The following is a 72,089-nucleotide window of genomic DNA, read 5'->3' on the forward strand; positions in this document are numbered from 1 at the left end:
CATACTGGCTGCAATTTGGTGATTACATCAACTTAATCACTGGTATTATAATCTTGGAAAATGAATTTGGAGTATTGTAAATTAATCACAAACTGTGATAAAAGAATTTATAAAAAGAGAATAACTCACATTGCAGATTTAGTGTTGATAGAATTTAGATTTAATCCCTGTTAACCTAATTTCATAACAAAGCACACAAAACAGGATTAGTGATCAATACAACGATTATGATAATTCTCCGAGATCAATTGTGACAATGAATGTCCAAGTGCAATACTTCGGCTCATTTATCAAAATGACAAACGATAAAGTATAGTACTTCAACTCGTATATCGAATTATCGACAACGACAAAGTACAATGCTTCGGCTCATTATCGAATTATCGACAACGATAAAGCATAGCCCAATGTGGCGGCACTTAGATATTCTTTGGGTATATTGATCCCGGAAACTGAATCGTAATAGTGATCGACTAATTACCCTGTTTTGCGGTAGTACCTCGATAATAGTGTGTGTGTGTGGACTGTTTTGCTTATAACTCGGCCTATGTAACTCCGATTTTCGTCGTTCAAGTGCCAAAATTCAAGTCCCAACCCCTGCTATTTATACTGAATTTTTGACACCGTCGCGTAGCGCGAGGGGTACCCCCTTAGCCGTCGCGCTACGCGAGTGACCACCCTATTTTCATAGGGTAGCCCTTCGTGCAGGTAGGCTTGCTGTGTCGATGGTTTTATAAATTTCGAATTTTATAATGAGTTATGAAGATAATCGTTATTAGGGTTTTGCCCCCCCTGAGTTTTAGGGCCCCTGATCCTGATTCTGATTGTTCTGGAAATTCTAGGGTTAGTGCAGAATTACTTGGGTGTCTCAATTAGGGTTTTCTTAATAGCTAATTATTATCCTAATTATTTAAAATTTAATGAGAGTTGTTACATCCTCCCCACCTTAGGAAAAATCTCGTCCTCGAGATTTACTGGAATAGATGAGGATATTTGCGTTTCATTTCTGATTCCAGTTCCCAAGTGTATTCTGGTCCTCTTTTTGAATTCCATTTGACTTTGACTAATACCAGTCGTTTGTGTTTGAGAAACTTGATTTTCCTGTCTTCTATTTGTAAAGGTTTTTCTATGAATTTCAGCTTCTCATTTACCTCTATGTCTTGAAGAGGTACTACCAGAGATTCATCTGATAAACATTTCTTGAGATTGGATACATGAAATACATCATGTACTCCAGCTAGTTCTTCTGGTAGCTGTAAGCGATAGGCAACTGGCCCGATTTGTTGAATTACTGGAAATGGTCCAATATATCGGGGACTCAGTTTCCCTTTCTTACCGAATCTTACAACACCTTTCCAAGGAGATACTTTTAAAAGTACCTTGTCTCCTATTTGGAATTCAAGCGGTTTGCGACGATTATCTGCATAACTTTTCTGACGATCTCTTGCTGTTTTTAGTCTTTCCTTGATCTGAGTTATCTTGTCAGTAGTTTCTTGTACAATTTCTGGACCTGATAATTGACTTTCTCCGATTTCTGCCCAACATACTGGAGTTCTGCACTTACGTCCGTACAGGGCTTCGAATGGTGCAGCTTCGATACTTGAATGATAACTATTGTTATAGGAGAATTCAATTAATGGTAAATGGTTATCCCAATTACCTCCAAAGTCAATTACACATGCTCTGAGCATGTCTTCCAGAGTTTGGATTGTCCTTTCACTTTGTCCGTCGGTCTGTGGATGATATGCAGTACTAAGATTAAGTCGAGTTCCCATGGATTCTTGGAAACTTGTCCAAAATCGGGAAGTGAAACGACTATCTCTATCCGATACAATGGAGAGTGGAACTCCATGTAAGGATACTATTTCATCCACATATAGCTTGGCTAATCTTTCCATGCTAAAGGTTTCCTTGATTGGTAGAAAATGAGCTGATTTGGTTAATCGGTCCACGATTACCCAAATAGCATCATTACCTTTTCTGGTTTTGGGTAACTTAGTAACAAAGTCCATTGTTATAAGTTCCCATTTCCATACAGGCATTTCTAATTGTTGCAGTAAGCCTGAAGGTTTCTGGTGTTCAGCTTTAACTTGTGAACAAGTTAAACACTTAGATACATATTCAGCTATGTCCTTTTTCATTCCTATCCACCAGAAATGTTTCCTTAAATCTTGGTACATCTTATTATTTCCTGGGTGTATAGTATACCTAGATTTATGAGCTTCTTCTAAGATTTTTGATCTTAAATTTCCTTGTTTAGGTACCCAAATTCTGCTTTGATGAAATTTCCAAATTCCATCATTTTCTTGTTTTAATTCTTTTAGGTAACCTTTCATTCCTTCGGTATCGTTATTGATTGCTGTTTTCTGGATTTCCTTCACTTGTTCTCGTAAATCTACTTGTAGATTTATTCTAAGAGCACGAACTCGCTTTTGCTTTTCATGGAACTTACGACTTAAGGCATCTGCTACTACATTGGCCTTTCCTTCGTGATATTGAATATCACAGTCGTAATCACTCAGGACTTCCATCCATCTCCTTTGTCTCATGTTTAACTCTTTTTGCCCGAATATATACCTTAAACTCTTATGATCTGTATAAACAGTAAACTTACTTCCATACAGATAATGTCTCCAAATCTTAAGGGCAAAAACTATGGCTCCTAATTCTAAATCATGAGTCGTATAGTTTTCTTCATGCCTTTTCAATTGTCTGGAGGCATACGCAATTACCTTCTTGCGTTGCATTAACACACATCCGTATCCCAGTTTTGAAGCATCACAGTATATTTCAAAGCCTTCTGTTCCTTCTGGTAAGGCTAAAATTGGCGCATTGGTTAATTTCTGCTTTAAGATTCTAAAGGCTTCTTCTTGCTTTGGACCCCATTCAAACTTAGTGGCTTTACAGGTTAGCTTAGTTAATGGTACAGCTATTTTGGAGAAATCCTTAATAAACCGTCTATAATAACCGGCTAAACCTATAAAACTTCTAATTTCCATTGCGGTTTGTGGAACCTTCCAGTTGGTAATTGCTTCGATCTTAGCAGGATCTACGTGAATACCTTCGTGATTCACCATGTGGCCTAAGAATTGCACTTCTTGCAGCCAGAATTCGCACTTCGAAAATTTCGCGTACAACTTTTCTTTTCTTAACAAAGTTAAGAGTGCATGCAAGTGTTGACAATGCTCGACTTGACTTTTGGAATAAATAAGTATATCGTCAATAAATACGATCACAAATTTATCCAAATATGGTTTACAGATTCTGTTCATCATGTCCATGAATGCAGCTGGGGCATTGGTTAATCCAAAGGGCATGACTGTAAACTCATAATGACCATACCTAGTTCTGAAAGCAGTTTTAGGTATGTCTTCTTCTTGAACTTTCAATTGATGGTATCCAGATCTTAAATCTATCTTAGAGAAATACCTAGCTCCTTGTAATTGATCGAAAAGATCATCAATCCTAGGTAATGGGTATCGATTCTTAATTGTAACTTTATTCAATTCTCTATAATCAATACACATTCTCATTGATCCATCTTTCTTTTTCACAAACAACACTGGTGCACCCCAAGGGGATGAACTAGGTTGTATAAATCCTTTGCTTAGTAATTCATCTAATTGCTTTTTCAATTCTAACATTTCGGTAGGAGCTAATCGCTAATGTGCCTTGGCTATCGGTGTAGTTCCTGGAATTAGATGAATTCTAAATTCTACTTCTCTGTCTGGTGGTAACCCAGGTAATTCTTCGGGAAAGACATCTGGGTATTCTGACACTACAGGAATTTCCTTGAGTTCCTTGTCCTTAGTACAGATGATTACAGAAATCATATATACTATTCCTTGGTTTCGTTCATAACTAGCAACTTTCATTACTGATATGAACTTTAATGGCTTTCTAGGTTTATCTCCTGAGATCTTAATTACTTCTCCAGTAGGTGTTTGAATTTCTATAGAATTCTTATCACAAATGATTTGCGCATGGTTGGCTATTAACCAATCCATTCCTAACACCACATCGAATTCAGCTAATTTCATAGGAAATAGGTTTGCAGTAAATTTATGACCTAAAAGTTCTATGTTTACTTTTTGCAGAACCTGATTGATTTCTACTGAATTCCCATCTGCAGTTTCGACTATCAAGATCTGTCTAACGGTAGATAATGGTAACTTAAGAGCTTGACAGAATGAAGTATTGATAAAACTTTGGTTGGCACCAGAGTCAAACAATACTTTGGCATAAACATTGTGAACTAGAAACGTACCGGCGATCACATCTGGGATGAGTTCTGCTTCTTGAGTAGTTAGCTGAAATGCTCTAACATTCTTCTTAGTAGTTCCTTCAGCCGTCTTAGGTTTGTTATCAGTGACTTTGTTCAGTTTAGGACATTCGGTTTTGTAATGTCCCGTTTCTCCACACTGAAAACAAGTTACAGTTTTACAGTTTTCTTCACTATGTCCTGCTGTTTTGCAATAATTGCAAATTCTGTTGCATTTTCCAAAATGGTTCTTACGGCAAACTTTGCAAAATGGCAAAGTTGCAGATCGCCCTGTCCCTCTTTTCTTGAAATTATTACTATTACCCATCCTGAATCCTTGGGTAATTTTCTGAGCTAATTCCTTCTTTCTATCTTCATCTCGTGTGCGGATCAGTTCATCTGTTAAGGTGTTAGCTAATTCGACTGCATCGTCAATAGTGCGAGGTCTCGCAGCTTTAACGATATTGCGAATTTCGCTAATTAATCCCCAAATATATCGAGAAATGAGTACCGGTTCTGGCGAAGCCAGATTAGGTACCACTCTTGCATATTCGAAGAATGTCGAAGTATAACCACGACAATCTACCCCGGTCATTCGATGATTTAGGAATTTATTTGCCATTTGTTCCTTTTCATACTCAGGACAGAATTTTCTTTCGACAAGATTTTTAAATTCGTCCCAAGTCATAGCATATGCTACCCGTCTGCCTTTTGCCTGTAGCACTGTGTTCCACCACTCTAGTGCTCCTTCTTTAAACAAGTTTGAGGCATACATGACTTGATCTTCTTCAGCACATTTACTTATTGCAATTACTGCTTCGGTTTTCTCCAACCATCGCAGCGTTGCAGTTGCTCCTTCGTTGCCTGCAAATTCAGCGGGTTTACAAGCAAGAAATTCTTTGAAAGTGCAACCAGGCGTTGCAGACTTTCGTTTCTTAGGGCACTGGGTGTGCTGAGATTCATTGTCATGATTTATATGGTCATTGCCCCTGTTGATGCTATTACTGAAATTATCTTCAGTAGTATGTTTGCTAGGTACAATATGTTGCGGATTACTTGGATTTTTCATAGCAGCAACGAACATTGGAATTGCGTTGGCTATTCCTTGGGCAACCATATTTTCAATATCTTGTTTAGTCATATATTGATCTTCTGGTTGTTGCTCCGAGTGATTAACTTCATTTACTGGTTCGTTATCGTTATTTGCCATCTGATGATAAGTTATTATGAACAATTAGCAATTAACAATAAATCATTTAAACAAATTATAACACATAAAGCCAAAATTATCGATTTCTCGATTGCATTTCATATCAGTATAGTATGCATCAATACACACCGATATTTTACAATGTTTTATTTGTTATGTTACACTGGTTTCACTATTTACTTTTACTATTATACAAGAATAATTCCACCACCCTCCTATTCGTCATCTCAGAAACGGAATTCCCTCTCGTCGTATTTCCAGGCAATCTGTCCCCCTATTTCCCTAATTCTATTCCCTGCATCCATTAACTCTTCACCAAAGTGGCGAAGTTCAGCCAGGTTTTCATTGCTCATCGGTGGATTAGGTAGGGGTTCTGGGTCGAATTGTGGAAGAAACGAGTAAGGACTATTGACAATGTTTTGGAATTGCCAATCGTTAGTCCACCATTCTTCTGGTTCTATAGGTTGGTCATGGACTATTGGTTCAGTGATTGTTGGTGTAAGGTTCATTGGTATTGGGTTTTCAACGGGATAGGTAAAGATACCTGAGTTGATAGGTTGCATAGTTTCACATTTTTCTAGTAAGGTATCTATTTGATCCTGAAAAGTAATTTTCCTGGTTTGATTAGAACTCTCTCCGACTTCTACCTGAGTTGGGTTAGAATCTTTTCCTATTTCTATTGCTATTTCCTGAGAGTACTGTTCAAACTGCTCCTCCATTTGCCTAACCTCATTAACTTCAGTTTCCTGTTCTTGTGGATTAGGGTTTTCCTGAATTATAATTGCTTTTCCTTTGTCTAAGGGTTTACTAGTTTTAGGGGTTTTTGTAACTGTCCTTCTCTTACGTATCCGGCTTCCCCATACATAATTTTTCTTTGGCCTTCTTTTTGGTTTGGGTACTGGTGGAGTAGGGAGTTCTACAGGTTCATCCACATCAGCAACGTATCCCGTAAATTCATGAGAAACTTCAATATTTACTGGGTACAGATTGAGGTTCTGAAAAGCTTCAGAGATCTCGTTCATGCTGTGTAGCATATATGCAAAATGCACAAAATATCAAGTTAAAATTTTTGAAACAAAGTTTACCAAATAAACACAGAAGTTTTATTGCATACTTATTTGTACAAAATACAGGAAATACCCAGTTTTATTTATCTACTTACTGAGAATTACTAGTACTGTATTCAAGATGCTTTTTAAGGATTAGCATTTTCTGCTACAGTAGCTAACATATATAAATTAGCCCATTTTTCATCAAGTTTATCCTCCCAAGGGGATTTCTTAAGTAATTCCAGGTTTTCCTTTTTAATTTTCCTTTCCTTGATTTGCTCCTTACTTTTCTTAATAATCATACTCCTTTTTCTAGGAGAAAGCGGATTTTCGTAATTTGCTTTTTGCACAAATATTCCTTCCTCAGGAATTGTAGGGAGCTTTGAAATTTTAGTTTTAGAAGAACTACCCTCCTCGTAACTTGATCTATTTAATTTAAGATAGATATCTTGCAACTTCTGTTTATCCATACTGTAACTAACAAATAATCAGTTAAAAGCATATAAACACATAATCACATATAGTAATCAGGAAAAATTAAGTATCTTTTAAATACTTAATTAGCTTAACTTAGTGGCTCTGATACCACCTTATTTCTGTCACGGTCCCTGACCCGGTTTGACCCGTTTCAGGACCCGTGGAACAGAAAGTCTGCGGTAATCTGTTTATTGTGAGTTTAGCAGCGGAAAATTTATTTCACAGGATCGGCTAAGTTAAAATTTTTCCCGATTATTTTTATTTTACAATTCGGGTTAAAACCCCGGGTAATTTACAATATAAGTTTTTAGTAATAAAACACATTTCTTTATTTTTATATCGAGCCACTATCTTAAGCTTGAAATGCTTCCCCTGCATTTTTTTCCTGAATTACAGCAGATCACCTGAAACATGTTTGGAAAAGATTTTGTCAGCGGGGAAATACTGAGTGAATTATTCTAGTTACTGAAAACGACACATTTTAAGATTATTCACAGTGTTAAGATCTTTTACGCATGTTTCCGATATCAACCAATTACCCACAGTATTTGTCACTCGACCGAATCTGTGACAGTGGTCATATCACCATTGGCTGCCCCAATGAATGACGTAAATCAATTAAATTAGGTACGCCCACCTAAAATGATTTAAACTGTAATATTGTGCACAATACCCCACATACTGGCTGCAATTTGGTGATTACATCAACTTAATCACTGGTATTATAATCTTGGAAAATGAATTTGGAGTATTGTAAATTAATCACAAACTGTGATAAAAGAATTTATAAAAAGAGAATAACTCACATTGCAGATTTAGTGTTGATAGAATTTAGATTTAATCCCTGTTAACCTAATTTCATAACAAAGCACACAAAACAGGATTAGTGATCAATACAACGATTATGATAATTCTCCGAGATCAATTGTGACAATGAATGTCCAAGTGCAATACTTCGGCTCATTTATCAAAATGACAAACGATAAAGTATAGTACTTCAACTCGTATATCGAATTATCGACAACGACAAAGTACAATGCTTCGGCTCATTATCGAATTATCGACAACGATAAAGCATAGCCCAATGTGGCGGCACTTAGATATTCTTTGGGTATATTGATCCCGGAAACTGAATCGTAATAGTGATCGACTAATTACCCTGTTTTGCGGCAGTACCTCGATAATAGTGTGTGTGTGTGTGGACTGTTTTGCTTATAACTCGGCCTATGTAACTCCGATTTTCGTCGTTCAAGTGCCAAAATTCAAGTCCCAACCCCTGCTATTTATACTGAATTTTTTGACACCGTCGCGTAGCGCGAGGGGTACCCCCTTAGCCGTCGCGCTACGCGAGTGACCACCCTATTTTCATAGGGTAGCCCTTCGTGCAGGTAGGCTTGCTGTGTCGATGGTTTTATAAATTTCGAATTTTATAATGAGTTATGAAGATAATCGTTATTAGGGTTTTGCCCCCCCCCCCTGAGTTTTAGGGCCCCTGATCCTGATTCTGATTGTTCTGGAAATTCTAGGGTTAGTGCAGAATTACTTGGGTGTCTCAATTAGGGTTTTCTTAATAGCTAATTATTATCCTAATTATTTAAAATTTAATGAGAGTTGTTACAATAACTAAAATAATTCTTGTATATAAATTAAAAAAGAATGTGGGTGACATTTGTTTTTTTGACCTCTTTTACCATGTGATATTTTCATTTTAGCCTCTTGTGTTTTGTTAAAATATGATAAACTAGACACGTCTTTCTCTTAAGTTTCTAACTTTTTACTTTTACGTGTCATTATAAATTCTAAGCCAGTGGTTGATTCATTACAACTTTATACATTTCGTTTAATAGTACATCTTTATACGTTTCTTTAGTGTGCTTAAACACGTTAATGTCACTATGCTAGCGCGCTTAATAAACACAGACGTGCCCTTAAACACGTAGTATAAAAGGTGTCCCGTCGCAACGCGCGAGCACCTTATTTTTATTCTCTAACTTAAAAAAATTATTTCCTTACGTGAATTTATGCCGTTTCGACGTAAACGGTATAAATTCACGTTTCGGCGTTCTTCGTAAGCGGTTTTCTGGAAATGAGTCAGATAAAAAAGCTGGTTCACATCTTGAAGTATATAAAAAACGTTATTTTCTAAGTGGTTACTTTTATGTATGTGTCTGTATAAATTCACGTTTCGACCTTTTTTTTCCGGAAACGAGTCGGTCGGGTCAAGTATAATACGTTTTCATGCTTATTTTATGTACGTTTTCAGTTGGTCTACGTTTTGACATACGTGTTACTATAAGTTTTGACGCCGCTAAGTCTTTTGCAAATGTAAGGTGGTGTAGTGGTTAGGTTTCGATTTCATTTTTTTATACCGTTTTTTTTTTTTTTTTTGTTTTTATACGGTATAAATTCGATTTTCTGTTCTTTTTGATCCAACCGCAATTCATATATAGGTCATATTGAGTTATATCAGATACGTCAAAACATGTGTTTTCATATTATTGACGCATTAAATAACGCTTGAACTAATCTATTTGATGTTTGCGATATACATGTGCCGCAAAGCGTGCGTGCCTTATTACTAGTTATAATCAATATGTACTTAAATAAAAGTAAATATTTTTAAGGTATCCAAAATTGGTATCTAGTTACAAAACTACAAAATTGAAAAGTTAAATCACATATAATTTGTTATCAGTACACAACTTCAATTGATATCTAAAAATATATAGTCCAAGACATCTTAAAGGGATAATTGCATATTTCCTCTTAAAAATTTCGATTGCATATTTCCACTTCTTTCGATAAAATGAATAATTTATCCCTTTCAAAACTAAAAGATCCATTTAGATGTTTACCAGTTATTACGTTCACATAGGGAGTTCGAGCTTCAAAGTACCCAAAAGACCGTCTCTCTCTCTCAGTCCAACGTCTCTCTTAGCCGGCGACATTTCAGTTGGCAGTCGGCGATTTCTTTAGTCGGGTGCGGTTCCTTCCAGTTGGCGGCTGGCGATACCTGTATCAATTCTTTTTTTTTTCAGAACTGTTTTAGGGTTTTCGATTAGGGTTTGATATTACTTGTTGATGAAGCGATCAGATGAGTTTTAAATACAGTTGAGTTAGTTGTTTGAGCTTGTATATTGTTAAACTCACCTGAATTTGATTTAATAATTGTTTTTGATTTGCCTGTTTAAGCAGATTTGATAGATATAAAGTTGATGTGTTCATATTCTTAATCTATTAATTGTTAATTCTAAATGATGATTTTGTGACTTAGTCTCTTTACTTGAAAAAGAGTGTATGCCGACTAAATAGTGTCATGCTTGTAGTATCGACAGATATATACTTAACACTTACCAGTTTCGACGAGTATATCTTTTACCAGTTGTGCTTAATTTTTTCCCTCAACGTTCTTCTGATTTAAGTTTTGTTACAAACGAAGTTTTATTTAAAATAGAGTATTAATTTGGTATCGTTTACGGTACGATGTTAAACTGAACTGATTCTGACGGTTTGCCTTTCTAAACAAAATGCTTCATTTTCAATAACTTTTTTACTACATTATCATTTGCTCTGTTTAGCCGCAACGCGCGACGTTAACGAACCTAGTTATAATTAGTTTGAGTAAACTGCCATTTTGGTCCCGGTGGTTTGGTCAATTTTACCATTTTAGTCCAAATCTCAAACTTTTTGCAATTGGGTCCCTGTGGTGTCAGTTTTGTTGCCATTTTGGTCCAAAAATTAAAACATACCAGATTCCCCTAATTAAACCCTCAACTTTTGTTCTTTTCCTCAGGGGTATTTTTGTCATTTACGTTTTATTATAACTGATTATCAAGTAAAATTAATAAAACTAAATTATAAAAACTGAAACTCAGTCTCCCCCCCCCCCCTAAACTCATCCCTCTCTCTAAACTCTTTCACCACACACACAGAGAACTTAATCAAACACCCACCACCAACCAGATAACATCCATCACCACCTCTAAATCTCTAATAGCCATCGCCCACCAGAAACACTCCACTACCTCTAACCGCCATCGCTTACCACCAGATCAGAACCCTAGAAAACTACCAGCCGCCATCCCTGGAATAAGAAGAGTTCAAACCACGAGGGTTAGGGTTTTGTTGTCGGCAGTACGTTAATCGTTGAGCCAGAGGCTTCTCCAGCGTACGACTGCGTAGTTCCAGATAACATGATTCCATATGTTGGTCCGTCACCGTCGCCGGAGACGGTGGCGTTGCAGCGGAAAAATTGAGAGCTTGAAGTTTCTCCAATGCTAGGGTTTTGGCTCTAGTTCGAACACCGAGAGAAACATCGAGTACAACTATTGTGTTGCCGGTGAATTTAGGTTTCCTCATGTATTTCCCCATTGATTGATGATAATGATGAAACTCTGTTTGAGAATATCATAGAACTATAAATTGTTTGAAGATGATAGTTGCAGAAATTTGGAGAAGAGATGATGATGATGATGATGATGATACTCTGTTTGATGATTATTTTGATGATTTGGATGCCGGAACAAACTTGTGGGTTAGGGGCGGGTGGCTGTGGGAGGTGGGTGGTGGTGGAGCATGGTGGGTGTGGCGGAGAATGGGGTGGAAAAGATGATGGTTGCTGAGAATTAGGGTTTGCTTGTGACTTATTTGGGGAAGATGAAGATTTTTTTATTTAGTTTTATTATTAATTAATAATCAGTTATAATAAAATGATAATGACCAGTTTACCCCTGAAGATAAGGACAAAAAACAAGGATTTAATTTGAGTAATATGAGCTGAATTCACTTTTGGACCAAAATGGCACAAAACTGAAACCACAGGGACCAAAATGAAAGTTTTGGACTATAGTGACAAAACTACCCAAATCTCAGGGACCAAAATGACAGTTTACTCAATTAGTTTTAAACTTATTTTGGTTTACCCTTATAACTTTAAAATATAATGTTAAACTTTCAGAAACATATTTATGACGTGTGTATTTTTATCTATGTCCTGATAAAAATTTCATTTAATACAAAGTCACATCAACACTCACCAATTTCGACAGATATATATTTAACACTTACCAGTTTCGACGCTTATATATCTTGCAGCAATTTCTATATCACCTCACGGCAAACTAATTACAAAAACTAACTTCAGCATTGAAATATAAAGATATACCGAAACCCTATAAACAAAACAAGTTATTTATGTTTGAATCAACGATAAGGCCCTAGAGAAATGCTTAGCTTTCAAGATTAAGTACTCTTTCACAAGCAAAGATTTAAAACAAGGCTTCTGAAACTTAGACGAAGGAGCCACCCTAGACTCAATCGGAGGTCCATGAAAGTATGCAATCGATATCCGATGATTTGATTGGTTCACCGAGGCTCGATGAGAAAGAAGAGGAAACTTTGCATTAGAGAACATATGCAAGAGATCACCTACATTCACCACAAATGCATCCTCAACAGGTTGCACCTGACTCCATCCTGACCCTTCAACAAAAATCTCCAATCCACTTATGCCACATTGGTTGAGAAGGGTTAGAAGTAGGGAGTCTGTGTGCGGTGCAAGACCCAAGGCCAGGCTAGGGTTAGGGCAACATGGGTATGAGTTAAGTTGAAGTGCCTGTTGAGAGTCTTGAGTTGATATAGCCCAATTAATTTCTTCTTGTGTGGCATCTAATTTTTCAAGGATTATAAGCAAGAGTCTGTGAGAAAGCAGTTTCATTTGTTGTTGGTAAGCATCCATTGTGTCACTACAATAATATGCATAAAGGGATTTAAAAACACATTAGTTATGTATATAACGTACAAACTACAAAATATACTTGTCATTATATGAAAATAGAGTTAAATGTTATTTTAGTCCATTTGTTTTGAATCATTTTGCCAGTTTAGTCCAAAGGTTTGAAACGTTGTCATTTTAGTCCAAATAGTTTCAAGCGTTGCCATTTTAGTCCACTGTGTTAACTCCGTCCATTTTTTATGTTAGCTAGTAGGGTAACTCGATCATTTTATATGGTCGAATTGCCCTTCTAGTTAACAGAATTACATTTAAAATGATCGAAATGCCCTTTTAGTTAACAAAATAAAGGGATAGAGTTAACCCATTGGATTAAAATGGCGACGTTTAAAACTATTTTGACTAAAATGACAATGTTTCAAACCTTTGGAGTAAATTGTCAAAATGACCCAAACCACAAGAACTAAAATGACATTTAAAAAATAACATAATTGTTTTGATACCGAATATGACCGATTTAAATTACTTGTCATTATATGAAAAAAATAATAATAAATGAGTCAAAGTTTGAATTAAATGACCACATACGGCTATTTTAACCGATTTGATTAACTTCTTGTGACATGATTAAATGACCATATACGGCTATTTTAACATTGATTAACTTCTTGTGACATTGTGACATGATTATAAGTATATACTATATGTGTCAATATTCACTTTATGGAAAATAAAACTTTATATATATTCACTTCATATGTTAAAAGAATTTGATTATATGTAATCGATTCTGTTGCATCAAAACTCTAAAATAACATTAAATTTATTCACAGAAATTAGCGAATTAAGTACCTATAGTTATAATTGTTAATGAACATTAAAACTCGAAAATAACATTAAATTTATTCACAGAAATGAACAAATTAAGTACCTATAATTATAATTTTTATGAATTTACAAAATAATTCAAATCGTTTTAAGTTTTAGTTATTTTCTTCACATGAAAAAAGCAACCTGTTTAATTCAGATGTTTAATTATTATTTTTACTAGCTTACAACCCCGTGTATTACACGGGTTAAATGACATGTAAATTATAAAGTTGTATATAATCCTTATTAATGAAATGACTTATTTATATAAAATAGTAAAACAAAAGAACATCCGATTTTAAATTGGTCACAAAATAGGCGATTTTTTTATAAAAGTGATAATACAGTTTGAATTTTTTTTCATTCATAAAAAAATATTTGCATTTTGCATATTACAAGAGAGTTTTAAACCATCAAAAAGTATGATAATTAACAAATGTAATTTTAAAAGTTTGAATATATCATATGTTAAGTATAACTAATAATGTACTTCTAAAAGATTGGCTATATGGTAAGTATTATGATCCATGCGTTTCGTGCATGTACTTGCATGTAAAACTCAAATATATTAATTATCAGAATGTAATTATGATTTAGAAGTGATTGACTAAATCTATGAGATCTGAAACTTACCAAAATCTTTGGTAATCATGTGGCCAAAGAACCTTAGCATCATCAGCACAAGAACCCATGATGGTGAACCCTTCATGCCACATGCGCTTATCAAAGAACGGTGATATCCGAGCCACACCATACCCAGTGGCTCCATCTGCTGATCTCAAAACCCTACGCTTTTCATGAGTCTGTAGAGCAAAAAGCCTTCGTGACTCGTACTCAACATTTTTGACCAGCTCAGAGGGTACCCCATGGTTAATAACTTGAAACATGCCCCATGTTTCGCACGCCTGGCCTATAAGATTCCTTGCGTTGGGACTAGCGAGATCAATTACCGGAATCAGTGGATCTTTAATATTATTGGTTTGAATCTTGTTAATGGGTTCGTCAAACCGAGGCCACGTATGGGATTCTGGGACCTCGTCTATTGAGTCAAAGTCGAGAGGGATGATATGGTGATCGGTTATAGGGTCATTTCTATAAACTTCGGAGAGAGTGGTCATGATAACAAGATCTTGGAAATCACTTTTGTGATTGGGGATTTACAGAAATTCAAAGTAACCTTTCAACAAGTTGTATTGGAATTGATCATGTTAATTATGTCTTTATATATACACCTATGCACATTAAACAATTTTCTTGTTCTAATCAATGTAGTTTTTATATACATTAAAAATATCAACAAACCCATTTTGACGGTGATGTATATGTTTTTTTTCCTGTCACCAAGATTTTTTTATGCTATGACATATTAGAAACAAAACATATAACATAAATTATGTTTAATAATTCATGTGGGTATAGTTGGCAAACTTTGGATTAAGTGATGTCTTAAGGCGTATTTGGATTATATATATTGAATCCACTTGTAAACTATAGAAGAAGACAAATACACTAACATAAAATTTTATTGGGAACTGTATATTATGCTTAACTATTGGCTTTTTTATGTTATTTTTGGACTTTAATAAACCAAGATTCCTAAACACATGAATATATAACCGGTTAATTGTATAAAAGTGTAAAGAATGTGTAGTGAAACTTTATGCCGTTAACCTTAAAACTTGTATATTAAGGCTTTGGTTATCCACACATCTATTATTTCATTTGTACATCTCTCAAACATTATAGGAAGCGTATAGCTCAATACATGGAAACGTATTGAGCTATTCGATTCCTATAAGTGTACTTGAAGTACAAACTTTTAAGATGGTGGTCAGCCAATGATTAGAGGATCAGGGGAATTATATAGGGTTATACGTTCTCTAGAGGTTTTTTTTTCTCTCAAGAGCAGCGTATAGTTCTAAGTAACTTTACGGACTTTTTTTTTAAATTAATTAAGTTGGCTTTTTTGTTATAATTTTTATAAAAGACGTAGTGAAATTAAGCAATCCAAACAAACTAAACATATCCATACATTATAACTTATCAAAACAAAGATATCCAAATTAAACAAATATTACAAATACTAAAATTAAATTGTTCATACATCAAAACATAAAAATGAAATTGTTCGTACAATACTGCTTCATATGAGAATAACATAAACCACTATCGTCATCAATCCTCGTTAGACTCCGCGAGCTACTCCTCCGTAAAGTTCGGGCCACGCCTAGTAAAGGGCGACGGGCTGTGCCGCGTATAGGACGTATACTTTGGGTCTAGGGAACCATATTACCCTATACACTTCTTATACTTTACTGACAAAAATAACTGCTATGGGAACCGTATTGCCCTATACGATTCCTATACTTTGGGTCTAGGGGAACCATATCGCCCTATATGCTTCCTATACTTTGGGTCTAGGGTAACCATATTGCCCTATATGTTTTCCATATATATATGTGTGTGTTGTTTAATAAGTGTTTTTTTTTTATAAAAACATTATAGTATAACAATAATAAGTTAAAAATTTGATGCAAATTATATATTTTTTTTAAGTAAAAGTAATATGAACAACCATTTTTTAACACCAAATAATACTATGATTAAATAATTTTAACAGGTGTAACACCACGAAAACGGGTTTGTTAATCAAACCATGTTGATACTAAAAAGACGGGTAAAGTACCGTTAGTGGTAAAATTAACCCGGTGAATATTAGAATTTAAATAAATAAACCTAATATTAAATAAAAGGTGAACGAATGCTTTTGAGAAAATAAAGTTTACAAGAGGCCCGAGTTAACGGGACTTAAAATAAAACGGGTTATAACCTCCCCGAACCCACTAAGTTAACTAGGAATGTTTAACCTAGTTAATAAAAGAAATATTATTGGATGAGTGGGTTGTGGCCTACTTAATAACTAACCAAACATGAGGGACCAAAGTGGGATAACTTGAAAGTTAAATAAATAAAATGTAAATAAAACAAAACACACATCAAGTGTGTGTTATGTGCCTCTGTGGAACGATCAGGAAGAGCTCCAAGGAGCCACAACCCTAATTCAACCAAAATCATTAAATTGAAGGGCTAATTGAAGCTCAAATTCATGATTGAACATGAATTAACGATCACCCAAGCTAGAGGATCATAAGGTATGTAGAATTTTGATGATTTTTGAAGTTTTGAAATTTGATCAACATCATAATTTGAGAATTATGTATGAATCATAGAAGTTATGGTTGAATTGTGATGTATACTTGCTTAGGAACAAAACCCTAAGTGAAAATTATACATATATTGCCATGATTTGAATGTTTAGATGAATTACCACACAAGGATAAGTGGGTTTTAATAATATGATGAAGTTAATGATATATATGTGTTTAGAATCATCATACATGATAGTAATAAAAAGATACTTGAACAATTTATGTGTTTGAGTACATGATCATACTTGCCATGAAATGGGTTTTTGTGTGATATGATGAAAGTGATGATATATTCATGTTAAATGATGTTTGAAATCATCATATGTTTATGTTTATGAGTGTTTAAAGTATTAGGCTAAGTTTGATGATCGGATAAATTCCACAATTATAATACAATGGATTGTTTAATAGTGATGAAACAATCCCAAATCCTTGTATGATACTAATAGTTTAACATACAATGATTGATGTTGTGTTAATTCAATGATTTAAGGTTACGTGAACTTGATTGAATAAGTAGTTAAAACGGTAGCATAAGAATAATGCCTACCGGATATTTGACAAAGTGCTCAAATGAGTTTTTGAGCTTTATAGTGTAATTACTTATGCTAATAGGGAGTTTGACTTTTAAAAAGTCAAACTGACCAACATGAGATCAAATGGTAATTTTGATATAAAGTCCGTAAGATGAGATAGGCATAATAATGGTGACTAATCTAACCATCTTACGAATGATAAAAATGTAGTTTGACGCTTGACAAGCTAGGTGGAAGCTTGGGAAGGAAGCGGGTCAAACGAATCAAGTATTAAGGAAATGCATAATTTGGATGCAAGGTAAGTAAAGCTTACACTCTTTTTATTTGTAGAATATTCCCTTATCGTATTGATTACGAATAAGATAAATAAGTAATTGAAATATAATGTTCCGGCGTGTAGTCGTATGGAACGAGATAAGTGAAAACGATAAGAAACCATGTTGATGGTTAAAAAGGATTAAATCGATAATTCGGTCATACAATGACGAATAAATAACGAGTTTGATTTAAGTTACTTTATGGTGTAATCCATAGCGAGTAACAAGAATTAAGAGATAAATTTTAAGTAATATGATCGTACGGTTTAAACCGGAACGAGTTATATGGATGAGATGGTAAATAAATATCATCTCGCAAAGAGAAAAGGTCATTTAGACCAAACGGGTCAAAAGGTGAAAATATCACCATTTGACAATATCGACTAATGATTATTTGTCGAGTCATATACTCACCTGAGTGAATAGCGAATGGATATTTGCGTTGTTATTAATTAGTTGTTATTAAAGCAAGGTATTGAAACGGGTCTATGCTTTGACCCGAGCCAGGTATGTGCAAATAGGATTATAGCTATTATGTGCAATTTTGGTCAAACATGTTATTGAAAGTCCTTCGTCGTTAAGGAAGGGCTAAAGTTGACCAAAACGCCCTTGTATGATAAACTGGGCAAACGACCCCTAAAAGTAGTTTGATAATAAGTTTATCGATCAAGTAAATCTGTAGGATAAGTATAAAAGTGAAAGGTATGAACCTTTTGGGTCAAATGCCTCGAAATGAGTCTTTTCCGTAAAATGACAAACTGAGAGGTAGAACTCAGAATAAATAATTTACCACATTAAATCCACCACAAATATAGTTGTGGTGGAAGACAAGCTGATATGTAAATGTGGAAATATGATGCAAGCAAAGAATGAGCGAGATGTAAGTTAAAAATGCTTAAATCCCTTAACGGGTCAAAATAAGTATACACGCATAAACGGGTTAATGATGCATAAAAACCCGTGATTAGAACCTTGTATAATAGGAAACAGTTATAACATGATGTTCATGAGAATTTGAATGCAACAAACAAGTTTGTTTGATAAAATCATGAACGGATCAAAAGTTTGTAAAAAGATATAAAGCCGAGGGCTTAGAAACCTAGAAAGTTGTTAATCCGGATGTCGGATTTTGACTCCATATGATGGAGAATCAAATTACGATCACGTAGGAAGAAACGGGTCGTAAAACGGACAAAATGTGAGAGAGTTATGACCGTTTAAGTCGAAATTGGGTTTGCTGAAAGTATGCGGCACCAGGATCAAAACCTTCTGTGGAAAACAAGGCTTCGGCCCCCGCGACGGTGAAAGAGTTGTGGCGTCGCTACGCGACGGCCCTCGTGCTCCGCGAAGGACGAGAGCAATACTTGTCGCGGCCCGCGACAGGCTTAAAGCTGGCAAAAAAAAATTGTAGTTGCTTGTTTTGTTTTGCGGTCTTATTTGGACATGTTATAAACAACATTTAACTAAAGCATTTCATGTTTATGGAATGTAGGTATACCGTGATGTGCCAGATGACAATCAAGTTCAATGAAGAAACGAACACGATCAAGATTCAAGCTTCCGCATTACGTTTCGTCGTCACATTTTAATCGACGAATATATAAATATGATGTTGAAACGTTTTAAATCTTAAAATGTTTTAAGAAACCTGTATTTTCAAATGTAAATGTATTTGTATAAACACATTTATACGCGAAACTTATACGGAATATCGTTAATAAAGAGTCTTACAACAGGGACAACACTAAATAATACAACAACTAGTGCTACAACTAATCAAACACGTTTCACATGGACACCACTAAATTACGCACAAGTGCCCTTTGGTAAACGCAAGTCTTCAACTCTTCAACAGATCCAAATTCCAAAAACAAAATCAACTTTCTCTCTTTAAAATGTATCAAATATATTTATAAACCCTAAAACAATATAAACACACTATAGATCGAAGAAAATGTAACAAAACACAGAGTGTAATAAACATTATACATCGAACAACACGTATATTTCCCAATGTAAAGTGTGATAGTGAAACCTTAATGGTAAAAAAATCCCTAAAAGGATATAAACATAAAATATATTAAATAACACATAAGTAACGGGAATGTCAAACCTGATCCGTTTCAAAAGAAACATCCATGTTATGTTCTTCGTGGTCGTTACCAACCCCTCGTCGTCATCAGCTTCCTCGAAATCGTTATCATCTTCCTTTAAATCGTTATCATCTATCTCAATATGTTTAACACCTTCCTCATACTCGTTCTTGCGTTTTACTTCCGCATGCGAATGGTAAGACGGGTATTGGTAACGCGGATAGTATTGCGGATAACTTTTAGGTTCATATCTACGTACTCGTGGTTCAAATCGGGCAGCTGAAGCCCGTTATTACAACGAACCACGGATGCAACCTCTTCCTCTCCTCATTCAACAACAGGTTTGATTTTACTTTCGGAGACGTATGATTCATTCGTATTTGAGTGGTTTGAATAATCGCCAAAAACATAATTGAGGTCCCAAGACGACATTGTGATACGAGTGGTTTGATCGGATTGTTTAGTTTGTGAATTTTTGTCTGGATAAACTCGTCCCCGAAAGCTAAGATATATAACAGATTTCTGGTCCGATTGGAATCATATTGCATAATACGCTTCGTATTGAATTAATTCGTTCACCTGCCAAAACCCTATAGGAATCGTATTGCCCTATATGCTTCCTATTGGGGTCACTTTTCAGACCTTCTGAGTTCTGAACTGCCTGCATGTCAGTGCATATCGGGTTTCATCGTAACAATAGGAATCGTATTGCGCAATACGCTTCCTATTGATTTAATTCGTTCACTAACTGAAGCTCTATGGGAATCGTATTGCCCTATACGCTTCCTGTTAACCCTATGGAGTCGTATTGCCCTATATGCTTCCTATTGAGGTTACTTTTCAGACCTTTTCAGTTCTGAACTGCATGCATGTCAGAGCATATCGTACCAATAAGAATCATATTGCCCTATACGATTCATATTGGTGTCGCATTTAATTTAATGGTCTAAACCTTATGGGAAGCGTATTGGGCTATACGTTTCCTATTGAGTGATGTACAAAAATTTTGGGGAATGTATAGATATCATCACCGTATGTTAATCAATGTTTTGAAAACCCTTCAATGAGGCGGACACACTATTGGTTTAGCGGTCAGGCCGGTTGTACCCAACTTAAAAATATAATAAATTTATAGTTATGTCAATGGCATTATAGCCTAGTGGCATCTTGGGGGTGAGATAAGGCTTTGGGACCATTAGGTCCTGGGTTCGATTCTCACAAATGGGGGTTTTTCTCAGATTTATTGGGTTTCCTCCTGAATTGGTGTATAGGTATTATAGCCTAGTGGAGATGGATATGATCGGGTGGTTCTACTGGTGGCACGATAATACTCCAGTGGTTCGTCAGTGATCCTAATTTGCCGTTCAAAAAGTAAAATAAAATAAATTTATAGTTATTTTGTAAATATTTATATATTACATATAATCTAGATAGGATATTGTTGTTTGTATTTAAAGGAATATAAGAGCTATATCATATTGCCCTATAATATTGCCCTATACGATTCATATTGGTGTCGCATTTAATTTAATGGTTTAAACCTTATAGGAAGCGTATTGGGCTATACGTTTCCTATTGAGTGATGTACAAAAATTTTGAGGAATGTATAGATATCATCACCATATATTAATCAATGTTTTGAAAACCCTTCAATGAGGCGAACACACTATTGGTTTAGCGGTCAGGCCGGTTGTACCCGACTTAAAAATCTAATAAATTTATAGTTATTTTGTAAATATTAGTATGCTACTTATAATCAAGATAGGATATTGTTGTGTGTATTTAAAGGAATATAAGAGCTATTTTTAAGGGAAAAAACCAAAATAATGAATCTCTTTTGAAAGGTACAGTGTTTAGTTTAGATACGGAGAAATATGACACCACCCATCTATACTTTGAAAATAATTTCGTATGTATAGAATGCTTCCACTAATCTCACACCCGTATACAAGAATGTTGCACAAAATTTAATGAATGGATTGTTTTTTTCATTATATACGGTCCGTATAACATTATATTATGGCCCGTATGATGTTATACGACCAAAGTTGAATTATACGACTATTATACATGTAACTTTTTTTAACGGCCAACATTATCAATCCCAAGCACTTTCGAGGCACCCACTGGACCAAACGGAGTACTCCGATAGTAACCCGAGTCCACCATCAATTTCGGGGAAAACTTGGTAACCCACCCGCTCGTAGGCATGACGATGAAATTACCGGTAAAACCCGTTTGGCTCAAGGATTGAACCCAAGTTTCCCTAGGTCTCATATCATTGTCCACCAATGCCTCACTCTGCATCAAGTGAAAATCGCAAGCCTTCCACCACTTGATTTAGACATTGGCACTGTACAAGTATTATACGGCTCGTATACGATATGTACAAGTATTATATATGTCTCGTACATGGTCCGTACAAGTATTAGGGGAGTGGGAGTGGTCCGTTATGGACTGCCCATCACTCGTGAAAGTATCATGAACACCGCCGCCACCACCTTGTTCACGCGTGATAGGATTAACGCGTTGAACATTGATGATTTCGACCGTTTTTTGATTCCTTTTTGACCCTTTTTTTATTTCTTTTTGACCGTTTTGTAACGGTAAACTTATTAAAAAAAACCCTTAAACCTTTTATCTATATATCCCCATTTTTAACCATTTCACACACACCAAAACATAAACACATTTCACACAATCTACATCTTTCTCAAATGAAGTTCCCTACGGATTCGACGTTTCCGATGTCTAGCGATAGCGATACCGAGTCGTCTTCCGACAATGAGACGCTAAAATATTTTGTGTCGGTGTATAACGAACTTGATACTAGTTCGTCCCGCCCAAAGAAGAAGATGGTAGACCGTGATCGTATACGTGCCAACGAAGTGTTAATGAACGATTATTTTGTGGAGAATCCGCTCTACAATGCCGAAACGTTTAGAGATCGGTTTCGTTTACCAAAAGAATTATTTTTAAAGATTGTTGGAGACATCGAAGCAAGCGATGAATGGTTTCAAGAAGGTTACGATGCGAGGGGCAAACCAAGTTTCACGGCGATACAAAAATGCACGTCCACCATTCGACAACTAGCGACAGGTAACCCTCCTGATCAATATGATGAATACCTAGCTATGGCGTCCAGAACTTCCTGTGAATGTCTGCAATTTTTTTTGCAACGCGGTCATTAAGTTGTATGGTAAAGAGTTTTTACGTAAACCGACGAGCCACAACATCTCACGTATTTACGCCGCACATGAGGCTAGATGGCATTTTCCAGGGATGCTCGGTAGCATCGATTGTACACATATCGAGTGGAAAAATTGTCCAAGAGAGTTGCGAGGGGCGCATGTTAAGGGTGACATCAAAAGACCAACCATCATACTAGAAGTGGTGGCGTCGAATGATTTATGGATTTGACATTCGTATTTCGGTGTTCCAGGTTCAAACAACGGCACCAATGTGTTGCACACGTCGCCGTTGTTTCAAACCGTAACGGATGGTACCACACCTTCCTCTCCTTTCTATGTTAACGGACGATATTACAAACGAGGCTTTTTTCTTGTGGATGGTATCTACCCGTCATGGTCAGTTTTTGTGAAAGCTCCCTCATTTCCTGTCGAGGCTAAAGAAATCGTGTTCAAAAAATTGCAAGAATCGGCAAGAAAAGATGTTGAGAGGGCATTTGGTGTTTTAAAGGGTAGATGGGGTATACTACACCGACCGGTTCGTGCGATGAACAAGAAAGCAATACATAGCATAGTGTATGCATGTATCATATTGCACAATATGATAATCAAAGAAGACGGACGTGCAATATCCCTGGATTGGGTGCCGGATCCTCCTACACAAGTTCAAGTTCCACAAAATATCCAACAAGAATTGCGTGATGAAGAAACTAACTTTCGGTTGAGATACGATTTAATCGAACTAGTAGGTTCTTTAGGTTTGGAGTTTCATGAGTCAGACGAGGAGTAGAGTTTTTTTAGTATCTTTTTTTTTAGAGTAAATTACAAGTTTTGTCCTTTATGTTTTCATCAAATTGCAGGCGCTGTCCTTTTGGCCAAAAGTTTACAGGCGGTGTCCTTAACCTTTCAAAATCTTGCACCTTTTGTCCTTTAGCCCAAACCTGGTTAGAAATCCTAGTTAAAACATGAGGGTATAATGGTAAACATTGAGAAACTATATAATAAAAATTAATAATTTCTGGTGATTACTTCAAAAATCACTATTAAGCAACACCCATCTTTTCATCACCGTCAATCTCACTTTATTCTGGCATTCTCCATTCACCTTCCACTACAGTCATCCTTGTTTAACCACAAATTCAATCACAATTCTCCTGTAACCACTTCAATTTTCACACAATCCATCTCATCAACAACATCCAGATCTCAATTTTAACAACCAATTATTAGATAATGATCCGTACATTTGTGTGTGTGCAAGTTAGGGTTTGAAACCTGAAAGTATAAGATCCAAATCTCGATTTGATCAATCAGAAGCTGATAACGAAGCTGGTATTCTTTAGGAAGATGGCGACACATTGGGGGTCTACAATTAGGGGAATGTTCTAAACACCCTAAATTAATTTTCACAACAATCAATCAATATCCATTTTCACCCATCCACAAAGATGAAATCTCTGTTTGGTAGTCCAGGCAAGATCAACGGCCTCGTGTTGAGGACCTGCCAGTGCTTATTTGCTGCTGCTTCTCTCTCTGTCATGGCCTCTGCTTCTTCTGGATTCTCCACTTCTACTTCCTTCTGGTATATGGGTGTTTTTTTAATGTATAGTGTATATGGGTGTTTTTTTAATGTAAAGTTAGATGTATAGGTTGATAGCAAACTTTAAAGGGATGATTCTTCTCTCTCTGTCATGTCCCAATAATTGATTAATTATGTAAAGATAAAAGGATGATTTTTTCTTGTTTGTAATCCATTGTCAAGAGGATCATAATCTAGACACAGGGGTCACCCTTTTAAACTTAGAAAGTTAGAATCTTTATGTGATTAACTTTGGCTTTCGTGAGTATTCATCTTAAAGTGATGTTTTGGAGTTCTTTGATTTGTGGTGTTCAGTCCTAATGTACGAATCATTCTCTCATAACTGGTTAGAAATCATTCTCTCCAAAATGTTTACAAAAGGGTTGGTGAGGGTTATAAATGGGGAATAGAAAGGGTTGAGAGGGAAATTACCATTTTACCCTCATGCGCATTGCACATGACAATTTTTAACTGAGATTTCTAACTAGGTTTGGCCTAAAGGACAAAACGTGCAAGATTTTGAAAGGTTAAGGACACCGCCTGTAAACTTTTGGCCAAAAGGACAGCGCCTGCAATTTGATGTAAACATAAAGGACAAAACTTGTAATTTACTCCTTTTTTTAAATTGTAACCTAAAATATTTCTAGTATGTTAAATTGAACTAGTATGTTTTAATTTTAGTGAAATTTATAATTTTAGTGTTTTATTGTTAATTTCTAATTTAAAAATAAAAATTAAAAAAATTTGTGAGTGATGGAATTCTATCACTAGTGACCACCGCCACTACAAAATGCTTGTGAGTGATAGAATAGTGGCTGATGACATGGCAGGAGTTGATTGGATGCTTGTGAGTGATGGAATTCTATCACTAGTAACCACCCCCACTCCCCTTATACGTACCGTATATGGCTCGTATACTACGTACAAGTATTATACGCACAAGTATTATACGTACCGTATACATTTATCGAATTTATCAGCATACATTTTTGTCCGACTCGTAATAAAAAAAATGAATATATTCATGTTTATACGATTGTATACACTTTATATTCAAAGTGTATACAATCATATACATTGTTACGATCGTATACACTAAAAATTCAGTTTTTTTTTTTCAAAATCATTCAAACAATCGATCCTCATTATGCTAATCTACGCTACACGATACGCTAACTAGCAAGTTACGGAATCACAAATTCTATTCTACGAACAAGACTTAGAAACGTACCGTACGAGAAGAACGATAGAAGAAAACGTCACGAACGATCCAATAGTTGTAACTATCATAGCTCGTTGAGTTGACCAACTTGCCTCACTTGTATATAAACTTATTCAAGTTTGTTTCCGTTTTAATGTATGGCTTGCAATATTTAGCGATATTTTCTTGTATGTGCCACTGACATAGTGAATGACCGCATTCGGAAACACGCTTGCACATGCGTTCATGAGGACGAGGTCGCTGTCCGTTACTATTACACAAGGCTCCATAGCACTGTCAAATGAATCTTTCAACTTCTGTAACACCCACATGAAGTTTTCCTCTTGTTCCTTGGTTATGAACGCATGGGCAATGCAAAAAAGAGAGGTGTATAGGTGTGACACCAATAATCTAGATGAGGGGCATGTTGTACTCGTTCGTCTTGTAGGTGGAGTCTATAAGCAACACACGCGGGAAGGCACGCCACAACATGTTCGACTTCGGGTGGATAAAGAAAACATCTTGTAGCCTTTCATCCTTTTTAGATGTTCGGTGGAAGAAAACAAACCCAATTTTTTTTTTCAACCGGTTGAAGAGAATCTGCATTGGAGTCTCACTGACTTGCTCCCTCCGACCCAATTTCGCTTGCGTATTGTATATTTTATTTCTTGTTGAGACATTTTCGGGGTTCTGTTTTTTAATGGTCGAAAGAATGTCTCGCGGTCGCATGTTATAGTGCGTCAACTGCCCCACCATTCTCTTTTCCACTGGAGTCAGCTTCATTAGGGACAAATGTCCCTCAGAATACAAAAAGGGTTCATAGTTCTGCTTAGCTTTGTCAACCCTTAGAGTCCAAACTCTTAACCTCTTTATGTATGTCCTGATCAGTTGGAACTCGCAACCGGGTTTCCTATATCCGCTACGTCTAACCGTGGTTGTTTGGTTGTGGTGGCCGCCACAATTGCACATAAGCCATATTTTTAGGGGCTAGAGGCTTTCTCGTAGTTCATGCGTTTAATGGCTATGGCGTACCCGTTGTCGCGTCCGATGAATCAACACTAGTTAAGTAAATCATCCATGCTATTGAATTTCTGATGGAACACTTTGGGGTTATAAAAATAGTTCTATTAAACGTGCCACAAATAAACATATAAATAAATGTTATACCTAGTCGGTTTTAAACTCACTAGGTTCGTCGTCACCTTTACCCCCAAACAACGGTCCTCCACTACCGGGCGGGGGTTCTCCACTACCGGACGTCGGTGGATCTCCGTCATAGTCACCAAACCCAAAATCATTGGGAATTACACCAGCATTATTACCACCCTGATAGGCATCCAAACCCCACGGATCCTGCCTGGCATCAGACGCAAGACTTAGATCGGATGGAAGATTTAAATCAAACAACCCTTTGAATTGTTATTTTGATTCAAATCATACGTCGTCTGATTCGACTCGCTAGCCGAGTCACCAACGAAAAAATAACTGTCGCCCCAAAGCGACATTGATAGCATAATATAACTTGAATACAGAGAGAATATAGAAGAAATGAAAAGAAGTTGAATGAAAATGAATAAGATTATAGTCGTTTATATAGTAAGTTGTTACAGAATATTACGTATTGTCAAATTATTAACGCGTGAATCAAGGAATATTACGTCGAATAAAATAATTCGCACGACAATGAATCGAGGAATCTAACGTCGAATCAAGGAACCTTACATCGAGTCGCACGCGTATCTAGGAATATTATGTCGAATCAAAGAATTTTACTTCGAGATAACGATAGTTCAAAATTTCTCTATCGTCACCTCTCTTGTCGGTGGCCGCTATAAAATGTAAAAAAAAAAAAAAACTATTTCAGAAGGTATTTCTACGACCTTTCCTATCCCTAAAATGTATTGCTAATGGTATCCATCAGAAGCTACAATCACACCTTAAACCACTTAAGACTAGCATCGGTTTCAAGCCCTTAACTGAAATCGTGAGACGGTGCTGTAGGAATTACATTGGCCGTAGGCTAGGAATTACATTGGCCGTAGGCAAGGGACCTTGTCGTTTATCGTCTTTGTTCCAATAGGCTGCAACTTGCCCCTGCTCAAGCCTAGATTGTAACAGCCGAATATTTGTGTATGCAAGTAGGGCCGCAAACGCACTGATCGTTCAGCGAACAATTTATGAACCATTATGCAGAAAGTTCATCTGTGTTTGTTCGTTTAAGTGTTCATGAACAGTTCGTAAACACATTTATTCCCTTAACGAGTTTGCTCGGTTCGCTTATATGCAAGAAAGCATACAAAATGTTAGCCTGTGTCTTGCGCATACGTAAGTATATCTCGAGGTGTGTATGAAATATATGTAATATGTGTACGTACGTACGCAGGTATGTATAAACGCGAGTAGGGATTTGAGAACTTCCATCGTCATATAATCAGTTTAAATGTTTTAACATGTTAACAACTAATAATGACACCAGAAAACATAAAACTGAAATTCTGAAACAACATAAGACTTCACATTAACATAAACATTAGTTACTAGATGGTGTTGAGGAGGTTATTGGCGGGTCACGACGAAACTCCTTGACCACTGCAGCAAGTGCCTCAGGGTTTACACCGAGGTCACAGAGGGCAATGAGCACCGAAAGGGTTTGACGGTCTAACCCTGTGTCAAGAATGTTTGACATCTGGAAGACTAACTCGAGTGATTCCCTTGCGGTGCGTGCAGCATCTTGATCCATGAGAACCCGAAACTTATGAAAGAAATTGCTGCAAATTTCAAAATCAAACTTTGAATCAAATACATGACGGTGAGACATGAAAATCATAGCTATTCTCAAATTACCATGACAATTAGCCTTTAATAGAAACGAATATTATAAACATGAAGAATTTGACCAGAAAAGTCAAAATAAATCTCAATATGACAGATGCAACAATGCTAAAATCAAGCCAATTAGCTGAAAACTAAGATATTAAGCAGGAAAAACACGAAATCCTCACAATGTTCCAAGTATTCTATTGCACTTCGATTTTCAAATGTGATATTAAACCTGAAACTTCAATTTTACTGCATCTTGGAACACCAACAACATTCTAGCTCGAGCTTGGCCTGGCTCGGCTCGTGAGCTCGTGAGCTGGCTCGATAAGGTTTACATCCTTCATTTTTTTTGTCCCACATCGCTTAGAAAACAAAAACTAAGGGAGTATCTCCCTTATAAAAGAAGGTAAAGACAATGGAGATAGTGAATTAACTATTTATACTTGCATATTTAGCCATATGGTTAAATTAAATGGCAATTATGGCCCTTAGGCTATGAAGAAGTTCATTTTTAAGGGCTTTTTAAGTAATAAATTTTGCGGTTCTTTGTTAGTTCGAGCTAGATCGAGCCGAGCCGAGCTAGCTTGAATTCTAATCGAGCCGAGCTCGAGCCTCAAATCTCAGCTCGATTTGAAATTCGAGCTCGAGCCGAGCCAGCTCGAATCGAGTTCGAGCCGAGCTCGAGCTGGGTCTAGCTCGGCTCGACTCGGCTCGTTTACAGCCCTAAAGTACATCAAAGTATCAAACTTTGAATCATGTACATGACAATTAGACATGATGATCACTGTCAAGAAGTATACTATCCAAACAGCCATTACAAATCCTTCACAAATTGCCCTTTAATAGAAATAAATATTTAGGATTGCAACAGATAAAAGTGTAAATATATACCACCAACAACAACCCATTGGACATACGTATACAAGTGTTAGAAATTTGAGCACCGTATAAGCCTAAGTTGTCAACTACTAAATTACCAACGTTTTCTTTCAACTAGATTTCAAAACAGCCAGGAGTTGACTAAAAGCTTGAATCTTTTAATGTAACTTTTCATTTTTCATTACTATATGTAATAAGTAAATTTAATTATATTAGAGATTCATGAATTATCTATGTAGTTAATATCCCGATATATCAGTGATATATCGATTATCGGTCCCCTTCCGAGATGTCGGTGCAAAATATCGGTCGGAATATTGTTACCGATAATATCGGCGATTTTGACCGATATTTGATCGAAATTGGACCGATATATCACCAATTTTCCCGATATCAGTACCTTTCTTCTTATTTCTACCATTTGTGTTTCTTCTTATTGCTGCTATTAGTGTTTTAAGTATTAATTGTTAGTTGTTAGTGTTTTAAGTCTTAGTCAGTTCCTACTCAAAACTAACACATTAAGCATCAAAAATCATCAAAATTCTCACACTGTTCCAAATATCCAATCGCACTTTAACTTTTAATTGCCATATTAAACCTAAATCACCTTAAAACGGATTTCGCTGCAGCTTAAACACCTAAATCATTCTATTCGTAAAAAATTCAGATCAAATTCAAACGCACAATTATATAAGGCCAATTTTGGTCTGTTATTATTATTCACATGATTCGTCAATTATACGAGAATTTGTGGGTTAAATAAGAAGATAACAAATCATAGAGCATGAATAGATGATTGTAAGAAGGTAATTAATTAATATCAAGAGTGAAGAAAGCGAATACCTGAATGAAGCTTCTCAATTGGGGAAATTAGGGTTTCGAATTTGGGATGAGTGAAGAAGAAAGGGGGTCTAGAATTAATGATTTGATTTTGTGTTGCTACTTTTGAAACCTAAAGTGAATATTTTAAATTGCGTTAAAAGAAAATTTGAATATTGAATATTTTATTTATTTATTTTGAACGGTTATTGAATATTTTTGGCAATGTTTTAAAACTAGTAGATGTCCCGCCCGCGTTGCGGGGCGATGCCGAATAATTCTCAATCAATTAAAAAAAAGACTACTATAATTTTGCTATGAAAAAAAAAAAACGATGATAAAACCGTAATTTTGGGTTCAGGGCAAAACTATAATTTTTCAGGACTAATGAGCCAGTGTTAGGCTGCTAGAGTTATACGCCGCCCGTGTTGCGGGGCGCTAAACCGAGTATTTCTTAGGTTAATAACATGTACGCCTTTATGTCAGTTAGCTATGCATGCTACCTATAACACCATATAAAAAAAGATACATCAAGTTAACCAATTAAAGAAAAACAGTACCATAGTTATGATGAAAAAAATTAACTAAAACGATGACAAGCGTGTAATTTAGAGTTGGGGGGCAAAACAATAACTTGTCAGGACAAATTAGCGAGTGATAGGCAGCTGTTTGGCGTGAATAAAAACAAAATTAAATCAACAAAGTAAAATAAAACACTACCATGGTTTTGGCAAAGAAAAAAACGATGGCAAGATTGCATTTTTTAGCGGAGGTATGATCGTAAATTTAAAATGGAGGTAAAATAATATTTTTAACTGAGGGCAAAACCATTTTTTTTTGAAATGGGGGCAAAATCGTAATATTTTATTTGCGGGCAAAAGCGTAATTTTTAGTTGGGGGCAAAATCGTAATTTTAAAGTGGGAACGAAATCGTGATTTGACAGGACTCTAGCTGAGGCAAAACCATAATTTTATTTTGAGCTGGGGGCAAAATTGTATTTTTTAACTGAGGGCAAAATCGTAAATTTAAGCCGGGGGCAAAAGCAAAACTTTATTTCGATTCGAGGGTGAAATCGTAATTTTACACCTAGGATAAAATTGTAATTTGACATAACCTATAAATAACTATTATATAAAAAAAAAACTAAAAGTCAACATGGCCGCCCAAAATGGCCAATGAGATGAAAACCCTATTCCCGGCTTACGTAAGCATCTTCTAATGTTAATGGAGATAATCCGGTTTTTTATAACGTACCGGATTTGGTTTAGAAACGGTTTAACTGGGTGTATTGGGCGGTTTAGATTGTTTGTTTCGTAAACAGATGTCTAAATGGTTCAGACATTTGGCTCTGAATGGTTAAGCATTTTACTGAGTCTGAATGGTTAAGAACTCTTATCTGAATTGGTCAGACATTTCTCTCTGAATTGATAAGCATTATACTGGTTCTTAATGATTCATACCTCTTATTGCTCAACACTTAATAGTTTAGAGATCTTAATAGTTCAATACTTACCCATTCAAAGATACTCAAACAACCCCTAAATGATAATGTGAGTTGAAATGTCTTTCATTAAAAAAATTTAACAAAGACTACATATAGTGTTGGGTAGGGATGAGCATGGTACCGGTACCGATACCGTAAATACCGTTACCGAAATTGAGGAAATGTGGATACCGATTACCATACCGTATTTATAGATTCGGTATCGGACTATCGGTACTGGTATTTCCGTACTTTACTACATTGATACTGCTTTGGCGTCATCCATTGTTTTACCTAAAAAATATCATGTGTAACCCATCCATCCATTATTAACTAAACTACAGTAATATATACAGAAATGTAAACAAAAGGTAAACATATTAAGTAGTAAAAAATCAAAAGGTAAACATTCATTGGTTCGACTTTTTAACATCGAAATTCCAACATGTCTAAAACAACATAATTGATTAAAAATAACCAAACAAAAAAAATTTGATATTGGTTTAATCTCTTTAATCGCTTTGCATTTTCCCTTTTCCTCTTTAGTTTTGCATATTTATCGCATCTTCAATCCAACGTAAAACCCCTTGGAATTCATTATTAAATTCAGTATTAATACCGGTATTTACCGAAAAATACCGGTACCGATATCGAATTTCGAAAAATCTATTACTGATACCGGTACCGTTTATGATCGGTACGGTACCGGTGCGGTACCGGTATTTCGGTAAAAAATCTCATCCCTAGTTTTGGGATATGGACCTCTAATAATCCCTACTAGACGTCATTGGCCATTGACAGTCCCACCTTTTTTATTCCTCGTAACAGTCCCACCTTTCAATTATTTTTCCTCCACCGGTCCTCAGTTAAAAATTTTTAACGGAGTTAAGTTTTTTTCCGAATTACAAACTGATGTTTTAAGGCTTTTGATCAGAACGATGATACGAGTCTATTGATGTAAAACTCACCAAGGGGTTTGAGTAGAATTTTGATGTGTAGGGGAAGGAAATTTAAAATAAAAGCTTGTCTTCTAGAAGTTAAAACTTGCCTAATCTGGAAAGCATCTTAATTCTTAAAGTAGTATAATTCCAAAAATGTCTACACGAGATGTATAATATAGATGATTCGGACACCGCCATATACAATAAACCATGATCCCAATCCATTAAATTGGCACAGTCGTCTTACATGTTTAATCTGGTTATTTTGTTTTGTTGTTTTTAAAAAGCGTAGTTGATCGTTTGTTCTTTAACTTTTTGTCCAAACTAACCGAACCAAACTTTGAACATCTCTACTCAATACTCATTCCTGACTTTCTCGGTCCTATTTGCTACTAACCACAGTCGCTAACCCACGAAATAAATTGTTGCCTGCCTCCTACCCATATTTCCTCTTCACTACTCACTCTTCACAATTGCATCATCCACATGGCCCAAAAAATCAACCCAAAAATGCTATTGTTGGTGCTCATATTATAATAATTATTAATATTAATATATATTTATTATAGTTATGTTCAAAATCTAATCTTGTCGATTATGATTTCCTAGTTTTATGTCTTAAACTACTTAAAGCATCTAAGATCATACGGTGTAGGTGTGGAAAACCAGCGTTGTTGCCTCTCCACGTCGTGTACACCGGCCCGTCAACGGCAGGGGCGAAGGATCATGGGTGCTCGGGGGTGCACCCGCCCACCCCAATGTTTCAGTTATAAGTGTATATGGTCCGATTTTTCGTTCGAAAATTTTAAAATTATATAGGATCGCCCCCCTGATTATTTTTCCTAAATGATGGGTAGTTTTGTCAGAACTCAAGGATTGAAACTACAAACACAGTTTTATTATGAATCTCAGCAAACAGATACACGCAATAGACAATCACTCAACACAGATTGTTCTACAAGTAAAGATCTCCAGTAGTATGATCTGTATAAGACAGAAGGAAACCCTAATCTCACGAATGTACGTGTGAGTAGAGGGAATCAAGACAGAATGATATAAGATGAGAGCGAGTGAAGTAAGGAGCTCAAGTATATCAGCCACACCAACCACCCTTCTTTATAAGGGCCAAGCCCTAAGGGGCCACCGAGAATCATGGGAGCCCAAAGCAGGCAACAGCTAAGCCCAAAGACAGCAACAGCTTGGAACAGCTGGGCACAACGGCTACTAGCCCAAATACAGCAGAGCAAACCTCACAAACAATAAACATGGAAATAAATTAGAGAAGGCAATGAACATTTAAACTGAATAAATAGTATAAATAGTATTTTTAACCCCCCCCCCCCCCCCCCCCCGCAGTTTAAATGTGAAAAAGATTAGACAGACCTAAGTACTTACACATGTCTGCATGAGCTTTTGGTAGCAGGCCTTTAGTGAAAATATCTGCCAGTTGATGTTCAGACTTGACACCAGTGGCTTTAATTAAGCCTGAAGCAATTTTTTCTCGCAAAAAAAAAGGTCAACCTCGAAATGTTTCGTTCTGTCATGAAAGACAGGGTTAGCAACAATGGATAAAGCTGCTGTGTTGTCACATTTCAGCACAACAGGAATATCCACATCCACTTTCAGTTCCCTTAAGATGTTCATCAACCATAATACTTCACATGTAGCATTGCACATAGATCGATACTCTGCTTCGACAGAGGATCTTGAGACAACGTTTTGCTTTTTGCTTTTTCAGGAGATCAATGAGCTTCCAAGGAATATACAAAAGCCGGTGACAGATCTGCGGCTTTCAACACATTTGGCCCAGTCCGAATCTGCAAAGGCTGTTAAATGAAAAGTGCTACTTTTTTGAAAAAGAATGCCAGTACCTGGAGCACTTTTCAAGTAGCGCAGAACCTTGAAGGCAATTTGGGTATGAGCCTCAGTTGGCTTATGCATAAACTGAGACAAATAATGAACCGAATAGGCAATGTCCGGTCTTGTATGTGATAGATAAATTAATTTTCCTATCAGTTGTTGATACTGTGTGACATTCACAGGTTTTGACTTAGTGAGAGTTAGATTTGTCAAAACATGATTTTGATCTATGGGACAGCCGTTGGGCTTACTTCCACTCATCCCGTATTCATTTAACAGGTCCATACAGTACTTCCTTTGAGAAACGCAAATGCCATTGGTAGTTTTAGTTACCTCAATGCCCAAGAAATATTTGAGTAGGCCAAGATCTTTGATTAAAAACTCAGTTTTTAAAAAATCCTTAATTTTGTTTATTTCTTTTTCACAGTTTCCAGTTAGAACAATATCATCTACATAAACAAGAAGCACAATAAACACAGAGTTCACAGATTTGATGAACATGGAATGATCACACTTAGATTGTGTAAAGCCAATTTTGACCAACACTTGAACAAGTTTTTCATTCCACATTCGTGGAGCTTGCTTTAGGCCATATAGAGACTTATTTAACTTACATACTTTGTTCCCTTTAACATTTAACCCATCAGGTAAAGACATATAAACTTCCTCTCTAAGATTACCATATAGGAAGGCGTTGTTAATATCAAGTTGATACAAGGGCCAATCATTTTGGACAGCTAGACTAACAACACATCTGACAGTTACCATTTTAACGACAGGGGAGAATGTTTCCTCAAAGTCAATCCCCTCTCGTTGGTTAAAGCCTTTGGCCACAAGCCGAGCTTTGAACCTATCTACTTCCCCTGTTGACTTGTATTTGACCTTAAACACCCATTTACACCCAATAGGTTTTTTACCACTAGGAAGATCAACAATATCCCATGTATTATTCTTATACATGGCAGATAATTCATCATTCATTGCATCAATCCATCTTTTATCATTAAGGGCATCTTTATAGGTGCATGGTTCAATTATTTTATTGATATTAGCAGCAAAGCAAATGTTCTCACTAGGTAAGTTGGAATAATTGACGACTTTATCATAGCTATATTTTGCATTCCCAACAATATAATCATCGAATCTTTTAGGAATAGAAGCGGTCCTAGTGGACCTTCTAATGTTTTGAGTACCCTTAGGAAGGTTTGACTCATCACCAATGCCACTAGACTCAGCCCTCACAGGTTCAGTTGTAGCCCCCATGGACTCATTCCTCTCAGTCTCAACGTCAGCTCCTGATGATTGCTGAGTATTACTATCGACAGTTGACTCAACTGCATCACTGTGTTGCTGAGTCACAGTGGTTGAGTCAGTAATATCCTTCTCTTCATCATTGGGATTTGTATCACTTGATGTTTCAAAATTGTCAAAGAAGTTGAGTTGGTTTAGAAAGTTTGTACTTATTTGTTCATGAGTGTTATTAAAAGGGAAGACAGTTTCGTGAAAACTGACATCCCTAGAAAAAATGAATTTTCTTTGTTCTAGCTCCAAACCTTATAACCCTTTTTAAGATTTGAATATCCCGTAAAAACACATTTTTCAGCTCGTTCCTCAAGTTTATCAGAGTTGTCTAAAATGGTAAAATAGCAAAGGCAATCAAAAACTTTCAAGTGATCAAGAGAAGGTTTAAAGCCAAATAACATTTCATAAGGAGAACAACCATGCAACACAGAAGAGGGAAGCCTGTTAATCAAGTAGGAAGCAGTAAGCACACATTCAGACCAGTATTTGAGGGGAACTTTAGACTGAAATAATAAAGCTCTTGCAACATTTAGCAAGTGTCTATGTTTTCTCTCCACAACACCATTTTGTTGTGGAGTATATGTGCATGAGGTTTGATGAAGAATCCCTTTGTTTTTAACAAAGGATGACATCTGAGAATTAATAAACTCGGATCCGTTATCACTACGAAAAACCTTGATATCGACTTCAAATTGAGTTTTGACCAGATTGTAAAAATTTTGTATGTTTTCAAAAACTTCTGATTTGGATTTTAGTAAGTACACCCAAACAGTCCTGGTAAAATCATCAACAACTGTGAGGAAAAAATTGTACCCATCTATGCTAGTGACTTTGTAGGGACCCCAGACATCCAAATGAACTAGATCCCCTACTTTAGATGATCTGTGTTCACTTAGAGGAAAAGGGACTTTATGTTGTCACAAGGCTTGATGTTATTTAACTCAGTTTCAATTTGTAAGACTTTCAACACTTGTTCAGCTGGGTGACCCAGCCTTGAGTGCCAGAGCTTTATATTTTCAGTTTTACTCAAACAAGAAAAATTAGTGCCTAGAGGGTTACCATAAAAGTACAAACCCTCAGTTTGTCTACTAGTCACCAGGGTTTTCTTTGTGCAGGAATCCTGAATGTAACAAGTATTTTCATCAAAAAATGACCCTAAGTTTGTTGTCCTTGGCTAACTTATAGACAGAAATAAGATTCACATAGTACTCTGGCACAACAAACACATCTTTTAAGATCACAGAGTCTGACAACTTAAAGGACCCAATTTTAGTGACTTTAGCATCTGTCCCATTTGGGTGTTTAATGGTAATATTATATTCAGACACATCAACTAACACTACAAGAAATTGGGGTGTTTACCCACACATAATTTACCTACACATGTAAATGTGTGGGTATTTACCTACACATGTTTGTATATATGTGGGTAATAGTTGATGACATATTTTCATAATGATTAACACTTAATATGTGTTGGTAATACATATTAGCCACACATGGTATTGGTGGGAAAATTTCCCCCCCCCAAAATTGCCTACACATGTAACAAATTTTCGTCATGTGTAGCTAAATTATCTACACATATGTAAAAAGCTAATATATATGTAGGTAAATGATTATGTTTACCAACACATAATAATTTAAAAAAAATATAGATAAACTAAGTTAATATATACTTATTTTTTTATTTATGAAAATGACGTGGCAAATTAAATACCTACACATGATTAAAAATATACAATATGTGTAGATATTACATACCTATAAATTAAGTAAATATATATTTTTAATGATGTAGGACAAAACAAATATCTACATATATTGAAAAATGTACAATACGTGTAGGTATTGAATACGTATAAAATAAATAATTAAATCTTTTTTTAAGATGACGTGGCAAAAAATACCTACGTATATTTAGAAATGTACAATATGTGTAGATATTGGACACATAAAAAATAAATTATGAGGGCTCAGCGCTTCATTTAAAGCTCAAGCTCGGTTCGTTGGTAGTTTTTCAAGCTCCGACTCGGCTTGTATTTTATTTATTAATTAGTTTATATTAATTATAATAATTTATTTTTTCAAACTTTTATATATAACATAATATGTACACACACACACATATATATATGGGTTAAGTTATTCTACAAAGACTCCTAATTGTAAGAAGTGTAAGAAGTATTTATAGAGTTACAAGTGTCCAATAACTTAAAACCTAGACCCACTACACCACCACCAAAAAATTAAACACCCACCCCCAACCCCACGCAAAAAAAAAAAAAAAAAAAAAAAAAAAAAAAAAAAACCCTAACCCCCCACCCCTAAAGCTAAAAAAACTTAACCCCCGCACCCCCAACCCCCAAAAAAACCTAACCCCACCACCCCCTAAAACCCTAAAAAAATCCTAAACAACCACTGGTGATGGGTGTTTAGTTTTTTTTTTTTTAGTGGGTTTTTTTTTTTCAAGAGTCTTTATGCCCTTTCACAACTAGGAGGCTTTGTATTTGATCCTAATTCATATATTCATATATACTTTAGTTTGATAAATAATAATTTTTTTCAAATTTTTGGCTATTCCCGCCCTTAATATTGTTCCCTCCAACTAGTTTAATTCCCTCATTAGACGGTAGATTCACATATCTCATTCCAATATAACCGAGCCCTAATCTTCGCAAGTGTTGACGGTCGGTTTTCATCAAACCATAATATATACAGTCACGAACTTCCTTCCCCCCAAAACTCCCCCAGACTCTTCTTCTCCCCTTGAACCCTAATGCACGCGGCAAAACTCATGACGGCAAACCTCACGGCGGCAACCCCCACTTCTCACCTAACCGGCGGCAACCCTCTTCTCACCTAAGCGGCGACTACAATTGAGCCTTCTCCTCTCCTAACCCTAATACCAGCTCTGATGGTAACGATGGCGAAATCGCCACAAGCCAACGTCGGCTATAGCAGTGGAAAACCGCCACAGGTAAACCTTTTCCTGAAATTGTTGAAATCTAAATCGATTCTTCATTCGCTATTGTTACAGATCCAGGAACCTAAAGCCAAAATCACCCTTCACAAGAAACTAAGACGACACCGACCTTCGGTTTAGCGAACACAAGGCGTTGGATTTATGGTTCTGGTAAGTGGTTTTTATTATGTTAACTTCTAGGGTTTATGTTTATGTGTGTTTGGTTTTATTTTTATGTAAATTGTACATTTTATGTGTATTTAAATTGTATTGTCAAGGAACAGCTCCAAATTGAGCCCCAAAGATGGATGCAACACAGGGTTGGTGTTTTTATACTGGGATTAAGTAACAACATTAATCTTGTTTTTGAATTGTGATTTTGGGGCTTTGTTGACATGGATTTGTTTATTAAAATTGCTTTGTTCAATCATGCACATCACATATTTGATAATATGTCTAACTGAGATTCCATTTAGTCATGTAGAGTTTTTTTGTTTGCTTCTGTTTGATAATTTGTCATGAAACCAATCAATTTGTTGGAGTGAGCAAATATATGGAAACAGAAGACTCACCCTATGCAGCATATCGGTCTCGGTTTTGGTTCTAACTTGTGTATTCTTTTTTAACTTGTAGGTCACAATAGAAGGGTTTAAGAGCTATAAAAAACAAGTTACGACCAAAGACTTCAGCCTTAAAGTTAACTGTGGTGGTATGATATTCTTTCATGTTCTCTGTAGGGGTGTAAACGAGCCGAGCCAGCCTAGGCTCAAGCTCGGGCTCGAAGAAAAACGAGCCAGCTCGAAGCTCGTTAAACTAGCTCGCAAATTTGTGTAATTTACTTTAAATCAATTGACCTGTAAGAATAGAAAGTCCAAATCGCCAAAAGGGTCAACTTGGACTAGTAATTTATTACTGAGGGGTTCTTCATTTATAGATAGTATCCCCTCTATATTCTTTATTTAAGCAGCGACGTGGGACAAACTTTTACCCCAATCCTCTCTTTACTTTTATAGCCAATCCCACATTTTCTATATTAATCCAATACTAGGTGGGACTTATCTTTTAAGCCAATTCCTCCATAAAACCTGCATATTAATTTGTGTGCAAGTTCAAACTTTCTTATGTTTGGTTGTATGCAAGCTGTGACATGCTGGTACCAACATTTTCACATAACTTATTCGATAATATCACACAGGCAACTAAAGGTAGAGGCTATTAATGTGGAAAAATATCATAGCTTTCATTTTGAAACTTGATTCTATTTTATAACGTTATATACTAGTATTTGTGTAGGGATCATTTTGTTTTTAACTACAAATATGAACCTGAAAATTATATACACACGTATATATAATTAGCCTTTTAATTACAACGAGCCCAACGAGCGAGTCAACGAACCACCTAACGAGCGAGCCACGAACCGAACCTACCTTGGCTCGGGCTCGGCTCGTTTACAAATCGAGCCGAGCCAGCTCGTTTATAACCGAGCCAATTTCGAACCGAGTTTTTTTCGAACTTTTTTCGAGCGAACTTCGAGCGAGCCGCGAGATTTTTGAACAGCCCTAGTTCTCTGACCAATGTTTCTCTTTTATTCTTGTGTAATGCTTTCTATCATTACCGGAGCTTTTAGAAGATTCAACTAAGTAACACCATTTAAAAACAATAGGTATGTTGAAAAGAATGCTATGTCAAAAGAATAGGGAAGAAACCAATATTGATATTGTTATTAGAAGTGAGTTGTATATGATATACTTTTTCTATTGCGTTAAATTATATATATTTACAATCTCAACTTTTTATTTATTTGTTTTTACTTTTTAGTTATGGGAAAAAGATGGGAAGCTTCCGCAAATAAAAATTGATGAATTAGTCTTAAATTTAATGCCGGAATTGATTCACAAGGCGTTTGATGGCCCAGAATGAAATCGTGGAAAGTGCCACAAGGTTGGCCCGAATTCTACCCTGTAATAGTTATCTTATCTCTAACGGGTTAAATAAAAATTCGCTTCATTTTGTTAATGTCATGCTATGTTTTGTCAGGTTGTTTCTACGAATCAGTTTGCAAAGTTTGAAGAGGTCGGTTCGGGTTGCAACGCGTATGAAGTGGTCGGGTCAGTATTTTTGGTTGCAAACTTGTTTGGGCTTCATTTGGAAAACATGTACATTTCTCGAACGGTTTACGTTTGTGTTTTATTCAGAAAACATGTACTTTCCGAAACACGTGTTTAGTTATATATCTAATTCTTTTTGCATGGTTAATTTTAATTAGCCATACATAATATATTTTGTTTTATTGGTATTTCTTGATCCAGATTCAAATTTAATAACCATAAAAGAGTTACTGAATCGTATTGTGTGTGTGAAATCTAGTTAGTTTGTGTTTCTTCACTCATTTTACGTAATTGCTATTTAAGCAATTAATGGTTATACTTATTTCTTATTCTAGGTTTGAAGAAATCACTTTTTATACTCATGACGTTTTCTCTGAACCTGTTGATCCGAATGAGGTGCGTTGTTTCGATAATTTCCAATACTCATGTCGTTTTTTTGAACCTGTTTATATGTATATTTGTGGATATATATCATAGGTTGTATCGACATCTTATGTATCCATCCGAATCAATCATTTTCGAGTAAAAATGGAGTTGCAGGAAGCGATTTGCTTCCAGTTTTCGTCGCTTTTGTTATCGATCTCACTATAAGTCTGGATCTGACTGAAGATATGTGTTTAAAGCTTATTTGTTGCTTGTTTAGCTCTTGAAGATATTACATTCTATCGGTAAATGCTTGCGATTACGTTTCGATCAATACTTGTATATATTGTTTGCGTGTTTGACTTGAATCTAGCGGTTTTAGATGCGATTTATTTGGTTGTGGTTTTTGTATGCTTGTTTAAATTAATATGAATGTCTTTTGTTTCTGAAATTATTTAGATCATTATGTTTTTTGATGTTGCCTTTTATCTATTTATATGTGGATCAGTTAAACTGTAGAGGATTTGATAGAAGAAATTGAACAGATCAATCTGTTATATGTGATTCGTTCAGTTTGCTAAAATTGATTATTAGATGAAAAGGTTATGTTATAAAAGTTTATTTAACTCTCTGCAAGTTAATCTTTTTCGAGTTTACTTGAATACGCTGCTAACAATGATGGTGGCAGAGACGGTGGTCGTGGAGGACGTGGTGGTGGCAGAGTTATGCCGGTTTTTGTAAATATGCAACTGTCTGATCTACCATATTTTAAAAATGCAGCCTGCTTCAAACTGTTCCGACTGATGTACTGGAAAAGGGAAAGGCTATAGCTTCAAACTCTCATAAGACAAAACAATTTTTTTGTGAATGTCTCAGGTACCGCTTTCGTCACAGATTTAGTATTTATATATTCTTCACATTTTTATTTCTGACTAATGGATTTCTTCCTTTAAGAGCTTTGGAAGAACTTGACTATTGCTACATGCATCAAGAATTGAACCCCGAGCTTCGGTTAAGTCAATAAAGTCAAATATCGGCATAGCTGTTAATGCGTTAAACAGGTTTGTTTTTTTAACTATGCAACTGAATCAATATGTGATCTTTTGTTATACTTTAAAGTAGATAATATCGACTTAAAAATACAGTCAAATATAATTTTGTAGATGTTTATTATATTGGTTGTTTACTTGTTTATGGAAATCGAAAAGACTGTAAAGAAAGAGTGACAATTACCAAGTCGTTTGATACTTTCTTTCCTAAAATGACCTGTTTTGACCCGAACACAGTATGATCTGTTATCCGCCCCAACCGTTATGCCGGTTTTTGTAAATATGCAACTGTCTGATCTACCATATTTTAGAAATGCAGCCTGCTTCAAACTGTTCCGACTGATGTACTGGAAAAGGGAAAGGCTATAGCTGATGCATACAACACTCCTGAAGAAGATTATCCACCAAAAAACTTAGAACCAAAGTTGAAGCAGCTGGAGTCGATACTGTGATGACGTCAACTGTATGTTGGGATCAATAATGGTCAGGATCCAACTCTTGATTCTCTTGTTAAGCTGACAAGCCTTTTGATTATTTATGATTTTACTTGTAGTTTACATTTGTTTCATGTATTAATCAAATTGGCACTTTGTTTCATGTATTAATCAATGGTGATGTTTGTGACATTATGTATGATTTTACTGCCTTTTAGTTTACATGTGTTTCAACACATATTAAAATCAATACCAACACATCTTCAACATTTACCTACACATAATATTACTTTTACCTACATATAAGATTACTTTTACCTACACATATATTCATGCCACGTCATCCGCCACGTCAGATGCCACGTCACCTGCCACGTTGGATGCCACGTCACCTGCCACATCACCTGCCATGTCAGATGCCACGTCACCTGCCACGTCAGATGCCACGTCACCCGCCACGTCAAATGCCTTCTAAACAAATTGTTGTACTTTTAACCACACATATAAATGCCTTTTAGCCACACATATATGTGTAGGTATAGCTTGCTATATACCTACACATAACTTATGTGTGGGTAATGGCATATATCCACAGTCACGAGTCTACACATCATTACACTTAATTTATGTGTAGGTAAAGACAACTACCAACACACTATATGCTTTTTCCCACACATACTTTGTGTTGGTAAAGCACCAAATTTCTTGTAGTGTAAGTTAAACATGTTTTCACTGGTCATGACCATATGCTGGTTTGCACCAGAATCAATGATCCAATTTAGATTCTGTGTTGAAGGCCCCATAGAGTTAAAACAGAAAGAATTTTTATAGTTTCTAAGAGTAGAGAAGGAGTTAAAGCATTTACCTCCTACATTGGACTCTTTAGTTTTATTTTCATTCAGCAAACCTAGCAACTTAGAAAACTGATCAGCAGACAGAGTGTTCAAGGAACTAGCACTTTTGTCACTCACAGAATTGTTCACAGATGGACTATTGTTGCTATTAGTAGAATTATTAGACCTAGACCATTGACCATTTTGATTTGGCTTTTGTCTATAATTGGTAGGGTAGCCATGAAGCTCATAACATTTGTCAACAGTATGCCCAATTTTGTTGCAATGAGTACACTTAAGATTAGGATTAGGGCCCTTGTTAAACCTTTTTTTATTGTCATTGAAGTTATTTATTTTAGCAGCAAAACCAACATTAGGAGTTTTGGACCCAGTATTTGATCCTCTATGAGACTCTTCTCTAGAAATGATAGAGAAGGCAGTTTTGATAGTTGGTAGAGGATCCCTGGTTAAAAGATTAGTCCTAACAGGTTGATAAATATCATCCAGGCCCATCAGGAATTGGATAAGTTTAATTAGCTGATTAAATTCATTAAATTTAGTGGAAGCATTGCAAGTACAAGAGGGCAACTGTAGCATGGCATCAAATTGTTTCCACATTGTGTTAATCTTATGATAATATTCAGAGACACTAGCACCATTTTGACTCACAGAGTTAATTTTTTGAAATAGACCAAACACAACAGAACCATCAACTTTATCATAAGTATCTTTTAAATCATCCCAAACTTCAGACGCAAGCCTAGAATAGACTTGTCCAACATATAATTCCTCAGAAACAGAGTTCAAGATCCATGTTAACACAATTGAATTGCATCTGTCCCATTGACTAGCAAGAACATCATCAGTTTTAGATTTAACACAAGTACCATCAATAAACCCTAGTTTGTTTTTAGCCATTAGAGCCAGCTTCATAGCATTTGACCAAACCACGTAATTTTCAGTTCCTTTTAATTTAATACTCACAATAGTGAGACCACTGGAATCACTAGCATGCAGATATAGAGGATCACTGGCATCAAGCTTACTAACCAAGGTAACATATGAATCAGATTTATCAGGCATATTTGGCAGACAAACACAGAAAGTAACACAGAAACAAAGGTAGGTAAAAAAAACACAACCAGCAAATCACAAGGACCGGCGAAGCCTGGACAGAGGTCCGATCAGAGGTTCGTCACTCAAGGTGCCTCCGCAGACGTAATCCAGGGAGCCACAACACAACTGACCAACTAAATGCAACAGAGTGAACCCTCTCTGTGTCCCAATAAATCAAAACCGGTATGCCTAAAATCCGGTATCAAGATGCCTAGACTCAAAATAGTCAAACAATGATGCAGAGTAAAATAAAAGGGAGAGATGGAACGGACTCACAGTGGGTGCAAAATCTCCGGTCAATCAGGCTTGTAACCTTCGCTTAGGGTTACAAGTTTTCTGATCAGAGAACCAAGAACACAATCTGTTGGTTTGCCCTAAAGAGGGACCAACTAGAGTCTTCTTCAAGAGAAATGCAAAAAGCCCCAAAAATTAGGGTTTCAACCTTCAAGAGTAGATCTGCCTCCAGGAAGTCAAAGAGGCTTCGGAAACAGAAGACAGCCACAAACCCTAGAGCTTAGGGTTTTACGAACAGCGGCAAGACCAGAATCAGAGCAGCGGAAGACCACCAGAACACCAGTTTAACCTCGGAGCTCTGATACCATGTCAGAACTCAAGGATTGAAACTACAAACACAGTTTTATTATGAATCTCAGCAAACAGATACACGCAATAGACAATCAGTCAACACAGATTGTTCTACAAGTGAAGATCTCCAGTAGGATGATCTGTATAAGACAGAAGGAAACCCTAATCTCACGAATGTACGTGTGAGCAGAGGGAATCAAGACAGAATGATATAAGATGAGAGCGAGTGAAGTAAGGAGCTCAAGTATATCAGCCACACCAACCACCCTTCTTTATAAGGGCCAAGCCCTAAGGGGCCACCGAGAATCATGGGAGCCCAAAGCAGGCAACAGCTAAGCCCAAAGACAGCAACAGCTTGGAACAGCTTGGCACAACGGCTACTAGCCCAAATACAGCAGAGCAAACCTCACAAACAATAAACATGGAAATAAATTAGAGAAGGCAATGAACATTTAAACTGAATAAATAGTATAAATAGTATTATATAAATAGTATTTTTAACAAGTTTGGTAAATATATTTTAACTCTTATTTTTATTTGTTTAACCCTAGATTACCCACCATGCAATAAACTTAATACCCAAATTATTAACTATCAAATATAATTATCTTGATCCCAGCCGACATTCATAGCTTTTTGTTTCTGCGATTTTACTCTGCGCCTCTGCCGAAGACTTTTGGGGCCAATTTTTGGTGAGTGTTGCAATCCTTATCCTTTTTGTGTTTTCCAATTCTAGATTTCCCAATTCACAATTTCCACTTTCCAACAAGGGTAACAATTCTTTAAAAAAATTTTGAGTCTCATCACTTTACGCCCTTCGAAACTTTTGGTCAAGCTCCGCCACTGGTCAACGGCGTGGAGGGCAGCGTGGTGTTGGAGGTGGGAGGTTTTCCACCAGCGTAGAAGGAAATGTGGTGGGGACGTGGCGTTAATTGATTGGCTTGTGATTGTACCCGTTGCCTCCAACGGCTAGTAAAAAAATTCAATAATAATTACTCTTCTTTATATATAATTAGATAATCTACACCATTTTCTTCTATTTTTTTACCTTCAAAATCTCTCAACTTTCATCTTATTTCTCAAAAAAACTCTTCAAAATGCTGGTTATTCGATAAACCGAAGAAGAAGACATTGCGTTATGTGAATCGTGGGTCGTAGCGGTGGTCGACCACGGGGCTCCAATCCACGGCACCATTCTTTGTCTAATAAAATTTTGTTAAACCATAATATATTAATGTTATCTATTACCCTACATCCCATGGCTTTATAGCCTAATGACATCTTAGGGGTGTGATAAGACTTTAGGACCAATAAGTACTGGGTTCGATTCCCAGAAGGGAGTTTTAACACTTTAAAGGCTTAACAACTTGACCGATCAAAAGAGTGAAGATGAACAAGAGTTGTATGGGTTACATGAAGGGGCGAAGAGATAAATTGAAGAGAGAACACCCTTAGTTATTTAAATTATTTTTAAATAATCTTAGGCAGGCTTAAAATCTTGGAGTTACCCTCAAATGAAACTATTAGATGATGAATGGAAGAAATAATCTTTTGGGCTGAATGTGTTATTTTTGACAAACTATAAGGACTAAAAAAGTTGTTTTTATTTAATAAAGCTTGGGAAGTCGGATATATGCATTACGATTTGATGAATTTATGAACGATTGTTTCATTTATTTGATGTAAAGTAGAGTAAAGTAACATTTGTTGTTTAAAAAAGAAAAAAAACAACTATAGAATGTATTATTTTTATTTTAATAACGTTTAACCTTCTTGAATTAGACTCTTTATCGATACCTCTATTGACTGATTGAGTCACTAAAAATTTGCGAATCGAGCTTATAAACAGTTAAACTAGAAGCAAAATTTGACGCATAATCAATGAAGCACTAAATAAGTGGCATCACAATTCATGAATCTGAAAGGCATACCCCACCAAGTTAGTCACTCGATCATCGGTGACAAATATTGGACTTCAAGCAGAAAAAAAAAGATGATCAAAGAGTATATAGATATGAAAAACCTATTTTTGCTTTAACGCAATGAGTTGCGGGAAAAGCGAAAGAACACAAACTTACACTTTATTAGGTTTAATAAGAGAATAGAAATATCCCAAGGCCATGACTAACGAGGATCACAAATAGTGCAGAAGCTGAATATCAAGGTGTTACCTACCTACGTTGTTGCTAAATAGCCTACTATATGTATCGTGCTACAATTGCATCATCGTGATAATGCAAGTACAATGTATTTGTCACCTAATTGATAAAAATGTTGATATTGATTTACATGAAAGAACATATTGCCCTTCTAAACACGTCTATGTGTTAACTGTTAAATGTTCACTCGACCTATCATACGATATATTTACTAAGATTTTCCGTAGTAGCTATGTTTCAAGTTTAGATCAAGTACTCTAAGTACTCAAATTGCAAGGGATATGTCAACTATCGATAGGTTAGACGGTTTTTAGTCTTTATTGGTGTGTCTGTATATTATGTTTGTACATGGTATAAGAGATTTATGTGGTTTCATTGTAACAAATATTGATCCACCATGAGAAATTATAGCGATTTGTATATTAATTATAGCCTTTCACTATGTTTTATTATAAATATTTTTAATTCGTTCCTGCTGAACTTAAGTACACATTGACAAGATGGAGACACACAATGACTTATGATTAAAAGAAGGGACCCTTAAAAGACATCTCAATGAGTATTATGACTGCACCACTCGATGTTGAAGTTTCAGATATTGAACGTACATATGAACATATTTGGTAGATCATTTAGCTATTTGCCAAAGTTCATTTATTTAAATTCATCTTAGATACACATTTGTATTTTATGTGTATACAACTAGGTATTTTATGTGTTTTAGTTTTATAACGCCTGCCGTGTGCTCATATATGTGTAAGTTATATTAAATAAAGAAACAAGGCAATTTGGATAAATCAATCTGACTGTTTTTTTGCCAATAATAATCTCATCAACTAAGTTTAATCCCGCCAGTGGTCCAACCTTTTTCAATTTATTTGTATAAGGTTCGACGTTAAATAACTTAACTGAGTTAAGTTTTTTTTTTTTTTTTCAAATTACAAATTGATGTTTTAGGGCTTTTGATCAGAACAAGATATGAGTCGACTGATGTAAAACTTACCTCAAAACGGTATTTCAAACGACCTGATTTTTGTTAATTGAAAGTTTAAACACCTTGATTGAAGCACCGTTTCGAAATTTGGAGCACTGTTTCGAGGTAAATTATATCAATCGACTCGTACCCCGTTCTAATCAAAAGCCCTAAAACACCAGTTGTAATTCGGAAAAAAATTAACCCCGTTATGTTTTTTTAATGGCAGACGATTATAGAAACAAAATGAAAAATGTTGGACCTCTATCGGGAATAAACTCATATAGGATTAGTATTGGCCTAAAAGAACTAGATTAGATTATTTAAATTCAATTTACCAATAAACAATCATACTAAGCTAATATCTTCATATCTTTTTTTTAAATCTTTTTTAGGGATGGTTCAAAACAATAACTAATATATTTTATATCATTTTCTTTAATTTTAATATATTTATAATATCACAAATGAATAGTTATTTTTGTTTAACCAGTAACTTGTGTTTCTTATATCAAATGCAATCGCTAATTGAATGCATCTAATGGGCCTCAACCAAGCTGAACAACCCAACTTTACCCAAGTGCTCTTGACTAAAAAAAGATGGGCTCTTCATCCAAACATACATTTTGGGCTTTTACTAATATAAAAGCAGCACATATGTTTGAATGTGCCCCCTATAAATTGTACAAATATTTAAGATAACATCTTACACACTATTTCTATATAGAGATGGGCATAATAATCGGTTCCAAACCCGACCTGTTAGTGCCTACCCATAACCGGTTCCAGTCCCAACCCGGTATAAAGCATACCCGGTTCCGGGTTTAAAAAAACCCGACGGTTCCTACCCGGTTCCATATTTAAAAAAAAAAAAAATAAGTTCCATACCCGGTTCCAACTTGTACCCGGTTCCTACTCATACCCGTACCCGGTTTCCATGCGTACCCGGTGCCACTTTAATTATTAAAGTTTAATAAAGCTGGGCTTTCTACTCTCAAAACAGAGCCCATCAAGCAAAGCCCACAGACTATCATACCGTTGGAATCGATTCTAACGGTCAAATTCAACATTTAATACAAATCTTACCGTTGGAACCGATTCCTGACCGTTGGAACCGGTTCCACCTATAAAAACATTGCCATTTTTTCAAGATTATCACACAATTCTCCCTAATCTTCTTCTTCTAGCTTATTCTTCTATAATGGCTACCAAAACTTCCAAAGTTACAAACTCCACATCCGTCAACAATGGTGATCAATCCGCTCCATTTGTCGTTGGAACATTATCACACAATCGCAATATTGAGGTGTGGTGTAATTGGGACTTGGTCGAGTTGAGTGATGGTTCGCAAAAGGCCCAATGCAAACATTGTGGCTTCTTGTTAAGCAAGGACTCTAACTCAACATTAACCAAGCATGTTAAGAAGTATTGTAAGACATTAAAGGAGGCGACACTCGGTCAAGTGCAACTCTTAAAAGACAGTACGATATTCCGTTATGAACATAACATAACTCGCGATAGGATGGCCAAGTTGGTGATTAAAAAAGCGTTGCCGTTTGGACACTTCGACGACCTCAATCTTACCAATCTTATTAGAGAGACGCTTCAACCACGCTACAAACACGTAAGTCGTCGTACTTTAAAACGCCATTGTTTGAAGTTATGGGAAAATGCTAGAAAAGATTTAATTGTTTGTTTTAAAATTCCAACATATTGATTTGAAGATTAATTTAACTGGACACGACTGTTGAGAACTGGTTCCATGCAGTAGTGTCAGCCTTTTTCCTTCACATATATGACAGAACCCGTTCCGACCCGAACCCGGTTCTGTTGAGAACCGGTTCCACACTACCCGTAACCGGGTACAACAGGTTCTGGTTTTTTGGGCAAATACCCGGGTATGACCCGGAACCGGTTATGAGAGGAACCAGGTACGGTCAAATTTGAGGGGAACCGGGTACGGGTAGGAACCGAACCCGGGTATTAAAAATACCCGATTATGCCCATCTCTATTTCTACACCTTTGTTTACCATTGGACAAGAACCTTACACACTATTATATATATACACACACCACTATACTATCAACCCTTTGTTTGGTATGACTTATTTAACGAGTTTATATTGCTTGAAGCCACAAAAAGGTGACTGACTGCAGTAGTTTTCTTACATATTTAGGAGCTAATGTGAGTGTGTCTACGTATTATTATTTAACATATTTCGAACGTTTGGAGCTAAAGACCTTAAATATATATATATATAAGTAGTAAATTTCCTCGCGCGTTACGGGGTCCAAATATAAAGTAATTTGGATTTGTACCATGAAGACTTGAATCATTTTTGAACAAAAGTTACGTTAAAACGTAGATAAACTGAAGATGTATATTAAAATAACCACGAAAACATATTATACTTGACCCGACTTATTCGTGAAAGAAATTTAGGTCAGAACCAACTTCAACTTGAACTTACACCAACACGTACATAAAAAAGAGTACAAAATTATGTTTTTTTTTAAGTTTAAAATGGTACCGCGCATTGCGGTGGCGCCAAAACGTAAAGTAAGTCGAATTTATACAGTCTAATGAAAACGTATTATATTTGACCCGACTTGTTGTAAAATAATTTTTATGCCAAAACGTACACCAACTGAAACGTACATAAAGACAAAAAAAAAACACATATTATATCTGAGCATATACATTTTCAAAGAAATTTAATAAACTTGAATTTATACCAACATATACATAAAAATAAGCACGCAAAAAAATGATTATAAGGTTTTTAGAAAGTTGAAAGGTTGTAAGTGGCAATACTAAATGTTGAAGGGTAAAGATTAAAAACAAAAACATACTAAAAGACAAAAAAGTTAGCCCACTTGAAGTTACTGCCGCGCGTTGCGGCGGCGTTTAAACTTAAAGTAACTCAAATTTATACGGTTTAATGAAAATGTATTATATTTGACCCTACCTGTGTCCGAACAAAAGTAACGTTAAAACGTAGAACAAATGAAAATGTATATAAAAATAAGCACAAAAAACGTATTATATTTGACCTTAACCAACCGGAATCTATACTGACACGTACATAAAAATAAGCACATAAGAATATAAAGTTTTATTAAGTTATAGAACGGTATGGTGCGTTGAAACATAAAGTATTTTGAATTTATATCATCTAATGAAAACGCATTATATTTGACATGACTCGTTTTAATTTATAATGTTTTATTAGATCAAAGAATGGTACGAAACGAAAATTATTATATTTGACCCGACTGATTTCCAAAAAAACAAAAAAAGTCACAAAAACAAATAGAGGTGGCTGCTGCATGGGCGGACCTAGATGAAGCCCAGGGTGGACGGACGCACCCCTTGAAAAAAAAAGTGTATATTTTAGGCAAAAACCCGATCGCAACCCCTAAAAATATGCTTAAACCACTCATCCACACCCTCAGCAAATAACTCCTTAGTCCGCCATTGGGCTGCTGCTACTGTAAATCCATCTTCTATTTGTAAATATATACAATATTTAATTGTTATGTAAAGCATATTATTTATAAAAATGTTAAAATATCATAATTCAATCCAAACATATATATTTATATTTTTAAAATTTGTTAATTTTTTTATAACAGAACACATCTCTTACATAGTAATAGTAAAAAAAAAGTATATTTTGAATTTTCTTCTTACCTAAAAATTTCAGTTCTTGATAGGAATATAATGAAGGCCATTTAAAATTTAACCTTTAAAAAACATCCATAGTTTATCTACAAATATAGAGATTTGTTTTCTCAATTTACCATTTTAAAAGTTGTATATTTATTTACATGGTATAAAATTAATAGTTTATCAAGATATAAATTGTAGTTAATGGAAAAAACCATCTATACAACCTAATAAAAGCCTTAATTAGGAGACACATGGCATCCATCTAGGGCCTCTATTTTCTATTTTCCCGCCTAAAACACTAATCCTTTTGTGCACCCGGTGTGAATGACCCGTTTTAATAATATGGGTCATAATCACGCGTGGGCATATATTTGTTATAACCCGAATACACCAAACTTTTCTTCTTGCACTAGGGTTTCATCTTCTACAACACACTTCTCATCTCCATCTCAGACGGCTGATTTTCCTAAGAAACCCTACCTGCGGCGCTGATTTACGTCGGTTTCTGGTATGTTGATTGCATTGTAACGCCTATTCGTCTTCGTTTCCTTTAACGTATCATCAGATTGTTTCAGTCCGGTTTCGACAAACAAAGGTATGATTCTCAACCTCTACACCAATGTTGATTCTTTCACTCCGATTTGGTGTACACAGATGACATACCTCTTTTTGTCCACATACGATTGTGTTTTACACATCATCTTTTGGGTTGGAGAGTAAAATCTATATCCAAAAGTTGTGCTATGTAAGCAAATATTGTGTTCATAATTGTTAATCATTTGTTTGTTCTTTCCTTTATTTGATTTCTATTATTTAAATGTGCTGATTTGATGCTGTCTTGGGGCTGTTTTGTGTTTATTTGGTGCTTTTTGTGGCTGCGGTTTCACTTTAAATTGATAGGGTTCTGGTACTCGGAGAAACCAATTAATGGCAGCTCAATCCTCTTTCAGCATTCAAACGCTCATTTTATGAACCTCTGGTATTTGTTCTAACCCTAAATATGTTATTCTTTATATATGTTATTCAAAAACGTCATGTGTTCAATTGATACATATATGTGATTGAAGTTTTTTGGTCTTAATGTTTAGTATAACAGAGTTTTCTAATCTTTTAATGTTTAGTGTACCAGATTTCAACTACTGTTTCATGCTTTAATACTTTTTTATGAGTCTGAATTCATGATTAAATATCTCTTCATTGTTTAAAGAAAAACTGATGATTTTAATGGCTTTTTTTAACAAACAAGAAAAATTGTTCTGTTTTTTTTCTAATTTTAATGTTCGGATTAACATATTTCAATGGCGTTGAAGATCTAATACCTTACTCCTCTCTCACTAAATGTATACTTTCTTTCACAGTTATATGTTCAAAACAGGTTCCCCATTGATGTCCCAGTCAGCTGTTGATGAAGGGTCCAAAACTGGAATCAAAGGGTCTGGGATTCTGAGCTCAGCAGCTAAACCGAGCAACAAGAAGTTAAAGTTTTTGATCAGTAACACATAGCACGGTTCTTCTGGTCTGCATCTGTAAACTTAATAACTCGATTTATCACTCATGAAGTTGATGTTTGGTTTGTGGTTTACTGTTTATAAATGTTGTTATTGCAGCCATCAAGGATCAGCATCTGTTAGTCGACACATGACCATTTTTATGGTGCTCAGGGCCATATGTTTGATGATTTTCACCCAAACAAGGTCAAGATGCATACTTTGTTTTAGTTCTAACTGTTTTTGGTAATAGTAATGATAGTTTTGTTTGAAAGATTCATCAATGGAATTTTGGTTTCAGGCCGATGTGATTATTACCTTGGCTGGATCAAATGGAGGATCATGGTCAACCAGTTTCTTACCAAATTCATCATTAAAGCCATATGATGGTGAGACTATTTCTTTGAACGATAAGAATCGCATTGATGTTTGTTTGTGGTTTACTATATAAAAATGTTGTTATTACAGCCATCAAGGATCAACATCTGTTAGTCGACACATGACCCTTTTTATGGTGGTCAGTCCCATATGTTTGATGATTTTCACCCAAACAAGGTCAAGATGCATACTTTGTTTCAGTTCCAACTGTTTTTGGTAATAGTAATAATAGTTTTGTTCGAAAGATTCATCAATGGAATTTTGGTTTCAGGCCGATGTGATTATTACCCTAGCTGGATCAAATGGAGGATCATGGTCAACCAGTTTCTTACCAAATTCATCATTAAAGCCATATGATGGTGAGACTATTTCTTTGAATGATAAGAATCGCATTCAATGCTATTAGTAATTTTGTTAACACACTAATGATGGTTTGACTCAAAAAGTCAAGTAACTAAGCATGTAATTAATTGTTTGTAGGGAGGGCAATGTCGCACAAAGCTTAGACCGTTTTTTTAATGTCAGTCACTTAACCAATTACCCATCAAAGATGGAAGCTTTTGACGAGGTGTTGCATGTGATTAGAATTCCACTTAAAAATGATCGTCAACTATTGAATTAGGGAAACCCACCCACAGGTATGAAGCGGAGATGAGCTTAAGAATAATGATTGTTTTGATTTGGATGAGGTTTTATTGCATTAGAGTTTTATATACTGTCATTTGTTGCATGAATAGTGCGTATTTTTGGTTCAGCGACCGCAATGATGATATATAAATTCAGATTTTTATTTATTATTTTGTATTAAATGAAACTTATACATCAACTACCAGTGCTCCTATTCACAACGTGTTTGATCACCAATAATTATAAGCTGGGGCCTAGGATAACGGAGGCCTGGGAGTGCCCGGCCTCCAGCGATTTTTTGCGTGCAGTGTTAATTTTATCGAAAATTTACAATTTTTTTGTAGTGTAAATATTGGATGTTTAAGAGCCTGACCCCCACTGTTTCGGATTTTTAGAGTCCGACCTCCTCCGAGTTTCCATTCAAGCTCCGCCAATTCAAGCTCCGCCAATCAAGCTCCGCCACTGATTATAAGGTGAGTTTGAATTCTGAGTGTTCAGGTACATATTGTCTTATAGCTTCTTTTACACTAAATAAGCCTTTGTTAAGCATGTACGCGATTCTCAAACACACTGATTCAGGCGATTCTAACACATCGGAAGGGGAAGGGGATAATTAAGGATGATAAAGGTAAAGGTTCACAACATCAAACTCGGGGTTACACTCTTCTCTGTTGTTATTTATTTTTTTTTTTTGCATCAAAATTTGTTAAAGGCAAATAAGATACCTTGATTGTACTGTAAGGCACATACTTCCTCAGTTTCCTCCTCCTGAACGCAGGTTCATACTTTGTTAATTTTGTCCTCTAATTCAGTAATGATGCGTGTGGTTTTATAGTAATTAACTTTTATAAAATATTTGGTTTTCTTTTATGCGAGACCTGGCAGGGGACCTTGCTAAAGGAGTTTGAGAGCACTTTGACTTCCAACACTTGAGCAGGTATTGTGCCTCTTTGCTTTTCTACTTATGGAGCTTTTGACATCCTTCAAATCGTCTATTGTAATTTTTCCTGGAGGTTGCACTTTTCGACCCGTTTACTTAACATGGTCAGGTAGCGGGTCAAAGCAGGTAACTATTAGCGTGAGTCAAAATAGTTGGGTCGAGTAAGTTTGCAAATATCTTTATCTTTTCATTTGATATATTATTAGCCTGTTATATGACTTAAAAACTATATTACAAAAATATAACCGAAGCCGAACCGATTCGGTCATTTGGTTCGAACAACCAATCCTCTGAAAGTAAAAAAGTTCAGTTGTCCCTTCAAATGAGCCATCACCTTCGCTTTCGAAATGAACATGTCATTGTCAATGTAGGTTTTTTAGTTGAGTAACCAATCCTCTAGATGTTGCAAACCCACTTGATCCGACCCGTTTAGCCAATTCATTTTTTTTACCATATTGTTTCTTTCTGAGGTTGAATTACACGTTATGCTGGTAGCTAAACATGGGAAAAGTTGTAAGTTTGTTTTGTTTTTCACCTAATAAAATGGTGTTATGTTGTTTATCAGGTTATTCATGCATGGTTAAGCTATTTTCCAATCAAAGGAGATCTTATTGAGGCTAAAGGTGTTCACGAGATACTTTGTTCATTGGTCGAAAGGCAAGTATGGGTAATGCCTTTTTTGGTTCTCCTTTACCTCTTTTTGCATTGCTTCTAACAAACTCTGCTATCTATCACAAGTTAGACATGGAACTTCAGGGTCCCAACAACCTACATGTGCCAAAAATTGTTTCTATATTGCTGAAGTTAGTTATCCTTCATTAAGATAGTATTTTGGTTTTACTCTGGAATGGGTTGATTCGGGATACATAGAAAACTTAAGAATCGTTGTTATGAAAAAAAAATGATTTTACACAAACTTTAATATGTATATTTAACTGGTCAAACGGTAAAATAAATAAAATACCAGCGCATAATGAGCAGGTCAAGTAGGCGCCAGTCTTTTTCATCTGGTAGGCTTAACATATTTGGGAATACATTACATAGTTTGCCTTCATTTAACCACAAGTCTTTCCGAAAAAAAAAACGCCTCAGCGTCTCGTGTTTCGTTTAGTCGAACTAGATTTGGGTTAAGGGTAGTTTGTGGCAACAGTGAGAAGGCTAGGTTGCAGCAGCGTTCATGTCGCTGGCAACCAGTAGGTGGCGAGTGCATAGAATGGTGGTTGGTAATATTTGTCGATTTAGATCTTTTATAAGTTAATAGGTTTCGTGAAATCTTAATTAGTTATATAACTTAAATTGACCCAAATCAACCTATTTAAACGCACAAAAATTACCCAAAGCAACTCAGCAACTCATATTTTTTATAAAATAAATCATGTCTGCCATGAGTGTTCAATTGGTAACTTTCAAAATTATTGGACAGACTATTATTTTATGTCAAGGGATTACAATATAAAACAGTTGACTGTTTTATTTAAAAAACAATTAAAACTAACACCAGAGCATATTTTGGTTTTGAAAGATGAACTTATAAATAAAAACTCTCATTTTATCTTTTCAACAACCTACGTTTGTCAACTAGAATTCTACTAGATATATTTATGTCACATTTGACCATTTGTTTTTCATGATTATCAGTTTTTCAGTTATGTTTTCGTACTTTGGTTAATCATTTTTTAGGCTTTCCCTTATTTAGTTCTTTGCAGCTACTACCTCATGTATGCTTTGCTGGTGTTTTTTTATTGTGAACATATAACCTTCTTTTCTATCTATTGGAATCTTGATGAAAGTCTCATATCATCACTTTTGTAACAAGTTAAGTATGCTTTAAACGAACTTATGAAGATAGTTTAAATTATAAAGTTAGTGGTTATATTGGCAGTTTACGAGCCTAGAGATAATAACATTTGGAACAAGTTAAGAAGCAGCAGGAGACGCAGGTGTGGATGAAGCTGACCCAGGAGAAGAAAGCGTAGCTGCAACATCAGCAACAACGCGGAAAATGTCACCATCTTATTCTGTTTGTGTTTCCTAAAGTAAACGTTCTTGGTTAATTTTCATGTTTATATTAACGCAGTTTCAGGGTAGTGACGGATTTCATTCGCAGCGTCAGTTCAAAATTGCGGATTAGGTCATACAGCAAATTGGAAAAATGTAAAATGGTTTGAGAAAAGTATGTATTCTTGAGATAAAAACATGTTGCTTGATACATAGAATACAGTATTGAATGCCGCTTCAACCTGCAACATTTCATCAAAGAAACAAATCGTAGTACCAACCATTAATATGCCAAAGAGGGAGGATGGTTGAAAAAGCATTTAAGAATATTTTTTGCATATGTCATAAGCAGTCTGTAAAACAAGGGTGCACTCTCTTTTAGGTACTTTATCATGTTTTGTTAGCAACTATTATCACTAATTGATCCTTAATTGATTGTGCCCTTTTGTAGTTACTGTTCATGTTTCATGTATTTTGAATTCTTTAGGCTGTTGATGTTGATGTAGAGACATGGAAATTGAACTTTCTAACCTTGGAATCGTGATATGAGGCTATATTATATGTTGTGTTTTGTGAAACTATTCGTAAGATGCATTCCACATTTTCATATAAGATTTTTTACTTGATAGATACTTGATTGCATGATCTGTTAGCTTAACGTTTTCTTTTCATCATATCCTTTTGATCCATTATATGTTACGGAATCATGGATGTATTTTATAATTTTTGATCGTGTGTAAAACAAATAAATAAAAGTGTTTGATTCTAAGTACTAATTTTGAGAAATAACAAAAAACAAGGTCCGGAATTTGTTCATAATAATATATAGATTACAATACCAACAATATTTTAAGTTAGATATAGCTTTTTGATGTTTTCATTTCATAATTAATGTACGCCCCGCTTGCGGTATGCACATATAATGTATATATGTATGGGCGTTCGGGGGGGCAAAAGTGAAAGTGCACGAATTTTAACGTTATTTTACTAATTTCATGAAAATAACGTTAAAAGGGGTGGATGGTTAATCATGTGGTAGCGTTGATAGCCGAAAGACAAGGGAATACATGCACTAATCGGCCTCTGTCTTAGTTGCTGAGTGTTATGTGCCTTATGTCGAAGGCTTGATGCAAAACTACTATCGAGCCGGGGGTCTTACTGGAAGAAGCCTCTCTATTCCTACAGAGTAGAGGTAAGACTGTCTACATCTTACCCTTCTCAGACCTTATGTTAGCTTTGCTATTGGTGGGATTTACTGAGTATGATGATGATGATTATTTCATAATTAACGTGGGTTTTGTTCTTTATTGTTTTTCTTCGCGCCAAGGACAGGAACAGATGGTCAATTTCTTAGCTCATAGAGCACCAAATGAATACAACCATGTACAACTACCTAACTAATAAAATCGTTATAATTTCTATGGCTTGCCTTCGCCTTTTATAAAAAATGTTGTGTTATTCCCAACAACATATCCGTATTATAACCCAACCATATAACACAACACTATTTTTCCCAACAACTTTTACTTTCTCAGCTTTAATGTTTTGACATAGAAGTTTGAATTTTTAGCATATACATATATGATATCTACCATGCTTCATGATTCAATATCACTACCAGATTATTTATTGGAACCTATATTCTGTTTTAATTATTAATAATTTTTAAATATCTGTTTTGTTATTTTTAAGTAGTATTTTATTTATATTTGTTACTCTATTTGATTTATAAGTAATAAATAGTAATTGATAATTAAGTATTTTTTTTATTAATCACACGCCTCATAACAAGTACATGCAGGTTCGTGCCTTGAAACATTACTTCCATGTAGGTTCTTTGTGTATTTTTTTTCTTCTTCTTTTTTTGCGCTGCTTGCCTCACGCTGCTTCGTGGACCCTTCAGACACCACTAAGCACTACCAGATAAAAACAAATTCAAAGCATTAGCCATTTAGGCCCACAAATTTTGAAGACTCCTTAGGATTTTTTGATAGTAAAAAATATAACTACATAATAACTTAAAATGACATAGCTGATATTATATTAAGGTATATATTTTCTATGTCCCACTTACGTAATTTTTTTAATCTTTTACATGTAGGTTCCAGATATACGTGCTATGTACCTTTCAAAAAAAAGATGTACGTGCTATGTGACTCACAGGTTCTAAAGAAGAGGAAATCTATTCGAAAGTTCACTAGCTTTGACCAGTTGAAAGTTCAATCGCTTTGAACAGGAAGAAAGGTAAAACTACATATTATCTCACATTTGGCAACGATATAACTGCTTTGCAATAGCGACACCGACCAAGTTTTCAATTCGAAACATCATTTTTTTCCGTTACATGGAGATGAAGATTGGGATCAAGTATTAGAGCATGAATTTACAACATCATCAGTTGATTGTGTTTTGGGGAGTAATATGTATTAGCAAATATAATATGTTGGGGGTGGGTGTTATTTTCTTTTGGTGTAATATATTTTTTTCTTGGTTAGCTACATGCTAATCTTAACATGGTATGGGGGTGGGTGTTATTTTCTTTTGGTGTAATATATTTTTTTTCTTGGTTTAGCTACATGCTAATCTTAACATGGTATAATAAAGCCTCCTTTGTTGTTAAAAAATGAAGTGAATTATCATACATCTACTCTAGGTTGCGTTGGTGGTTGTGATGCTATTATGAGACAACTTATAGACATTGAAAATTTTGAAGCATACAAGGTATGTTTTTTTATTTGTTCAAGACCTTAAGCGACTTAAAGATTACGATTCAACGAATTCTTATTCAAAGTAGGTCATAGTTAAATCAAAATTTGATAAATACTCTCTAAACGTATTAACTTTTAACAATTAAATTAATTACTTATATATTTAACATCATCCAAAAGTATATTAAATTAATAATGAAATACAAATTATTTTGTTACTCATTAAAAAATAAACAAAACAAGATTTGATGTTTATAACGTGAAGCATGATATAATTGAAGCTGAACATATTTCGTTAGGTGATGATTGTTTTTTTCAATTGGTCAAAAAACGAATTCGAGGTTATTGGTTTTGAAGCTCCAACAAGTAGAAGTATTAGAGTAATAGGCTTTCAATTTATATTTCAAACCAGAAAAACGTATTTTTTTCGTTTACTTATCTTTTCAGTTTTGTTAGATCTATAGTACGATACTTCGTTGTATTTTAATCTTCAACTTCATATTTAATAAGTTCATGCGTACCATTTATTTATGATCAGTTGTAATTTTTTTCTAAAAAAAAAACATATCATTTCTCAACACCGCGAAATTCGCGGGTATTAGCACTAGTTTTTCTAATAAAAGTTACTAGAAAACTATCAAAGATTAACAATGGTACGTTATCAAAGATTAACAATGGAAAGAAGGGACAGAAGCTTTGATCAATATTATTGAAAGACTTGCACGTGTTAAAGAAGAAGTTAAAGAAAAAGTTAACGAAAAAATTGTCGATTAAGTTATTTAATATTCTTTTAACTATGGTATAACAAACTAGAAAGCAACTTTGTTTTTTCTCAGTATTACATTTTATAACTTACAGACGTTGTTATCGTTTATTAATCTACCTTATTTATCATGCAATTTTCATTTATTAATAGATATGTATATTTATTTATTTAGCTAAAAAGATTCACAACCCGTGAGTATTTACGGGTGATAAGCTAGTGGTATATAAAATGACATATAATAAGAGAGAATTATTAAAAATAAGTTTCATATTTTTAAAATATTATATATTGAAAAAAAGGTTAATAAACTGTTAATATTTTGGAATGTATGCATGTCAGTCAATGAAGTTGAGTCTTCAAAAACAGCCTACCAGTGACTAAGACAAAATATAAAAATGAGTGGACCCAAAAATTGTAAGACAAATTCTCAAGTATTAAATAAACACAATCTTCTTCCTGTAGCATCATCCTCAACGACAAGGACCCTACTATGCATTCACCTAACCCAATCCAATCCAACACAAACCTCCAAAACGTAACATTCTTCATTCGAATTCATCCTTCAACATATAGTAAGCATGAAGACCATTCAAAGAAATTTAAAACATCTCCCTAAATAGTTTCAAATGAATACGCAAACGGTTCATGCTAATATTGATTAGACGGGTCCGATCGGATCATTAACCCTTTATCTGCCAAAATTTATAACCGATAAGGGTTCTTACATTGTCAGTTTCTTTCTTATGCACTGACGTATAACAGTATAAGAAAATTTGTCATCAATAAAGTAGTTGAAACACATATAACGAAAATTTTATTGTGACCCCTAGCATTGGTTATGTCATAATTGGGATCAAATGGGGAACATCCATATTGATTTAACAAAAGTCTAAGTCCTACAAAATGAATGGGTAGTTCGAGTAATGGGCCATAATAGTTTGGTGTCACACCTTTAGAAGAAAGATACAAATGACTATAAGTGATAAGTATAGCATGTATTACTAAAATTGGTTAACGTTTGGTTAAGCAAAACTTTTTTTACCAGATAACTCAGATAACTCGTACATGCTCTAACTTACCTTTAACTTTACACATTTGTCCATTATGAATCTTAAACCCTCAACCTTATACGGTGTGACACATTTCCCTTCTAGCTTCATACTACTAGGCTATAAACTCTTTTGGTTGGTGAAATGTAGCTCAGGGCGAGAAAAATAGACAACCATATGATTTTGCATATTTTTGTTTTACCCATTCTAACCAATTACATTCTTTTCTTATTTTTACCTTTTCCTAATTAGACTTATTAGACACTTGTTTTATCTAAAACAACACGTAACTTTATATTTAACGTCCAAATGAACCTAGACGAATGAACCCTACAAAAAGATCTAAACGAGCTAGACGAATATCCCAACAATCGACTAGAGTCTCATTCGTATCATCTCCGATTTCAAACTTTGTTAAATCTTAATATGTTTAATTTTATTTGGTTCTTTAAGTTGTGTGAACTTGATAGATACATTTTAATCATACTATATTTTTTGTATAGAAGTTTTGACTCTTTTGGGGGACCAAACCAATCAATTATAGTATAGTATTGTCCTTTATAAAGGACTCATTTGTAACCCTAGTAGGTACATATTTTAAAATATAACCTATGTCTCATTTGTGTAATGTATTTTATACATGTGTGCATATAAATAAATATAGATCGATGAGTTGTCATTATTTGAATTTGGAATTATGGGAAGCAAAGTGTCCCATACAATACGAATGTACAGAAATCCAAAAATGACAGTGAGATATTGATTTGTCTTCTGCAATGTATCTGTTAATGAAGATATGGAGAGGAGAAGAGTTCTGTGGTACGTGTAGTGTGTGGACCTTTTCATTCAGATCTCTAAAAGACAAACAACTCTTCTACGTACGTTCAATTTCACACCTAAATTTGGGAATCCAAATGTTTAACGAAATCGTTACGTTGAAACTGTTTCCGTTAATCTAATCGTTCTGTACGAATATTTGTTTCGATTCGTTATTCGATCAGTAGCAAAGACCTGCAAATAATGCTAGTGTTGCCTTCTCAAGATCTTCTCCATGATATTCATTTTAGTTGATCTTTATGAAGATAATTAGAAGCTTATGTTTTTAACATTTACAATACTATTTTATGTGTTTTTAACATATAAATATATTTAAAATTCCAAACGATTGTCCATTGGCCGGTAATAATAATAATAATAATAATAATAATAATAATAATAATAATAATAATAATAATAATAATAATAATAATAATAATAATAATAATAATAATAATAACCAATGGCACTTCTAATTTACACTTTCGTTTTTAACAGCAATCTCAAATGATTAAAAGTATAACTTTATTTACCCTGGTAAACAATTATTTTATACCGATTGGAATGTTGTAAATTTGAGTTGAAGAATTATTACTTTCATGTTTTTGTTAGTAAATTTGTTTGTGATGAGTTAATGGCCATAATTAATTAAAATAAGTGGCCGAAAATAAAAACAAGAGGCATTTTGTGCAGAAACAAATTGTTAGGGTGCAGTGAATATATCTAAATTGCATGGAAAATGGCATGCATGGCATTCCACTGATTACTACAACTGCATGGCATGTCATGCCAATCTATACTTGCATTTAGATTCACATGCACATATGACATACCATCTACATCATTCTTACTCATCTCAACATATATTCCCACTCGCATTATGCATGCGTGAATATATAAAATGGTTTAAGTTGTAAAAGATAGAATTAATTGCTTTTATGCTTATATATTATGTTTTTGACATATAGGTTTTACTGTAAGATTAAATATATTTACTATGTTTAATTAATTAATTATATGGCTATCACTAATCATTTATATAATAATAATAGATTAAAGAGTTAATTAAGTTTTCTGTACTTGTGGTTTGTCAAAAATCACTATTTCAGTCCATTAGTCAAAAAATTGCCAAAACAGTCCCTATGGTTTCACTGAAAAACTGTACTTATCTCCATGTGGTTTCATTGAAAAATTATAACACTCAGAAGTACCAAAGAAATGAGTGTATTGATCAGTATCATATGTATAGGAAAAACTATGCCTGAAACTAGAAAACAAAATGTTATTCTCTTCACCACCGCTAAAACCCAAAAAATGATAGTTCTAAGGTCCGGAGATAGAATACAGGTAATACTTCTAGCTTTAAGTTCTTCAAGGGAGAATATCACTGCAAAAATATGTCATTAGACTAGACATAAGCAATGAAACTATCCATAATTCAAAGTAACAACCGGTTAAGATAAGTACTCACATATTTACTAATATATTTAAGTCTGCTAATATTAATATTTCAATTAGCACATGATAGGTTGAGTTTAGTTTTATATATATTCTAATCAGAAATCAACAAATAACTAATATGAGAGTTAGTGACGAATTTAAATGTTATGGCAATTAGAACCATAATAAAATGTCTTCTAATTATGCTTTATGATACCTTACATATTCTGGAGATTAATTAGAATATAGTATCAATACTTAAGCTACATTATGAAAGTTGTGAGGTTTGCATATCCAACATAGAGTCATTCTTACCTTAAACTCTCATATCATTTGTTATCAACATCTAGGTAGAAACCTTTATAAAATAGATTAGATGATACTATACACTTTTACAACTTTTGTTATCATGCAAATGAGAATTTAACATAAGACAAATGAGACATATAAATTTCATCTATTGAAACCAAATTTCATGAGGAATTATGACATGGTTGACGAGGATGACTTTTTTCATCTAATCTTATTCTCTGTAATTTTAAATCATGTGTTAAATGCTCTAAACATTACTTGGCTTAAGGAATAAGTATGGGTCCACCAAAAATTATATTTCACTGACATTCTGGAACTTATTCCAAATGGAATATCCAAACATAATTCATTTATCATTTAAAAACTATTTGCTTGAATCTAATATGTCTCCTATGGTCTACGATCTTAAAGAGATCCATTCATGTATACACTTAACATGGTTTCTTCTAAATATGTCCCTTAGTTTCTTATGACATCTGGACATTAAGAAAATCAAATCAAGTCTAGAGTATGTATGTGAGGTTCCCACGTCCCTTACATTATTAAACTTTTCTTGTAACATTCCTAAAGATGTCAAAGATCAGTAGGAGCATTAGGGGTCTTAATCATAACTTGCAAGAGTTACAGGAGGTGGGGAGTGAAAACATGATATCATCTCAATTTACACGTCTTGTACAAGACACTACTTCATCATCACACTTTTCCATCAAAAGTTGTTTCCTTAGAATCTAATATTATTCTTACAAAAGTTTCATTGTTGCTTAAATCTGGACATACTTAGATTTTTATTAAAATAATCCTCACCAAGAGAAACTACAATAACAAAACATTGTTAACTTATTTCTCTATTAGAATTTATTGGTCCTCAAACATTGACCATACCCATGCTAATTTCCTAAAGGATTCTAAGGTTAGTGGGAGCAATAAAAGTCTTTATCATGACTAGCTAGTAATACAAGAGGTGGGGGAGAATTTCATTAAATTTTACTTTGAATTTAACCCTGATTACACCTCTTGTACACCATACTCCTCCAACTCTTACACTGTTGGAATACTAAAAATGATAACAACCTAATTAATAAAACTGAAACTCCTAATAAACCCAATAATCAACTCAGGAGGTCATCTAGGTTTAAAAACCTACTGACTTTGATGAATATGTAACCTCCTTTATTGAAGTTGAAATGGATGTTGGGAAGTTTACTGATATATGGGTTAATGCATAAGTCAAAATGTGATGAAATCTTAATGCTATTATTTTCATTAAGAACCAAGTGGATTAATATACTATGAATGGGAGCACCTAAAACAATAGCATTACGATTTCATCACATATTCATCAAAGTCAGTAGGTTTCAATAAGGGAGGTTACATATTCATCAAAGTCATTGTGTGTCTCCCATTCATAGATCCATCCCCCAAAGGTGGTAGATCCATCCCCCAAACAATAGTTTATACTTACCATGCAGCCATTCGTTATCTCTTTAAGAAACAGGATGTTAAACCACGTTTAATCAGATGGATTCTACTCCTCCAAAAATTTGACATTGAAATAAAAGACAAAAGAGGAGCAGAAAACACCGCTGCAGATCATCTATCCCGCTTGGAAGATCAAGCTTTGGAGGAAACTAGGGACGAGCTCATCAATGAAAAATTCCCAACGGAGTCCATAGAAATGGTGGAATACCGAGAAGAGCCATGGTACGCCGATTACGCCAACTACCTAGCTAGTGGAATAGTCACAAAAGGATGGTCGCATCATCAAAGAAAAAAGTTCTTTGCCAATGTAAATCATTATTTTTGGGAATATCCTTATCTTTTCAAAATGTGTGCCGACCAACTTATCCGGCGATGCGTACATGGTGGTGAAGCACAAAAAATTCTCAGCCATTGTCATGAAGGTCCATACGGAGGACATCATGGTGGCGCTAGTACTGCACGAAAGGTATTTGATTCAGGAGTCTATTGGCCAACCATTTACAAAGACGCCCAATGTCTTATCAAGATATGTGATGCATGCCAACGATCAGGTAATATTTCCTCCAAAAACGAAATGCCACAAAATGGCATTCTTGTTTGTGAAATTTTTGATGTGTGGGGACTAGACTTTATGGGACCTTTCCCACCGTCAAATGGAAACAAATATATACTTGTGGCAGTGGATTACTTGTCAAAATGGGCCAAAGCCAATGCTCTTCCAACAAATGATGGAAGAGTTGTGGTAAGATTCCTAAAACGATTATTTTCTCGTTTTGAAACTCCAAAAGCGTTAATAAGTGTAGGTCCCATTTTTCCGGTGGATCGATAAAGAAAACCTATCCTTGTTTATCACAAACACGGTAACGGGTGCGAAATCCCCGTGACGGTGCAAACCAAACAAAGTTAACAATAACACACGTAACCAAAAGATTCAATATCTATTGATTAGGGATGAGAACGATACAAACATATACAAACAATGTTTTAATGGACTCTCACTAAGTCTCTCTGTGCTCATCTGTTTCACACAGAAACTATGAGAGCTATTTATAGTAAAAAGACACATACAATGATGAAACAGAAAGTAACTCGGTGAAACAACCTTGGGCCACACATTAGGCCTGAAGAAGCCTAACAGGAGACGAAACACAGGATAGGCCATGATGAAACATCAAAGGCGACGAAACACTTTATGTCGTCGACATACATTTCTGTTTGAATATTTGCATGCAATTTCTACTACATGACAAAATTTGTGACATCATCATGACATCACTAAGGTGATGTCATGGTGATGTGTCGGCGGGAAAGGCCGCAGCTATCCGTGCTTCGCGTGTCGAACTCTGGGGCGCACGATGGAGGAATGTCGTGACGTCGGGCTTGAGCCGGACCTAACCGTGTCGAAACCAAGTCGAGCCGAGTCGAACCGAGCCGAGTCGCGTCCACACAAAGTGTATCAACAAACTCCCCCTTGGACACTACTCGTGATGGTTCGTCTTCTGTGTCTTTCATGTCGGAGGATCTTCAAAGTCTTCACGCTTCGTAAGCAGAAAGTGTATCATCAAACTCCCCTTTTCATTTAGGAAGTGTGTTAACAAACTCCCCCTTAGAATGAACTCTCCATTGAGTTATGCTCGTGAATCTTTTGATCGTTAATTCTTCAGATCCTTGTGGTTTTGATGAAGGGTCAGCGGCAACTCAATCATCTTTATCTTTTGAGTGCCTTCACGTCGTGTCTTCATTCCAAAGCTTGTCATCGAACATGTTCTCCTCGCCTTTAGCATCTGCACATGCAAGAAATCTAAACGCATAATGAGAAAAGCCGCTTGGAATATAGTTTCCATAAACAAACGACACATGTGAGATCAAATCTCAATCAAACACCGACCGACAACAGTTTGAAAGTTTAGAAAATGATCAATTTTAGTCCTTTAACTTTCAAAACTTGTTAACTTCGACTGTTTATGAAGGTGCAATTGTTTTCTGGCTTACGATCAGGACTTTGGGTAGGATAGACTCGAGTTCCAACATTGGTCAATCAAAAATAAACTAGAAGCAAAATCTTTTTGGCTTTTATAAAGTTTATATTAAAACACACCTAAAATCTTTTTGGAATTTTCATTTTTCAAAAGTAAAGACGGAAAACAATAAATAAATATATACAAAGATGCAGAACCTGAAAACAGTAAATACATATTTACAGACATTCTTTTTGCGAGTTTTGAGGGTAAGAGAATCATATCAGTGTACGGCCATGCCAAAACGCTCTTTTTGTTCAATTAGTTAACGTTTAGATAAGCATCCTATAACGATTATTGGTATTGTTGTCCACATAAGCTCAACTTATCAGATGTAATCATGTTTGGGGGATACGTTAAGGTATGATTTATACTTACCGACCGGTGTTCATCCACACACGACACATTCCCGTATCAAGGTATGCACGAGAGTTCATCTTACCGGTGAGTATACCGTTTATCATCTGTTTGACCGTATATAATGTGAGATTCTCACTTATTTTGATTGAAAACAAGCCCAATGTGATAGAATCACTTATTGATGAGGAACTTGATTTTCGATGCATGAGGGCACAGGAGCAAGTCCGTGAACAGGTCAGTACTTTCGTACAGCAAAGAGACGAACTTGACTCCCGGATAAATGTGATATATTATCACTTATTTGAGGGACATGTGATTGTTGTTCACTTATTGAGGTCGAATGCAATATGTACACGTATGTATGGTATCATGAAAGATCTAGACTTGCGTCCCCGTTTTTTTTTCGGTAAAAGAAACAACCATGATACCCAGATGATAAGCAGCATAAAGACCGAATATCTCAGAACCTCGGCAATCTCTCAAACGAAATTTCGGTACCAAGACCATATGCCAATGAGTGGTTCCCACACAATCTTCAGTCGATTAAAGTTTATATCATCCTGCACACTTTAAAATGATTGTGAGCCTACCGATACATCATATATAGAGCTACTTATCATTTTTCATTTTAGGTTTCAGTGTAAAGAGGTTTCGACAGACCACTGATGTACTATCATTTTCTCTTTCTCGCCAGGAAACTCATTTTTGATTTTCTATTGTTTTTGTGTTTTGAAATTTTTCGATGTTTTTGGATTTTTTTTTTAAATTTGGATTTACTCTCCCTAAAATCAACAAACTATGATAAATTTTTAAAAACACAAAGGTATTTACAAAAATGATTTTCCGATGTCGGTTAATCGGTATGGACCATGACAACATTGACGAGTTTCATAGTGAAACAATCACGTGTGAGGTGATATTCGAGATCAACGTGTCAGGCCAAAGAGTGTTGTACGAGATGATAATAATTCACAAAGCAGCTTAAACATCGACAAGTATAGGAGAGATTAGAAATTTAAAACTGTAATCTGCAACTGCTTCGTGCATTGCCAGGAATTTGAGTGTTCTCCCAAACTGGATATCCACCCGGTGTGGACTTCAAAGTCGACTTTTGTTTTGTAGCTACTAAGAAATCTCTTGATAGCAGCAAGATCATAAACCTTTGGTTCCGGCTGGTCTTCCACATTGCACCAGCGAAGGTCTTTGTCTTTCTCCTTCAGAAGTAGTGTGCGATTGTTCAATCCACGCCAAGGCATCCGCACACCCGGTTGGTTTGTTCAACAAACACATTTTCTTCAATCACACCGCGAAGAAATGTACACTGCAAGTTCATTTTGTTGATTTTGAACTTCAGACGTGTTGCAGATGTGTACATTTTGATTGAATCTATCCCGGGGACCCGATCAACGCCTTGAACAATCAAACTTTGGAATGATTTTCATTTTGTCGAAGGTTTTCAATCTCTTCAACAGACAACTCTGTTTCCCCTTTCTTTTTTCTCTCCATCAAAGGCAACAATTTCTTTTGTCGTCGATTTTGTGCATGAACATTCCACTATCAATAATCCTATGACTATCGAAAGTTCCTCCTGGAACATCCTACACACTCACTCAGAGATTAGTTGGAGAGGGGGACCCAAGCCTTCATAGACTTGGGTTGCCCCTGAGAATCAAGAAATGTAATTTCAATTTCCTGATGATTTTCAAACACAGCACCTCCCCCTGAACTTTCACCCGATTTAGGTTTCCAAGTTTGTTTTTGTTTACCAGATTGAGTTTTGTAGACATATTTTGAAATTTCTGGTTTTGAGGATTGTGATGAACTTGGTTCCCTATTAACAGATTTGACTTCAGACTTTAAAGCCTTTTCAACTGCTTTGACGTTTTGACGTCGTTGTTTTATTTCTTGTTCTTTAATAGTTCTTTTATCATGTTTTGGTGAAACAGGACGACGTTGTGGGTGAACCTTTTCAGGTGGTGCTCTTTCAACAAAATTTGGTTTGGGCGAGTTTGTGCAGTCTTTAATGATGTACCCAAACTTCCCACATTTGAAACACGTTCTCCTTTCAACAAACTTAGGAGAATTTGATCGACTAGCAGATGTCGAACCTGTAGAACCTGAGGTACTTGCTCTTTCATCACACCCATTTGTATGTTGAGTGTAATTGTTTTGACTGTCACGTTTTAAAATCTTGACTTGTTTGATAAAATCGGTGTTTGATTTGTTTTCAAAAGTCTCATTTTATCCGTACCCTTTGATGCTACAAATTTGACATTACTGTTTTTCTTCTGATAACGAGCTCCTTTTGTTTCAAATTTTGATTGAGAAATGTTAGGCTTTTGAGCTCGCCTTTCTGGTTGTTTACCCTTAGAAGCAATAGGTTGTTGCTTTGTTGGTGATTTTTGATTTCCAAATTGTTTCCTGATTTCAGCTTTTGGAATTGGGTCACATTGAGTTACAATGACTCCTGGAATTGTCTTTCCTAAAAACTTGTTTGTATTTTCTTTAAAAACTTTATCAATCGAAGATGGATTGACATTTTTAATTGGAAAATCATGATCTGAATAGATTTTAGAATCACCAACCAAAGTGTACAACATATTATTACTCTTAATGGTAGACACAAATTTCTTGTCATCTTTGACATCCTTGACAGGATTTATCACTTGCTTGGCAACAGGTTGCACGGCAGGAGTAGGAGGATCACAAAGAATATGATTCTCTATTGGAATTTCTACTCCTTTCGTCTCATCAAGTGATTCATCCTGGTCATTCACATCTGATTCATCATAGTCCTCAATGGTTGGAGGACTTTGATTTGAAGCACATGATGACTTTTCTTTGTTATCAGATGAGCCCTCCGATGAATTGTCCGGTTTGAACCCTAGGCCAGTAGTAACTTCCTCATAATCAAGAGGTACACTGGGTTCATACCGAGGCATATCCTCTTCATCGGGCATCTTGGTATAGTTGTGTCTCAAAGGAGGCGGACACGACTTATACCCAACGCCTTTCACGTTCCCTTTCAGTTGTTGAACGTCAATTATGTGATCGAGCACAAATCGGGAGTTAGAATAACTCTCCAATTTTTGCTTGATAGCATAATGCTCGCATTTGGCAATGGCTAGTTCCCTTTTGGTTTCCTCAAAAATGTTAATGTAATCGTTAATACTAACTTGTTTATGATAAACAACTTTGTTCACTTCGGAAACACTTTTCTTTAAGGTTTCAATTACAGATTTAAATTCCTTTTCATTTCGAACTAAAGCCATATTTGCCTCTTTGCACTTTGACAGTTCAACAACCAAACTCTGATTGTGACTATTAACCGTTTCAGATTCACGTTTCAAATCAGCACATTTAAGTTGCATATCAGCACAATCACTACATATGCTAGGAGTTTTAGATTTTACCTGACTCGTAGAGGCTGAGACATTTGCCATAAAGGCAGTTTGACAAGAAAAAGATCCATCTTCAGAATTATAATCTCCAGCATTCGAGCTTTCTTCATCTGAACTCCCGCCTATAACCCGAGCTATCATCGCTTTCAGCAAATTCCTCTTTGTGAACATGCTTGATGTGGTTAATGATTTTTGCATAGCAAGCAGTTCCACCTCCTTGAT

At 35.3% G+C, this 72,089-nt stretch overlaps 3 protein-coding genes and 2 long non-coding RNA genes across 8 annotated transcripts; 3 read left to right on the forward strand and 2 right to left on the reverse strand.

Annotated features, from left to right (window-relative positions):
* Positions 1 to 12,050: 12,050 nt before the first annotated feature.
* Positions 12,051 to 14,761, reverse strand: LOC110891431 (gibberellin 3-beta-dioxygenase 1). The gene is made up of 2 exons (XM_022139122.2): positions 14,232 to 14,761; positions 12,051 to 12,741 (listed from the first exon to the last, which is right to left on the reverse strand). The coding sequence occupies exons 1-2, from the start codon at positions 14,714 to 14,716 to the stop codon at positions 12,189 to 12,191; spliced, it is 1,038 nt and encodes a 345-aa protein (XP_021994814.1). The 5' UTR covers positions 14,717 to 14,761; the 3' UTR covers positions 12,051 to 12,188.
* A 13,364-nt stretch (positions 14,762 to 28,125) lies between these two features.
* LOC110891430 (mitotic-spindle organizing protein 1B) lies at positions 28,126 to 30,389 on the reverse strand. The gene is made up of 2 exons (XM_022139121.2): positions 30,264 to 30,389; positions 28,126 to 28,489 (listed from the first exon to the last, which is right to left on the reverse strand). The coding sequence occupies exon 2, from the start codon at positions 28,459 to 28,461 to the stop codon at positions 28,252 to 28,254; it is 210 nt and encodes a 69-aa protein (XP_021994813.1). The 5' UTR covers positions 28,462 to 28,489; positions 30,264 to 30,389; the 3' UTR covers positions 28,126 to 28,251.
* Positions 30,390 to 38,478: 8,089 nt separating this feature from the next.
* Positions 38,479 to 42,950, forward strand: LOC110891429. 4 transcript variants are annotated; one of them, XR_002565339.2, is made up of 10 exons: positions 38,479 to 38,806; positions 38,867 to 38,962; positions 39,425 to 39,500; positions 40,613 to 40,735; positions 40,832 to 40,902; positions 41,238 to 41,298; positions 41,380 to 41,570; positions 42,046 to 42,141; positions 42,220 to 42,326; positions 42,634 to 42,950. XR_002565339.2 is itself a non-coding variant. In XM_035980369.1 (8 exons), exons 3-7 carry the CDS (start codon positions 40,701 to 40,703, stop codon positions 42,287 to 42,289), a joined length of 381 nt encoding a protein of 126 aa, XP_035836262.1. In that variant the 5' UTR covers positions 38,480 to 38,962; positions 39,425 to 39,500; positions 40,613 to 40,700; the 3' UTR covers positions 42,290 to 42,326; positions 42,634 to 42,950. The 4 variants fall into 4 exon arrangements, 1 of the variants encoding a protein (XP_035836262.1); XR_004873346.1 differs by lacking the exon at positions 41,380 to 41,570 and having other exon boundaries at positions 38,483 to 38,806; XM_035980369.1 differs by lacking the exon at positions 41,380 to 41,570 and having other exon boundaries at positions 38,480 to 38,962; positions 40,832 to 40,950.
* Positions 42,951 to 52,518: 9,568 nt separating this feature from the next.
* Positions 52,519 to 53,954, forward strand: LOC110887478. The gene is made up of 4 exons (XR_002563339.2): positions 52,519 to 53,067; positions 53,447 to 53,604; positions 53,696 to 53,782; positions 53,877 to 53,954. It is a non-coding gene; the product is annotated as an uncharacterized LOC110887478 (long non-coding RNA).
* Positions 53,955 to 55,133: 1,179 nt separating this feature from the next.
* Positions 55,134 to 56,181, forward strand: LOC118484327. Its single transcript, XR_004873347.1, has 4 exons — positions 55,134 to 55,208; positions 55,293 to 55,358; positions 55,466 to 55,517; positions 56,086 to 56,181. It is a non-coding gene; the product is annotated as an uncharacterized LOC118484327 (long non-coding RNA).
* The last annotated feature ends 15,908 nt before the right edge of the window (positions 56,182 to 72,089 follow it).

The sequence above is a fragment of the Helianthus annuus genome, chromosome 11, assembly GCF_002127325.2.
Source record: "Helianthus annuus cultivar XRQ/B chromosome 11, HanXRQr2.0-SUNRISE, whole genome shotgun sequence".
Classification (NCBI taxonomy): Eukaryota; Viridiplantae; Streptophyta; class Magnoliopsida; order Asterales; family Asteraceae; genus Helianthus; species Helianthus annuus.

Coding starts and splice junctions, on each gene's coding strand:
- LOC110891429 (XM_035980369.1), top strand. CDS start 40,701: ATGGCCCAGAATGAAATCGTGGAAAGTGCCACAAG. Junction 40,736..40,831: donor ATCGTGGAAAGTGCCACAAG/GTTGGCCCGAAT, acceptor ATGTTTTGTCAG/GTTGTTTCTACGAATCAGTT. Junction 42,142..42,219: donor TTTTTTTGTGAATGTCTCAG/GTACCGCTTTCG, acceptor TCTTCCTTTAAG/AGCTTTGGAAGAACTTGACT.
- LOC110891430 (XM_022139121.2), bottom strand. CDS start 28,461: ATGGATCAAGATGCTGCACGCACCGCAAGGGAATCACTCGAGTTAGTC.
- LOC110891431 (XM_022139122.2), bottom strand. CDS start 14,716: ATGACCACTCTCTCCGAAGTTTATAGAAATGACCCTATAACCGATCAC. Junction 12,742..14,231: donor CATGATTACCAAAGATTTTG/GTAAGTTTCAGA, acceptor ATATTATTGTAG/TGACACAATGGATGCTTACC.